Source organism: Oryx dammah, unplaced genomic scaffold (genome assembly GCF_014754425.2).
Source record: "Oryx dammah isolate SB20612 unplaced genomic scaffold, SCBI_Odam_1.1 HiC_scaffold_25, whole genome shotgun sequence".
NCBI classification, from domain to species: domain Eukaryota; kingdom Metazoa; phylum Chordata; class Mammalia; order Artiodactyla; family Bovidae; genus Oryx; species Oryx dammah.
The window spans coordinates 69,992,279-70,062,518 of record NW_024070209.1 but is presented as its reverse complement, the minus strand read 5'-3'; the positions used below and the strand labels follow the sequence as shown (position 1 = coordinate 70,062,518).

The 70,240-nt window shown below is 49.9% G+C and overlaps 1 protein-coding gene and 1 long non-coding RNA gene across 3 annotated transcripts; both read left to right on the top strand.

Annotated features, from left to right (window-relative positions):
• Nucleotides 1-17,301: 17,301 nt before the first annotated feature.
• LOC120851407 lies at nt 17,302-24,292 on the top strand. Its single transcript, XR_005718319.1, has 3 exons — nt 17,302-17,813; nt 23,224-23,346; nt 24,188-24,292. It is a non-coding gene; the product is annotated as an uncharacterized LOC120851407 (long non-coding RNA).
• Nucleotides 24,293-24,746: 454 nt separating this feature from the next.
• TOGARAM2 (TOG array regulator of axonemal microtubules 2) lies at nt 24,747-68,546 on the top strand. Of its 2 annotated transcripts, XM_040224155.1 has the most exons (17): nt 24,747-25,263; nt 25,971-26,182; nt 26,877-27,064; nt 31,758-31,804; nt 34,108-34,274; nt 38,735-38,885; nt 39,110-39,274; nt 41,189-41,342; nt 42,199-42,304; nt 43,071-43,306; nt 45,116-45,274; nt 49,686-49,803; nt 50,194-50,288; nt 51,762-51,954; nt 52,832-53,048; nt 62,798-62,884; nt 68,060-68,546. In XM_040224155.1, exons 1-17 carry the CDS (start codon nt 24,963-24,965, stop codon nt 68,314-68,316), a joined length of 2,853 nt encoding a protein of 950 aa, XP_040080089.1. In that variant the 5' UTR covers nt 24,747-24,962; the 3' UTR covers nt 68,317-68,546. The 2 variants fall into 2 exon arrangements, with proteins under 2 accessions (XP_040080089.1, XP_040080090.1); XM_040224156.1 differs by lacking the exon at nt 68,060-68,546 and having other exon boundaries at nt 52,855-53,048; nt 62,798-62,882.
• The last annotated feature ends 1,694 nt before the right edge of the window (nt 68,547-70,240 follow it).

Below are 70,240 nucleotides of genomic sequence, written 5' to 3'. Positions count from 1 at the left end.
TACTGGAGTGGATGGCCTATCGCTTCTCCAGGGATCCTCCCGACCCAGGAATTGGACCGGGACCTCCCGCATTGCAGGCGGATTCTTTACCAGCTGAGCTACCAGGAAAGCCCTAATGAAGGGTAAAGGGAGTTAATCAGTATCCATCTATGTCCAGTTAGTTCCCCCTGACAGGAGGGTATACTGTGTGGGCGTGTGAGTGCATGTGTGTTGTTAGAAACCAGGGTGGGCTCCCTGGAGCAGGCATCACTCAGGCAGCAGACCTGAGCTCGCCATCAGTCGCCATCTCCCATGTGTATGTATCTTTTTCTGACAGTGGCTCAGGGAGAGTCTGCTCTTAATATTCAACTGGCAATGACAGGCGCCAAAATTTGATTTATATCCATGGTAACTGTCACCCAGGGGAACAGCGAGAAAAAGAGTCTTTTCTTCCCATCCTTGTCAAACAGAGCCAGTGCCCAGAGACCATCGGGTCTGGCTCTCCTTCTGGCTGGCCCCAGCTTGCCTCTCCAGAGATGTGTATGTCTCTTCCTCATCTCTCCCTCCCAGGGAGCCCCAGCTTATGGTTCGAGGCTGCAGATCAGCAGACCTGAAGGCAAGAGAAAAAGGACCCAGCCTTCCTGCCTTTGAAAACTTCCCTGAAGTGCTGCGTGGGAGGCTTGGGGAATCCGTCATATTCCAGATAAGGCTGAATTGCTCAAAAAGCTTGCATTTGTGGTAGCTGGTAATTTTGCCCCCGAAGACTGGTGGTGGTGGAGGGGGCAGGGGAGATGCTTGACAGAACTTTCTGGGGTGGGAAGGCCTCCTCCCTCTCTCTCCTCACTCCTGAGGCTGCTGGCATGTCTTCTCTGAGGTATTTTTTTTTATGGGAAGGGGTTTTCATCCTCATCTGCTTCTGAAAACTTCTCTGTAGAGAAGTAAGGATGTTCTGGTACCAGATGGACGGGGAGAGCCACACCCTGACTGATCTGGACAACTTTGTTGAGATCTGATTTGTCTTGATGGGCTCAAGCAGTAAAATATGATTTGATTTATAAATTTGTTAGTCAGTTGGGCTTAAGTCGTGGGCTGGTTGCTTTGGAAACTTTGAGACAGATCAGAGCATTGTTTTGTAACTTACGTTCCTTAAGACTCTGGTCCTGAGAAGTAGTTCATGAACAAACAGGTCTATGGTTATGTACATTTGGAAACTGGTTCATACTCTACTCTGTTTTGTGTTTTGACCTCGCTGCTCAGCTTGAGGGACCTTAGTTCCCCGACCAGGGATCGAACTTTGACTGCTATAGCAGTGAAAGTGCTGATTCTACCACTGGATCCTCGGGAATTTCCCAAGGTGGTTCAGTTGCTAAGTGGAGTCTGACTCTTGTGAGTCCATGGACCATAGCCCACCAGCCTCCGCTGCCCATGGGATTTTCCAGGCAAGAGTACTGGAGTGGTTTGCCATTTCCTTCTCCAAGGGGTCTTCCTGACCCAGGTATCGAACCCGGGTCTCCTGCAATGCAGGTGGATTCTTTACTGTCTGAGCCACCAGGGAAGCCCATAAAGGGAATCCATACAGGGCTTTCCCATACTCTATCCCTTTATTGGACCATTACAACACATAGAACATGTGGAAATGCCCTGAGATGTGGTATATTTAAAGAAACTATTGCAGCATTATCTAAGTTCATGTTCCCAAACATTCTTTACCAGAATTTTTGTTTTGCACTCACATTTGTTCCATAAAACAAACCTGGGGAATGGCTGGAATGGAGATTCCCACTGGTCCTAATGCAGATCTTGCCAATAGCATGATTTCAGAATACAGCTGGAAGGAAACATAGGATCTAGCTGAGATGAAGAGGACTGTGTGGCCCATTTCCCCCATATTCCAGAATCACGGAGCTGTAAGTCTTCTTAGTGAGGTTGTTGTTGGAGGTTGGAAAGAATGAAAAATGCCCATTGAACTGAGAAGGTAGGTATCCTGAGGAAAAATGAGGCAGGCAGCTCCATATAATCAATGTATCAGTTTATTACAGGGTAATTTACTGACAGGGTAGATTTGGGCAGACAACTATCTGAAAGCTGCACAATTTGAAAGTTAACCTAAGGTAGGGGGTAGGTGCCTGGAAACTGGACATACATTTCTAAGTCAAGATTTATGACAGGTAACTAGTCTCGTGGGTGCTGGGAAAATATCAGCAAAGGTCCTCATCATTGTTTAGGGACTAACAGAGCGTAGAGTCCACCTGGTTCTAATGATTATTAAATAGTATCTATTACTTACAAAACCCCTGCCAACATGAAGTGATTTACTGCTCAGTGCAGTCCTGGGGAGGGTCAGTGGAAGGACAGGAGGAACTGAATGGATCCAAGATGGTGTCAGTTCGGTTACACTCACAGCTAATGGATTGGGGATGGGAGGCTGGCTGGGAGAGCCTGGAAGAGGGCTGTCTGCCTTCTCCTCACACAGGCCTAAGGTTGGAGACTTCACTGCCTCCTGCGGGATCCATTTGCGAGCTTGTTACGAAGCTCACCTTCCTGTACATCTGTAAAGTGGTGTCCCAGCCCCTGGAGTCATGGAGCCGAGCTCAATCCACTGTGGATTGTTATCCCTTCAGTCTGGAGAAGGGAATGTCTACCTGCTCCAGTATTCTTGCCTGGAGAATTCTAGGGACAGAGGAGGCTGGTGGACTACAGTCCATGGGGTTGCAGAGTCAGACACGACTGAGCAACTAACACACACACATCCCATCAGTGGCTCAGTGGAGCCCTCACATTCCTCTCTGGGGGCTTTTTTTCTATGTCTTCTGTGTTGCTTATGTAACGTGGTCTAGAGCTGCTCACGGTCATGTTTTCATTCCTGGGAAGCCCCAGCAGTAGCCTAAAATGCCTCAAATATGCTGTTTCATTTTGTTTCGTTTCAAGAGTTTTAATTTCTTCTATTTACCTATAATCCCACTCTCTCTCTCTCTTTTTTTGACATTGGGTATGGTAATGACGGGGCCTCCCAGGTGGCACTAGTGGTAAAGAACCCAGCTGCCAATGCAGGAGATGGAAGAAGTGCAGACCCCATGCCTGGGAGGGGCGGAGATCTCCTGGAGGAGGGCACGCCAACCCACTCCATGATTGTGGCATGTTTTGAAGCGGGTGTTTTTAGGTTTATTTTGTTTGGAATTGGATCAACTTCTTGAATCTCTAGATTAACGTCTTTCACTAAATTTGAGAAGTTTTCAGCAATTATTTCTTGAGTATCCTTTAGCCCCACACTTTCTCTTCTTCAGCCAACAGTACAAATGTTACATCTTTGGTGTAATCCCCCAGGTCCCTGAAATTCTGTTCATTTCCTTTCAGTTTATTTTTTCTCTGTTGTTCGTATTGGATAATTTCTGTTACCCTATCTTTAATTTTACTGATTATTTCCTCTGCCAGTCATATCTACATTGTGTTATTTATTTCAGTTGTATTTTTCAGCTCTAAATTTCTAGGTGGCTCTTCTTTATATCTTATATTTCTTGGCTGAAACTTTCTATTTTTTTAATGTGTTTTAAGCATGTTCATAATCAAAGTATTTTATGATGCTGCTAAAAATCCTTGTTAGACAATCCCAACATCCATATCATCTTGTTCCATCGTTGATTGCCTTTTCTCATTTAAGTTGAGATTTTCCTTGTTGTAGGTATGATGAGTAATTTTCAGTTTTATCCTGGACATTTGGGTGTTGGGTGTTATGTTGGGAGACTCTAGATCCTATTTACCCTTTCTCTGCAAGCAGTTACCCTGTTTAGGTGAACCCACAGACCCAAGTAGGGATGGATGTTCAGTTTCCCACTGGATCCCACTCACACCATCCCAGTAGAAGCAGGTCACCGCCTCACACTGCCAAGCCTTGTCTCACTGCCAGTGAATGGAGATGGAAGTTCCATTTTCTACTGGGCCCTGCTTGCTGGAGGCTTAGAAAGAAAGAGGCAGTTTAATTCATTTTACAAATTGAGCCTAGGCATTCTCCTCCATGGGGTCCCTAGGGGGGCCTTGTCTCAAGTGGTCCATGTGACCTAACCTTTCTGAGTGGCTAGGACAGTGTTAGTTTTTAATAAGGCAGCGCCAGACAAGGGCTAGAATCCCCTCCCCACATCTGCCACCCAAAATGTGGTGCCCAGAGTGGTCTGTAGCCTGGAAATAACAGTCCCCATGGCTCCTCCTGGGAAAGCAGTTAACACTGCAGGGAAAGGGAACTCTATCCGCCTAGCCATTCCCTCCCCTCCACACTGTCACTCCCACCGTGTATTCTGAGTGTCTGCTGTGCCCTCTGGCTGGTGCTGCTTCTAGGGAGTCTTGAGATCTGAACTGTGCGGTCAAGGAGCTCACAGCCTAGTGTGTGTGTGAATGTGTGTTTGTGTGTGTATGTGTGTGTATGTATCTGAGTGCACATCCAGGTAAAGGGAAAGTGAAAAGTGAAAGTGTTAGTCACTCTGGCGACCAACTCTTGCGACCCCATGGACTGTAGTCCGCCAGGCTCCTCTGTCCATGGGGTTGTCCAGGCAGAGTACTGAGTGGGTTCCCATGCCTTCCTCCAGGAGAGTCTTCTCAACCCAGGGATCGAACCTGGGTCTCCCACGTGGCAGGTCGAGGTGTGCTGTGTGGAGCTACAACACGACTAAAGAAGCAGAGGAGGCCCTGGAGAGTCAGGGAGGGATCCCCAGAGAGGGCTGACCAGGGGTGGTCTGTGTATGTAGAGGTGTGGGAAGGGCCTTCCAGGTGGAGGGAACAGCATGAGCAGAGGCCAGGAGTAAGGAAGAGTGTGGGCACTTGCACCCCTCAGTGAAGTCCCTACTGAGAGCCCAGCTGTGTATGGAGAAGCCTCTTTGTATATTTAAACCAGGGAATCTGATACTTTACAATGGAACATATAGTTCTGGGCACTGCTGGACTGAGGCAGTCTAATTTATTTTACAAATCAATAAGGACCAGGAGGACCTCAGTGACATTTTTATTGAGAGAATAGGGTCAACATGTAATCATCTTCCATTGAGAAAATTCATCAGCATGGGAAATTACAGAGTGTAAGTTTCTGAGATTTTGAGCTGCTTTCTGGGTAGACAAGGGCTGTCCTCTGTGGATGTTGGGGGGACAACTTCTCTGGTATTTTCAAGAGCCCTTCTCCTGGCTTGTGATACTGCATGGTCGGCTAGTCCATTTAATTCATTCATGTTAAGTGTTCATTCAGTGCTTTCTGGGTAGTCTGGGCCTTGTGCCCTGAGCTGTTCAGTTCAGTTCAGTTCAGTCGCTCAGTCGTGTCCGACTCTTTGCGTTCCCATGAATCGCAGCACGCCAGGCCTCCCTGTCCATCACCAACTCCTGGAGTTCACTCAGATTCACGTCCATCAAGTCAGTGATGCCATCTAGTCATCTCATCATCTGTTGTCCCCTTCTCCTCCTGCCTCCAATCCCTCCTAGCATCAGAGTCTTTTCCAGTGAGTCAACTCTTCGCATGAGGTGGCCAAAGTACTGGAGTTTCAGCTTTAGCATCATTCCTTCCAAAGAAATCCCAGGGTTGATCTCCTTCAGAATGGACTGGTTGGATCTCCTTGCAGTCCAAGGGACTCTCAAGAGTCTTCTCCAACACCACAGTTCAAAAGCATCAATTTTTCACACTCAGCCTTCTTCACAGTCCAACTCTCACATCCATACATGACCACAGGAAAAACCATAGCCTTGATTAGATGGACCTTAGTCAGCAAAGTAATGTCTCTGCTTTTGAATATGCTATCTAGGTTGGTCATAACTTTTCTTCCAAGGAGTAAGCGTCTTTTTATTTCATGGCTGCAATCACCATCTGCAGTGATTTTGGAGCCCCCCAAAATAAAGTCTGACACTGTTTCCACTGTTTCGCCATCTATTTCCCATGAAGTGATGGGACCGAGTGCCATGATCTTCATTTTCTGAATGTTGAGCTTTAAGCCAACTTTTTCACTCTCCTCTTTCACTTTCATCAAGAGGCTTTTTAGTTCCTGTTCACTTTCTGCCATAAGGGTGGTGTCATCTGCATATCTGAGGTTATTGATATTTCTCCCAGCAATCTTGATTCCAGCTTGTGCTTCTTCCAGTCCAGCATTTCTCATGATGTACTCTGCATAGAAGTTAAATGAGCAGGGTGACAATATACAGCCTTGAGGTACTCCTTTTCCTATTTGGAACCAGTCTGTTGTTCCATGTCCAGTTCTAACTGTTGCTTCCTGACCTGCATACAGATTTCTCAAGAGGCAGGTCAGGTGGTTTTGGTATTCCCATCTCTTTCAGAATCTTCCACAGTTTATTGTGATCCACACAGTCAAAGGCTTTGGCATAGTCAATAAAGCAGAAATAGATGTTTTTCTGGAACTCTCTTGCTTTTTCGATGATCCAGCGGATGTTGGCAATTTGATCTCTGGTTCCTCTGCCTTTTCTAAAACCAGCTTGAACATCAGGAAGTTCACGGTTCATGTATTGCTGAAGCCTGGCTTGGAGAATTTTGAGCATTACTTTACTAGCATGAGAAGAACTGCACAAAAAAGATCTTCATGACCCGGATAATCATGAGGGTGTGATCACTCATCTAGAGCAAGACATCCTGGAATGTGAAGTCAAGTGGGCCTTAGAAAGCATTGCTACGAACAAAGCTAGTGGAGATGATGGAATTCCAGTTGAGCTATTTCAAATCCTAAAAGATGATGCTGTGAAAGTGCTGCACTCAATATGCCAGCAAATTTGAAAAACTCAGCAGTGGCCACAGGACTGGAAAAGGTCACTTTTCATTCCCATCCCAAAGAAAGGCAATGCCAAAGAATGCCCTGAGCTGAGTGTTTGTAAATAATCACTCATAACCTTTGGGACACTGACATGGAGTCATCAAGCTCAGCAAAGAGTGCAATGATAGGAACATGGGGACTGGTTGGAGACAGAAGCATCCTCGAGTTGGGTGATTGGAACGAAGAGGGTTTATGCAGGTGCAGGCAGGATATGGAAAAACTGCAGGGTGGTACAGCAGCTTGCTGGTCACACTGGGAACCTCCATCACTCATGGACGTGAAAGGAGTAGTTATAAGTCCTCCAAGACAAAGAGGCCACCTGGCAGGAGCCAGGACTTTCATGTGAAGAGCAGGACTGTGTGGAGGAAGTGGGGGAAGCCAAACCTTGGCTCCTCTTCTCTCGCGTCCATTAGCTAAACCTGAGGGAACCAGAAGGCAAGAGGGCCTATTGGTATAACCCAGAGAGGTGAGCCTCCATCTGCTGATGGGCACAGAGCAGAGTTGGGGGGAGGGAACACAGAGCAGGGTGGTGGGGAGGCAGCACAGAGCAGGGTTGGGGGGAGGCAGCACAGAGCACCACACCCTGGGTGTTTTGGAACAGCAGTAATGTCCTGTCCCCAGTGCTGGAGGCCAGAAGTCCGTAATCAGCTGTTGGCGGGCCGTTGCCACTGCAGGTGCTGGGGAAGGAAGTCCCAGGCCACTCCCCTGGTTAGTGGTAGTTGCTTGGTTGCAGCAGCATCACTCTAGTCTTCACATGGCAGTCTCCCTATGTGTGTGTCCAAGTCCCCTTTTTTATGAGGACACCAGTCATGTTGATTTGGGGTCCACCTCGTAATTTAGCTAATTACATCTCAAATACGGTTTCATTCTAAGTTCTTGGAGGCCAGTACTAAAACATATTAAATTTTAGGAGATTAAGATCAACCCGTCACAACCTGTGTCCTGAAAGTTGGGTAGGGATTCACCAGGCAGGCAAGCACGTGTATGTGTGTGTGTGTCCTGAAAGATTGATAAGGATTCACCAGGCAGACAAACACACGTGTGTTTGTGTGTGTGTGTGTTTGTGGTGGGGCTGGGGGTAGAGCTATTACTTAAGAGGCCTACGAGCCACGTGTTTGGGGCCTGTGAGCACTCACACTTGAAGGTGGCTTTGGAGGCCCTGTGATCTGGTCTCTCCTTTCTCCTCACCTTCCCTGAGAGCTCCCACCCACTTGGATTCCTCCACGCACTGTCCTGGCTGGCAGGTCTCTCTAGAGCATCTGCCTGCATCTGTGGGGATTGATGCTTAAATAACTTGGGGGCTTCTTTAAGAAAGAAGATAAAATTAGATATGAAAGTCAGTGAGGAGCAGAGAGAGCCGGGACCAGGTTGGAGGGGCTTGTTGGCCGTGGTGTTGAGTGTGGCCTTTACCCCAAGGACACTGGGAGCCCTGAGAGGTGTCCAGCTGGGGAGCAACCATCGGATCTGTATTTCAGAAGCTCTGACTCTCACTGTGATGTGAGGATGAAAGTGGGAGGAGACACAGCCACCCCCTCCCCTCAACCCCTGGTGGAGTGAAGGGACACAGAGGCTGGCCTCCTCTTGTCTCCTCCCTGTCTGGCACTCTCATTGATGACTTGCTCTCACTAACAAGCTGTGGGACATGGACAAGGGCTTACCATGCTGGGTCTCAGCTTCCCCATCTGTTTCCTCAACTTCATGCCAGTTTCTTAGTGCCTTCCAACCTTTCTTCGTGGATCCAGTGCAAAGCAGAGTTAAGTCTCTCCTCACTTCTTACAACCATTGGTCCTGGTTTTGAGGATGTGCCTCCTTCCTGGGGCCTCTGCTGGAAGGAGTTCAGAAGTTCTGTTCCATTGACCAGCTTGCCTCCTGAGGGGCCATGGTGAAGGTCTCCCCCTGAGGCCCAGCAGGCCTGTGGGTTCAGGGCCAGTGTCTGCCACGGGGGATCTTGTTCCTGCTGCTCACTGCCTGGTCCTCCTTGGCTCTCCTGGAGATTGGTTACTGCCAGCTGCTCTTCCCAGGGCCTCAGGAGAGTCCCCCACTGGCCCAACCTCAGTGATGTCTCTGAGAAGAGGAGAGAAGCCCAGGAAAGGGCCAGGAAGGCCGGGAGTGGGTGCAAGTGGCAAGTCTTGTGTATGTCAATTCAATTGCCAGGCCTCCTGGATGTGTGAACAGCCTCCAGCCAACCCTCTCTGCTCTGTATTACACATGCCTGCTGATTCTTCTGTAAAGAATGCAGGTGGGGGATCTGCCTGGGAAGATTCTTAGCATCTTTGGGTGAGTGGCTCTTTGCACAGCTGCATAAAATCAGTGAGGCCTCTTGGATGGTGAAGGTGAGAAGGGAGTAGCATGAGGGGCAGGAGCAGTTGTCATTCCAGGTGGGAGAGGCTGGGCTCAGTGAGAATGTATACATGGGCTGCTAGGATTCATGTTTCCAAAAGTTGGAGCAGTAAAATCTGATTTGGGAGAAGGCCATAAGGGCTTCCTGCTATGCAATTATTTCAGTGATGGAGGGTCACAATGGGCTAGACAGACAGGGTGTTACATGCACCTGTTTAATTCTTACAGCAACCCTAACAAGTCATACTATTAATATACCCATTTTCTAGATGAGGAAACCGAGAGTGAGAAAGGTTAAGTACTGGCCAGAGGTCATACAGCTGGAAGATGCAGAATCAGGATGCAAACTCAACTCTGCCTTCTGCCAAGGCCTGGATGTTTATACCAGGCTGCCCTGCAGCCTCTAAAAGTGTCTTGACAGTTGAAGCAGAATTGGGCCCAGAGGCCAACTGAGGCCAAACCAGGGGTTATTTGCCTTGGAGTCCCCACCCCAGGCCTGCTGTGCTGGCCCTTGCTTGGGTTACCACGCTCTATCTCTCAGGCAGCCCCGCAGGACAGGCTGGCCACTTGGGAGTGCCCAGCCCTGGGCAAGCCCTGGAGGGAACAAGGCTGTGGAGAAACGTCTCCTGGCTCCCTCTCCCCCACACAGGGAGCAGCGGTTGCTACGCAGCCTTGTTTGTTCAAGGCTAGCCAGGCGACGAGCAGAAGTGTGCCAGCAGCGAGGCCAGTGGCTGCCCCCAGCACTTGTCCAGACGGGAGGCCAGCAGCCCAGGGCTGCAAGGCTGGGCCGGGGCCGGGGCAGGCCAGGTGTGGGGCTGCCCCGTTTTCATCTCCCTGGACCCACGGCAGCAGCATCTGCAGAGAGACCGTGGGACCTGGACTCCTCTGGTGACAGGGGTCTGGCCTCTGGATGGAGAGGTGACAGGTAATGTGTCTGCCAAGCTGTGGGTGCGGGGATGGGAAAGGAAGGTGAATCAGGGTGCCTGAAGTCCTTGGTGGGGTGTCAAGGAGCTGATCTGGAGCAAGGATGAGGATGCGCTAAGAGGAGGGATACCCAGCTGTGATGGAGTCTGAGTCACTGCCGGGAAGTGCCTTCCCCTCTCTGGGCCTTGCTGCATCAGCTTTGCACAGGGAGGTTGGGTCCCTGCTCTCTGAGTGGAGACCCAGGAAGGGGGAGCTGTCCCGGGCTGTCCCCACCCCCGGCCACAGCCTCTGCCAGAGCTGGGGATCAACACTGCATGGTTCAGGCGCCCAACCAGCTGAGGCTCCCCACGAGAGGGACGTGGGTAGGTGTGCATGCTATGAAGAACGTTAAGGGTACGGGGAACTCATGTGAAATGGAAGGGTTCTGGGTTTGAATTCTGGCTTTACTTCTTACCTGCTGTGTGGACTTAAGCTCCTTCCTCTCTGAGCCTCAGTTTCCTCACCTGTGAAGTGGGGGTTAAATAAAACCTCCCTTGGCACTGCTTGTGAAGCGTGGAGATTGTAAGCCCCTGTGCTAGTCAGAGGCCACTTCTCGTCATGCTGTTAGTATTGGAGAGATGACCCCGTTCCTTCCCAGAACAGACTTCAGCTTCCTGAAACTGAGGCTTTGCCAGCCAGCCCTCCTGGACAAGGGCCCATGCTGGCCCAGGGGCCTCAGCGGGCTGATATGTCCTCGGGAGCGCTGGGAGGACTGGGGAGGGCCGTGCTTGGTGGGGGGGTCACTGAGGTTGGTCTCTGAGCATGGGGTGCTGGCTCCAAGCGGGTGGGCAGGGGCGAGTCATCCGGCTGGCCCTGAACCCGTCAGGCCTGCACTGCTCTCCACCACATCCTGGGAGGATGGAGCCTGCAGCTCCCCGACCCCAGGTTGGCTGGATCCCAGGACTGGCTCTGTTTCAGCCCCTGGAGGCTTGCTCTGACAGATTTGAAGGAAGAGCATGTAGTGGGAGCAAGGGACGCAGAGACGTCAAGCTGGGCTCTGGAGAGACTTGCCTCTGAAGGCCTCCCAGTGCCCCCAGGGCCACTGCAGAGGCCCCGGACTCTGCTCAACCAGTGTGGATACTTAGAAGTTGATTACTGCATGCTGAACCTCTTGCAGATAGAGGAATGTTTAGAACTCACAGTTTAAAGAAGAGTGAATGTCTATGTAGCCACCACCACCAGGTCAGGAAATAGACATCCAGGCAGGACCCTAGAACTGGCCCCCATGGAGCAGTCCTTGTCACAGCCGCCTACCTCACAGGGTCAATCATATCCTCATTTTCCCTTGTTTTTTCATAAGGTTTTCCCATCTATGTATGTTTTTCTAAATGCTCAATTTAACTTTGTCTTTCTTTGAACCTCCTATAAACAGAATCACACTCTATGTGTCTTCTGTGTTTGACTTCTTCCACTAAACATTACTCTGTGCAGTCATCCTTGGTGTTGAGTAGAGATCTGGTTTGTTCATTTCCATTGTCATGGAATATTCCACGGCGTGAATACACCACAACTTATGTCTCCGTTTTCCTGTGGGGCGTTGAGATGATTTCCAGATTTTGTGAGTATCAACAGAACTGCTGTGAACGTTCTCTTCCTTTTTCCTTAGTTCACGCATGCGAGGTTTGCTCTAGGGTAGATGCCTAGGATGAAACTGCTGGGCATAGGGTTTGCACTTCTTTCCCTAGCGGTTGACCCATTTACACCTCACCCACCGCACATGCTCTGTGTCTCTTCAACACTCGGTACCATCTACAATTTTAATTTTTGGCAACCTTTGCAGATGGGCGGTAGCATCTCATTCTGACGTTAATTTGCCTTTCTGTGATGATGAGGAAATGAACACCTGCCCTCGCCTTTCTTCCTCCTCACTTTCCTTCCTTTTTGGTGCTTCCATCCACCCTGATCTCTCTCTTAGCTCCCACCTCCCCCACACTCTGCTTAGGTTCCTAACTTCCCTTTTCCTCTCTGTCCTCCTGCTCCCTCCCCTCATCCTCTCATTCTGCTTTTTGGAAAACCAATCTCTCATCCACATTATTTCTCCATTACTGATCTTTGAGCTGCTGCCCTGGGCTCCAGAGGAGCTGTCTAGAGGTCTGAGATTTTCACTTTGTCTCTGCTTCTAAACCTCTGCTTCTTGGTCCAACTCACATCCCTTCTTGGGCCTTGGATTTCCCTTCACTTAAACAAAGACAGAAAAAACAACGGCCTTCCGAAGAAGCCGTTTCGATTTCCCAGGATAACCTGGCCTAGACCCTGGAGAGGTACGTGGAAGACTCTAGCTCTTGGTCAAGAAGAGTTGAGCTTCTCCTGGGGGCAGTGGGAGAAGGACAGAGTGGTGCTCTGATGTCAGCTGAGGTTCTTACAGGGAGATGGTTGTCAAGGGCGCTTTCCTGGAATGTGACAGACACTTAGATGCTGGGCATGGTCAGAACCAACTTTGCTGAGACTATGATGGGAAAAGATGTATTATTTCTTCCCAGTCTCTTCTGAGCCTCTGGTACCTGTAAGTGTTTGCAGACTACAATTTAAAGCTGGGAGCTCCAGCTACTGGGCAGGGATCTCTGAACAGCCAAACCATATACAGAAAGTGTTCTGGGGACAGTAGACCAGGTCATTTTTAATTCAAGACTCCAGAACTATGATCAAGCTCCGGGATGACTCGTTCCTAAAAGTGGGACTCTTAGGGTGGGCGGCAGGCTTCCAGGCCCAGCTGCATAATTTCAGGCAGAATTTGATTCAGTAGTGCTGAGTCCCACCAAGGAATTCAGATCCTAGGGAGGCACTGTCATGGCTCCGACCAGGCTTTGCACTGCTGAGTGACTGTTTTGGGAAGCCTCAGTAGAAGGCTGGAGAAGGCACCTTTCTTCCTAGCTCTGCTCAGGGCCTTGCCAGTTAGGGGCTAGAATGATGCCTTCAGGGCTGTGGGTCCTGGTAGGCAGTGGCTCTTGACATTCCTGGATATGTCATACAGCCTTTCATGAGCCCCTCTTTTAAGAGCCAGGAGAGTAGCTGACCTCTGAGATTTCCTTGCTGCTTGAAATTTAGTGGCAGGAGAAGCAAGTAAAGGCACATCCTATTCCCACAGCGTGAAACTTCGTTAAATTAACTAGGACAGGTTTTGATCTCTAATTTACATTTGCATTAACATTATATACAAGAGTGGGGAAAGGCTCAGAATATTCTGGATTTTATAAATTTATGGATATGTTACATACCTATTGTTCCCAGGACTGCCACTTGTTCATCTGGTACTTTTGTATGAGTTAGAAAAAGATGCCTCTTTAAGACACTTTGAGCTTCCCTGGTGGCTCAGATGGTAAAGAATCCTCCTGCAATGCAGGAGAAGTGGGTTCAATCCCTGGGTCAGGAAGATCCCCTAGAGAAGGGAATGGTGACCCACTCCAGTATTCTTGCCTGGAGAATTCCAAGGACAGAGGAATCTGGGGGGCTGTATTCCTCGAGGTTACAAAGAATCAGATATGCCTGAGTGACTGACATTCACTTTTCACTTCCACTTAAGACGTTCACTTTTCTCCATCAGAGAAAAGCTATAATAAGTGTGCAGATCTGTAGTGTCTGCAGTGTGAATTGTCTATGATGCTCTTGTGCAGTGTCCAACCTGAACAATCAGACAAGGCAGGCCTGCCTCTCTCCTACCTTCATTATTTTTCAAATACAGCTTAAATAAACCTTTCCCTCATATGTAGGCTTTCTCATATCTTTGAGACCAATGATTCTCATATCAGAATTCCTGGGGAGGGTGTAGGGAGGTGTTTCATACGTCACAGACCTAGACATACAGGCAGCTGTCCTCTTCCTCTCTTTCACTCATCCCCCCAAAACACACACTGAGCTTTACAAGTTGAAGACCACAATCCTCAGCTGTGTTGGGGCATAAAAATGGTTGAGAAGTACTGCTTTGGGCTCCTGACCATGAGATTCACCCTGTCCCAGGAGGTCACTGAGATGTAGGCGTGTCTTACCCCAGCCTATCCACTGCCTCCTGCTCACCCCAGGGAACTCATGCAACAGACGGACATTCTATTGCTTTAAGCGGCGCTTCCACTTTGCCACCCAGCCTGAGCCAGGCCTCTTTAATTTTTATTTATCTTTTAATTTATTTTTGTCTGTGTTGGATCTTCATTGCTGGCCATGGGCTTTCTCTAGTTGCAGAGAGCAACTCTTCATTGCAGTGTGCAGGCTTCTTGTTTCTTGGTCTTCTCTATCGCGGAGCATATTGGCATATGGCTCAGCAGTTGTGGAGCACAGGCTTAGCTGCTCAGCAGCTGGTGGGATCTTCCTGGCCCACAGCTTGTGAAATCTTCCTGGACCAGGGACTGAACCCATATCCCCTGCATTGGCAGGCCGTTAGGGAAGCCCAGCCAGGGCTCTTAGCTTCTAGCCTCAAAGACTTTCAAAAAGGGCATTTCCCTCTCCTTGAATGTCTGATTGCCTGCAGTAAAATTGTTATTAAACAAACAATAGTGTTAATAGCCACTGTTTATCGAGTAGTTGCTAGGGCCCAGACACAGTGTTAGGTGCTCGTCCTATTTTATTGAGTACTGTCAATAACTGTGTGATAGTGTTATTCCCATTACAGTCATATGCATGCTCAGCAAAGTTTAGTCACGTGAAGTCACACAGCTAAATGGAATTTAATTCAAGCCTGTCAACTCCTAAGCGTCCTCTCTGGAGTACTGTATACCACTACCTCCAAGAGCAGAGGACTTCAGCCCTGCTGCTTCCACTTAGTTGCCTTGATAGTTACTTAACATTTTTTTAAATGACTTTTTTTTTTCTATTCCAAATTGTGTGTGTGCATGCTTAGTCTCCAAGTCGTGTCTGACTCTTTGTGACCCCATGGACAGAGGAGCCTGGCAGGATACAGTAACTAAGCAAAGGAAACTAAGATTTCTTACTTCCATGTTGATATGTGCCAAGAATTGGGCTACATGGTACTAAATATTATGCCACTTAACTTTTGAAATCCAGTAACAAGGCAGATATTATTGTCCTCATTGTATAGATAAGATTGAGACTTTTAGAAGTTAAGTGATTGTGGAGAAGGAAATGGCAACCCAGTCCAGTATTCTTGCCTGGAAAATCCCATGGTTTGCCGTTTCCTTCTCCATAGTCAGTCAACTAAGTCTCAATCTTCTTATCTATACAATGAGAACAGTGCTTGGCACATATCAACATAGAAGTAAGAAATCTTAGTTTTCTTCGCTTAGTTACTTCTCAGTAAAGATGTGCTTTAATTTTGATTTCTTCAGTCATTCATGATACAAGCAGTTATTAAGAGTTATTACTGGGATGTCCCTGGTGGTCCAATGGCTAAGGCTCCAAACTCCCAATGCAGGGGGTCCAGGTTCGAGCCCTGGTTGGGGAACTAGATCCCACATGCCGCAGCTAAGAGTTCACACACCACACCTAAAGATCCTGTGTGTTGCAACTGAGACTGAGAACAGCCAAATAAATACATTCAAAAAAAGAGTTATTACTATATGCCAGGTACTGGGTTGACATTTGTCTGCATTTCTGTAAATTCCCATGGGCCTACACCTGAGACTGTCTGGAGGACAGAAGGGTCATAGGAGTCTTGATCCCACCTGATCCCATGATGGCAGGAAAGCCAGTGGGTGCAGCTCCGGAGCAGTTAAGGTGGGGGTGCCGTCTCATCTGGGCACTGCCTTCCTACTGGCCCACGTGCCACTCATAGCTGGAGGCAGTGGTGGGGAGCGGGTGCCCTGAGATGCCTCTCACAGAGGGTCTGGTGGGTGTGGGTATTTATCTCCTGGTTCTGGGTGGCAGGAGGCTCTTGGGATACCCGGCTCCAGGAGTGGCTGAGTCCTTATCTGGAAGTTGAGAGTCACAGAGGAAATCAGCTCTGCCTCAGGCTAACAAAGATGGAGGCATCCAGCTGGGGCAGGGGTGGGAAAAGGAACAGAATTTTTTTTTTTCTGGGGTCAAAACACATTATATTCCAGGGCTTCACTGCTCTCGTGCTCTGTGGCCTAACCTCCTATTTCATGGATGATATCAAAGCCTTCCTGCCGGTTCCCTCTGGACTCCCCTCTGCTGCCTCCCTTCACATCCAGGGACCAGACCATGCCTAAGCCAATCCCCGCCCCACCCCACCCCACCTCCCATCCAGGTAGCTCTAGGATCCTGCTGCATCCGTTCCCCTGGCTCCCTTCACATCTACAGCCTTTCCCTTCTGGCTCTTTTTCCTTCTCCTGTGCACATGCTCCAGTAATTCCTATCCTTAAAAGAGACACAGAGAACCAGCACCAGCTTCACCCACCCTCGCTCCTCCCCAGCTGCCACCCACTCTCTCTTCTTTCCCATCCAGCAGCTCTGAAGAGTGATCCCTACCCATCGTCTCCTTGACCTTCCACATGCTTCTCAAGAGCAGCTGCCTGTGATCTCCGGGTCCCCTAGGCACAGAAGCTGCTATCAGTAACCTGGTTGATGTCCTCAGGGCCACATCAATGGGTTTTTCTCAGTCCTTACCCCTCCCGACTTCTTTGCTGTGTGGACACTTCTGCTTATTCCCTGCTCTCTGGGTTTTCCTGGTACCCACTCCCTACTTCCCTGAGTGTCCTCACTCCGGCTCTCCTCCCTCGTTGTCAGGGCTTCCTGGTTCCAGGCCCTTTCCAGAGTCTTAGATGGTAATACTATAGAAATGAATATTGCTTCCACGGACTCTTTTTTTTTTCTAATCTTTCCCTCCGCCCTTTTTTTTTTTTTTTGCCATGCCATGTAACTGGCAGGATCTTAGTTCCCCAACCAGGGATTGAACCCAGGCCACCTGCAGTGAAAGTACCCAGTCCTAACCACTGGAAAGACAGGGAATTTTTGCACAAGACTCTTAGGCAAGCAAAGCTTTTCATTAAAAGAGATAGTTTATGCTCAAGGTAGAAGGTGGGGAAAAGGGGCTAGCTCAAGGGGTGAGTTGCTTTTATAAAAAAAAAAAAGAGAGGGCTGGTCTCATGAGCACTGGCAATTTCCAGAAATAGTCAAACATCTTTGATCAGCGGTGGGTGGCTATCAGGAATAGGGAGTATTTCTGTGGGGGAAAGGTTGGCATGAGAATTTTCTGCAAGAAAGCACAGGAACAGATAAGGTTGAAATTGACAGTTGAGCTTCTGGTCTTGTGGCCACTATGTATGCCAGGCATTTGTGCTCTGGCTTGTAGGGCTTGTTTTGCCCAAGGCTGTTCCCAGGTCCTGATTCCAAGATGGTTGCACTCCTGCCTGTCTTGTTTCTACTGACAACATCTGCTCTCATGGCTTCAATTGCTGCCTGATTCTCAGGGGTTTCTGGCCTGTGTCTCCAGCCCAGATCACCCTCTCTTGAGTCTCAAACCAACTTTCTGGATGCCTGTACCTGGGGGCCCTGGAGGAGCCACAAACCAACCTGTCCAAACCAGGACTAAGGGTCTCTTCCGGGCTGGCACCTGCTTCTGTGTTCACCATCTCAGCAGCAGAGGTACCCTGTGCTCCAGCTCTCTCATCAGATCCCTAGACTCAGCTAGACTCTCCCAGCCCTCCTGTCCTCATCAGTCTCCCTGTCTTGCTGATGTGGTTCCTGCTTCTTTCTCAGATCTGACCCTGTTCTCCCATTTGAACCACCTCTGCCTGAAATCACACTCTTCTCTTCTCTCTCCAGGGTTATTTCCACAACCTCCTGCCCTGTCCACCCACATCTGTCTGCCAGCTGCCGTGAGCTTCATACATTACAGTATGTATGCAGAACGGATGCCACGGGGTGTTGATTGCTTACTAGGGGCCAGACTCAGGACTGAATGATTTTGTATTTTATTGGATGTATTATTGGAGTGGGGTGGGCAATATCTCTGTTTTTGCAGTTAAGGAAACTTTGGCTCAGAGAAGTGTGGCAACAGGTCTGTGGTCACGCATATCACAGGTGTTGGAATTTAATCTCAGTCACCTTTGGATTTCAGTTCCTCACATACAGCTCAATGAGTGAGCAGATCTCAGACTTTCAGTGATGGCTGAACTTAGGAGGTCAGAGTCCAGTGAGTTACCCGAGCACACACAGAGTTTTCCCTGGGAGTCATGGGGTGGGCTACCTCTTATGGGGGAGGGGACGGGGTATGTATGGGAGTGAAGCTGTGGGCAGGTGACTATTTTCAGGGGAGACACCTGGGGTACAGGAAGGGGTCAGATCTAAACTCTGACATTAGAGACAAATCTTGGTTAAGTCATGCATATTTTCTGTACCTAGTCCAGAGGCTGAGCTAGTGTCTCTGCTTGGGTCCTAAAATTTTGTCAAAAACTTCCTTCCCTAGGAAAGTTCGTCCTGGGTCCCCATTGAGGGGTCTGCATGAAAACACAGGTTAGATGATGTCATTTCTCAGCTAGAAATCCTTAGAGCTCCCTTTGCTTGCAGAACATGCCCAGACTTGACGGAGCTGTGCAGGTACGGGCCCTCGACTACCTGCCTAGACTTGGGCCCTCCCGGCAAACACTAAACTCAGGCCTATTCGGTCCTCCGTGACTTTGCTCAGAATTTCCTGAGCCTGGATTGCCTTTCCTACTTCCCTGCCTATCTAGGTCCTACTTCCTTCCCAGCCCAGTGAGGATGCAGCTTTTCCACGGAGGTTCTCTGCCTGGTCAGATAGCACTGAGGCTCTCCCCATGTGCCCATCCCTACCCAGGACCAGGAAGGATTGGATTCTCCAGGTGTTGCCACAAGCATTCCCTGGGCAGTATAGAATCACCATGAAAATAGCTGGAGACTCATCTAGTTTGAGCCTCTTACACTGTAGATGTGTTGTCTCTTCCTTGTGAGGGGTGCCTGTTTCACCTGGGTCTGTCTTGGAGGAATGGAGGGCTGGTCCTGGTAACTTTAAAGATAGCGTGGGTTTGCACGTTTGTGCGTGTGTGTTTACATGTCGGGTGGGGGAGGGAGAGAAAGAGCTAATTCTCGACATTAGTGATTACCTACCAGCAATGGTACTAAATGATGTTTATACATGACTTCACGGAATCCTAACAAAATCTGTTGTTAGAACACTGTTTCAGATGAAGGAATCAAAGCTCAGAGGAATTAAATAAACTGCCCAGGTTCATTTAAGAGGGCCAGGGCAAGGTCCCAGCCTCCCTGTGTCAACCTCAAAGTAGAGTTCCAGGAGTCCCGAGTGGGTGTTCAGGGCAGCCTGGGGTGGGGGATGGGGTGGGAGGGCTGCTTACCCCCAAGGCCCCTCTCCAGTGGGTATTTCAGCAGGGACATACTTTGGGTTCAAACTCTAGGTTTGGTGACTCAGTCATCTTTCCCTTCTCCTTTCTCTTCTCTCCCTGCCATGGCACCATCATTCCCATCAAACACATCTGAGCAGGTGAGCTCTCTGACTTACTGGAACCCACGTCCCAGGACTCGGGGCCAACCCCATCCCAGTACCCCTGTGCTGACCCTTCCTCCCTCCTCAGAGCCTTGCCCTCCTACCTGAGGACTGTTCGTTTGAGGACCAGGTTCTACCCAGCTCCCTCTGGAGCAAGGTGGACCCTGTGGGCTGTGTGAGGTACAGGACGCTGGGGACTTTGTCCTTGGGGCTGAAGACATTCTTTCCTGGGACAATACCTGTTTGTTCCCTTTCTACTTGAAACCTGAGTCCCCTTCAGTCACCTTTCTTCATTCCTGCGATGCTGGTCACCATGGAACCTCTTTAGCCATAGTTTTAGTGGAAGGAGTGGACAACAGTCAGTTACCTCAGGTCACTCCATTTCCTGAGTGGGGACTCTGAGACTGAGGGTGGAGGAGCCAGCCACCTTGGGGGATTCAGAGCATCAGGGGGTGAGGAGGGAACCCTGGTCCCCAGAACCCCTTCACTGTAGCCCTTTAGGTCAGGGACTGGTTTTCCCATCAGGGGACAGTCACTCCTTGATGCCCAGGACAGTGATGGGTCAAACAGGGGTTCAGTGGATTGTGCCTCAGAGGTCAGCACTAAGTACTGTCCATGCCAAACCCCAAAGCTTTGATGTCATCTGGAATGGAATATCTGACTGTGGTTTTATAGTTTGGGCATAGATCTTTACGTTTCCACCAGGCCTTGGGGAGGCGCCACCCACTGTCCTGACAGAAGACGTGGTTGTCCGTACACAGGTGTAGACAGCGCCCACTGGCAGGCACTGGGGAGGCCAGTAAGTAGACCCTGAGGGCCTGAGGGGTCAAAGGTGTGAACGTAGGAGAGGGGAGGTCTGAAAGGGACTCTGCTGGGTTGCCCGGGCAAGCCATGGAGTGTACTCAGCGTTCCCTTCCACACTGATGGTGTCCCTCAGGGCGTGGAGGGACATGGGCCATCCTGGTCTGCCGGGGAGGTAGTGGGGAGGAGAGGGATGGAGGCAGTCTTGCTCAGAAGGTGCCGTGGAACCGTACGTGTCTGGGTCTTTGGGCAGCTCTAAATCTTCTCTTTAGCTTCATAGACATGATCACTATGGGGAGACTGAGACAGCATATCCACTTTGATAGCCTAAGGTCAGAGTCAGGGCTGGGGTCTTCTTATACAGGGAGTCTGAACTACAGCCTGTGTGAACATCAGAGTCACTCAGGAGTTAAGGGAAGAAAAAAACCAGACAAAGCCCAGTGGCCGTTCCCTGGAAGAGTCTGCTTCTGTGGAGGTCTGGGTGCCGCCTTGGAATCTGTCATTCGAATTAGTTCCCAGGAGATTTTGATCTGCCAGAACAAGGGCTATAGCTAAACATCACATTTCCTCATGTGATTCACACAGAAAGTCTGCACCCTGGTTAGATTCAGGTAGCAGGAGTCTGTGGCGTCCAAAGCCTGGACTCCAGCTTGTTTACTTTGATTCAGTCTGTCCTCCCAGGAACGTTCTTTCTGGGTTTTGCTGGAAGCAGCCATCTTGGCAAATTCTTGAGTCTCTCTCGTTCAGAGAGGCGAGAGGTGAGTGTTGGGACCCATGGAATAAAATCTTCCTCCACGTCACTCTGGAGAAGGGACATGTCTCTCAGCTATTCCGGGCTGCTTGTCACTACTGTGACAGGCAGTTGCCTTCTCCTCTGATTGTGAGGAAAATTCTCCTCAGAAAACCGAGTGGCTGGAGGCTGCAATCAGCATGAACTCAGAGGCTGGGCCGGAACCTCTCTTTGACCAGGGGTTGCTAGGAGCTGCTCTGCCTGCTGGGGTCTGGGTGGGGATGTGGTGGGCCGGCTTCCAGACAGAAGGCAGGTGTTTTCGGTTCCTGGGTTAGGATTTGTTGCTCAGCAAAAAGAGTCTGGCATTGCCTCCTGCCCTGTCCCAGATGGTATCTCAAGGGACCTACTCTGGGGCAGAAACTGGGGGATATGGAAGGTGTGGCCTTTGTCTTGATTTTATCATTGATCATCTCTGGTCATTCACCTCCCTACCTGTCAGGGTGGAAACGGGTCACTACGATATCAGCAGAGAATATATAAAACTGAGTGAACTTGCAGAGTCTGCGGCGAGACCTTTATTACATGGGAAAAGAAAGAAGTCAGGTCAAGGGCAGGAATGGACGACTGACCCCGGAGGGTTAAGGGAGGCTGGAAAGAGGCTTGGAGGGGTCAAGTGGTCAGCTCAGGACAATGAAGCTCAGGACAATGAAATGGCTGGGAGTGTCTGAGGTTGGCTTAGTCAACAAAGTGAGAATGAGGGCCAGGAGCTTTGTGCAGAAGACTGGTGTGCCTGAGAGAAAACAAGGGAGTTAGTCTCTGCAGAGTTCCTACTGCAACCTTGAGTGATCAGAGGGGTTGCAAAGCTTGGCTCAGCATGAGCTTCCGGGGCAGCTACCAGAGTAATGAGGAAAGTAGAAACTGGTGGGGAAAGGCATTGTCAGACTCCCCCTTGATAAGCTCCACCTTCCCCAAGACCCTGAGGTGACCGTGTCAACACCAAAGCCATCAGCAAAGCTGGGTTCATGCGTTTCACTGGCACTCTTCATAATGGACTGTCTACAGTCATGCAGACTGTCTACATGGACTGTCTACATAATGGACTGTCTATAGTCATGTAGCCTTGAGAGTCCCTTGGACTGCAAGTAGATCAAACCAGTCAATCCTAAAGGAAATCAGTCCTGAATATTCATTGGAAGGACTGATGCTAAGGCTGAAACTCCAATGTTCTGGCTACCTGATGAGAAGAACTGACCCATTGGAAAAGACCCTGATGCTGGGAAAGATTGAAGGCAGGAGGAGAAGGGGATGACAGAGGATGAGATGGTTGGATGACATCACTGACTTGATAGACCTGAGTTTGAGCAAGCTCCGGGAGTTGGTGAAGGACAGGGAAGCTTGGTGTGCTTCAGTCCATGGGGTTGCAAAGAGTCGGACACGACTGAGCGACTGAACTGAACTGAACAGTTATGCAACCTGGGGACTTGGAAACTTTAAAGTGTCCAAGAGAGTCCGAATGTTAAAAGTGCCCTTCAGTGCTTGCCAAGTGCTAAGTTGCTTCAATCACGCCCAACTCTTTGCAACCCTATAGACCATAGCCCACCAGGCTCCTCTGTCCATGGGATTCTCCAGGCAAGAATACTGGACCATGCCCTCCTCCAGGGGATCTTCCTGACCCAGGGATCAAACCCGTGTCTCTTTACATCTGTTGCACTGGCAGGTGAGTTCTTTACCATTAGCACCACCTGGGAAGCCAGTGGCAGATTTCTTTCCTACAAGAATGCTTTAAGGGCTTCTCTGGTGGCTCAGTGGTAAAGAAACCACCTGTCAATGCAGGAGACACAGTTTCAGTCCCTGATCTGGGAAGATCCCACATGTCTGGGAGCAACTAAGTCCCTGGGCCACAACTATTGAGCCTGTGCTCTAGCGTCTGGTAGCTGCAACTATAAAGTCCACGTGACATAACTACCGAAGCCCGAGTGCCTAGAGCCTGTGCTGAGACAAAAGAAGCCAAGGAATCAGAAGTCCGTGCACCACAACTGGAGAATAGTCTCTGCTTGCCGCAACTAGAGAAAACCCTGCACAACAACAAAGACCCGGCATAGTCAAAAATAAATAAAAATTTTAAAGCCCTTAAAAAAAAAAAAGAAAGAATGCTTTAGCTCCTGGTGGGCTTCCCACAAAGCGGTTTAAAAAGAGTTTGTGATTTGTACGGATCCTCTCTGCCTCTCTCCATCGTATACCCCTGGATGTTATAGGTTGGGGTCCTCTGGATGCTTGAGGATTGTGCTCACGGCCTAGAAACTAGCTGCTGCCTCTGGACAACCCCCCAGGTGCCTCCTCCACCCAGGGCATGGGCACCCGTGACGATGTGCCCCCAGGTAAGGGGCCCCAAGGAAGGTTGTCGGGGTGGGGATCTTCCTTGGATACTCCCGCGGGCTCTGCTTGGGAGATGTGGTCGGGCCGCCAAGCCTTTCCATCCGGGCGAGGCTCTCTGTGGGCTCTCCCTGCTCAGCCTCCTGTGGATGGCTCCCTATCTGGCTCCAGATTTCTCAACCAGGGCTTTGCCTCCACTCTCTGAGATAATGGACTGACTGAGGGTAGTGTTCTGTAGTGGGAACATGAAGACGGGCCATGGATGCAGGAGTGGGTCCATGGGAGGGCTGAGTGGCCCCGTTTTCCTCAGCTGACAGGGCAGGAGACAGTGAGGCCAACTCTGTATCAGGAAACAGCGTTCCAGGCCTGGTGCTGCCGCTGGAGCCGGCTGTGTGAGCCCGTTTCCCCTGGAGGGTGAGGGAGTCAGAGGTCCTGCCTGGAGCGAATGGGTGCTTGTGAGGTGGAGCTGCTGCTCCTGGCAGGGGCCTCTGCAGGGGCCTGGAGACCCCTCGGGAGGAGTGTGGAGAACTGGGAATGCCTGAGCAGTTCAGGGAACAAGCCACTGTGCTCAGGGCCGAGGACCGGGGAGCCATGAAGGAGGCTGAGAAGGTGCAGTGTGGGGAGGGCTTGGAGCAAAGCTGGGAGAAGTCACGCAGAGCGGGCTGGGAAGGTGGGCTTTGGTGGGGAGCACGGTGCCCTGGCCGGCTGGGGTCGGGGTGGCAAGCCCCCACCTGAAGGCAAGGCTCTGATTTGGGGGATGGGCCACAGAGTGCCCAGGGCTGTCTGTCCCCTATCCCGGCCTTAGTGGACTCTAAGATGCTGCTCTCCCTGCCTTTCTGTCCCCAGCCAAAGTTCTGGCTCCCGTGGCCGTGTACTGTGGCAGCGTTCCCCAGAGCAGTGCTGGGCCCCTTGCACCCCCAGGTGGAAGCAGTGACTCCAGCCTGAAGACATTTGGAGGTGAGACGGGGGGGACGGGCCTAGTGACTCCATCACATGAAATGGCCTTCGAGTGTCCCAGCAGCCTCTCTGGGGCCTTGGGGCAGAGATGGGCCATTCCGCCTGGCAGCCACGCAGACAGGGTCAGTGATCACAGAGCAGAGCTTGGACCTCATCCTCGAGGGAGGAGTTGGGTGTGTTTAGATGCCCGACTGTGTCTTCAAGCCATGGGCAGGCGTTAATTTTACCCTGGTCCCTGCTGGACATGTCCTTTGGTTTTAGGTGAGTCCTTGGGCTTCCCTGGTAGCTCAGATGATAAAGTGTCTGCCTGCAATGTGGGAGACCTGGGTTTGATCCCTGGGTCAAGAAGATCCCCTGGAGAAGGAAATGGCAACCCACTCTAGTACTCTTGCCTGGAAAATTCCATGGACAGAGGAGCCTTGTAGGCTATAGTCCATGGGGTCACAAAGAGTCGGGCATGACTGAGTGACTTCACTTCACCTCACTTTCAATTCTCTGCTCAAAGGATGGAGGTGTATGGAGGGCTCCTGCCAGAACAAGGAATAAGTGGGGCTCTCCTAGGAACCACAGGAAGGCCCCGTGAGCCCCAGGGAGGCAGAGCTGAGGTCCCGGGGCCTGGGTGGTGTTAGCACCCAGGGAAGTTGGGGGAGTAGGCTCCTCTAGCATGGCAGTTCTTGTCTCAGCCTCCCTCCAGCTAGCGCCCAGTGCCCTCCTGGAGAAGCCATCACAGCTCTTGAGTGGAAGTGGGGACCCTGGCAGCCTCAAGCTGGATGCTCCCCTGAAGGGCTGGCAGGCCACAAATGGCCACCCCAGGAGCCTCGCGGCCCTGTCTCTGGGTCCCCACCCGCTGGTGCCACTCCCCTCGCTGGAGTCAGAGGTCAACAGTGTGGCCCGGGACACCACCCAGATCAAGGACAAGCTCAAGAAAAGGAGACGCTCGGAGGGCTTGGCAGCATCTTCCCGTGGTGAGCCTTGGGCCCTGCCCAGACCCCAACCCTAAGGTCAGGGACCCCAGGCCACCTGGACTGTGAGAGTCAGCAGGTGTGCAACTGGCAGCTGGGGTCAGAGGTGGTCAGGGGCACCCTCTCTACAGCCCCGCCTCCTCCCTGGAATGCCATCTCCCACTTGGGCCTCTGCAGCGGCTCCCAACCGGACTCCCCATTCCCGCCCTCGCCTCCTTCTAGTCTTCACTGCAGAGGAATTCTTTTCAAACACAGATTTGACCACCTCTTTCCTCCCACTTCTGCCAACTATGCTAAGCCACCCAGTGGCTTTCAAGTGGATACAAGGACTAGAGCCTGCTGCCTTCCCTCCTAATTCAGTACTGATTTTGTTCCCCTTTCTACCCAACCTGCTTCTGAATTTTAATTATTTAATTAATTTATTCTGAATTTTATTTATTTTTTTCTTTTTCTTTAATTTTAATTTTTACTTTGTCTTACTTTACAATTCTGAATTTTAAATAGGTGACTTTGACTGACACTTTCTACCAAATTCTACAGGAGTGGGAAAGGACACTCAGCACAGTCTAGGGGTGGGCTTGGGGCTGGGGGAACATCTGCCCCCTCCTCTCACCATCCCAGGTGACATAAGGCCCTGTTGCCAGCAACTGAACTAACTCCACTCCCCACACTCTGGGGACTCACTTACTCCCCATCCTCACCCCATACAGCCTCTTTGGATGCTGGTGGAGGCCCCAAAGGAGTTCCCCTGAGGACTGCCATCCCCCGGGCTACCTCTCAGAGGCTGCTGAGGGTATCCAGGCCAATGCCCCCCATCCAGAGCATCCCCACCACCCCAGAAGCCAGTGGAGCCAAGGAGAAGGGTCTAGACATGCCCACAAGCCATCAGGGTCCCCAAGAGCTGAGACCCGGTGCCCAGGAGGTAAGGCAGTTGGACTGCTCTGAGTCTCGCCTCCCTGTCCTTCTGTTTTTCTTTCAATCCTTCACCAATCCCTGTTCTTGGGCCCTGAGCATCTCTGAAGGTATCTTCGGTAGTTGCCCCAGAGGTACTGAGCTGGCTCTTCCTAAGCAGATGCTGTGTGACTATCCATCTTACACGTGATGGTTCTCAAGCCTTCTCTGATCTAAGTGTTCCAGAATTTCCTATGGTTCTGACCCTCCTCATTTTGGCAAGGGACTGTGGCAGAGGGGAAAGAATACTGGGTTAAGACTCAGGAGATTTAGGTTCTGGTTTCTACTCTGCCCTCACTGACTGTGTGACCTTGGGCAAGTCACTTCCCTCTCTGGGCCTCAGTTTGCACTAAGATAAGGGAATTGGACCTGATGTTTTTGAGGATCCCTTTCAGCTCTGATGTTCTAGGATTTTCTGAAATGAGAACAGAAAAACAACTAATAATACTGACTAAAGGGGTTGGAGTAGAAATGAGAGGACCCCCTTTTTGTTTAAATGGTAAGGAAACAATGAGCTCAGAGGTCCCAGGGTTGTGTTATTAGAGAAACAGGATACTTACCAGTGCTGTGGATAGAAGGGACCACTCTGCGTGCAGCACTTGGGAAGTGAGCATCCAGAGTGAACTGTTTCATGGACCAGACCCCTCCCTGACCGCTGCTCCCAGGTACAGATTTCCCAACAGTACCTGCACTGCAATGATGAGAAGATGCACAAGTCCCTGGGAGGCATTGTGATCCCACCCATCCCAAAGGCCAAGGTACCTGCTGGGACCTCCTGCACACCTGGCTCCCTTCCCAGCCTCTTGCCTCCTGGCCAGGACATCCTCACGGGCCTCAGGCCCCCCACCACACGGTAAGCAGCCCTAAATCAAAACTACCTTGTGGTCCTCTCTCCTCTACCCTCCAAGGTCTGCTTGGACTCCATATGACTGAGTCTCCACACCAGGGGAGAGCTCTGGGGGCCAGATGTGTGGAGGGCAGGGTCCTCCACCATGAGCCTCTGACCTGGGGCAGTCACAGAGCTGGCCCTTGACTCCAGCAGGAGGGGTGTATAGGCTTAATTAGCAATGTCTTGACTTCTGTCTTTTACCAGTGTGCTGATACGTGTGGTTGCTGCCCTGATGAATAGAGTATGAATATTTTTAAAGCACTATTTGGATTCATGATAGCTCTTTGTGATGGTGCATTTTCTTAATGAATGGATGTTAAAAATGCAAGCATTATTGTGTCTATGTATGAGGGGTAGTCTACAAAAATTTTGGACTAAAAAGGGAATCAAAAAACTGGGAATTGGTGAATAGGGAGGGTGAATAGAGAATCAGTGAATAGAGAGAGAGGGAGAGATAGACACAGGGAGAAGGAGAGAGAGCGCTCTTTTGGGGTCTCCTGTACCCATTTCTCTCAAGGGTCCTCTGTCTCCCACATCGCCTCCCCTTCTGTCCCAAGACATGTCCACATCTTATTGTACCCTGGTGGAGTGTGGGAGCCCATCTGTGGACCTGCTCCTGGATTTAAGCTCTCTGCTCGATTTTTCCACCAACCTCTTCCTCCACCGGTCTCCACCTCCTCACCATCAACACTGCCTCCTCATTTTCTGCTCAGACACCCACCTCTTCCTCCCTCTGAGAGTTCTTGGTGGCTTTCATGACTCTCTGGCCCCCGATAAGTGACCCTTCCACCCATCCCACTGCTCTTGAGATGTTGATGTCCTTGAATTCTTTGCCTTCCTCACCTTCCTGACTTCCAGGCAGTCTCCTGTGTGCCCCCTCTTTCCTTGTTTCTTAAATGTATTCCAGAACTCTTCGCCTCCATCTCCTTGTTCTCCCCTGGGAGTCTTATCTGTGCAGGTGGCTTCCAAGGTCAAGTGGGATGGGAGACTTCTGCATCCCCTGGCTTCCCTCCTCCTTTTGAACATTCCCAGGGCTCTCAAGACTGATGCAGATCCAGCGTTGGAGGCAACCGCCACAATACACCACCACCACAGCATCACGGATGGAGCTCTTCGTGTTTCCCCTAACTGTCTCTCCCCCATGACCTCCCAATTTCCACTGGGGTGCAGGCATGCTCTTTGATCTTCCAATTTCAGCATCATTTTCAACTCTTGCCTCCTGTTCCTAACAGATTGCCACATCCCATAAGGGCTTTCTTAAACAACGAAAGACAATACGGAGGCTACCACCCCTGCTTGCCGCTGCCTTTGCTCTTAGTTTGTACTTACTGGCTCCCTTTTGACCTCCCCCTGGAGCTCCTGCCCCATCTCCTTGTGGCCCTGAGCTCTTCATCCTGATCTTTTGTTTTCATCTACCCCTCTTCCCCAAATACACCCCTTCCATGCACCTCACTTCTATTGACTTCCTGGTGCCAGCAGCTTAAACAGGAGTCTCCTTGGCCAGATATTCAGGGTGTCCCAGTCCACCACTTCACACTTCCTCCTGTGCTGCTCTGTGGGAGCCTGAGTGGCAACCCGCCCCCCCTGCTCCATAGCCCTGTGTCCAGCCCTGGACGGCGCCTCCCTGCAGCCCCAAATGAGCTCTTATCCTCGGCCTGCTGGTCAGTTCCTACACTTTTCAAGCCCCAGTCCCACGTCCACCCCCTCTGTCAGGTCTTCCCTGGCCTCCTCGGGACGTGGGGAAGGGCTCTGTTCACACGGCATCCAGCCTGTGTGCTCTCCAGCCACCTCCCACCTACTTATTTGCTCACCTTTTCTTTCTATTCTTGAACTTGCAGCACTATAAGGCAGGGGCGTCAAGCTCCCATGTTCACTGCCATGGATTAGTCACGCGTGGATTAGGCAGATAACTATCTGAAGTATCTGCCTATTTGCTGCCAGGCTGTGACATGGATTTCTCTCCATTGACTCCGTGAAGCTAGCTAATGGCTGGGTGGGAGACTCCATTACCATTTCATCCATCCTTCCATCCATCTGTCTGTCCATGTGTCCGTGCATCCACTGAGTCACTGTTAAGAACACTCTGTGCCAGACATTGTGTCAGGCACTGTGAAAGCAAAGCCAAACAAGACATCCTCTGTGTTCTGGGAGCTCATAAGAGAAATTCCCCAGCAAACCATTGACTAAAAGCCCCAGTGAGGTAAACACTAAGGTAGAAGGCTGCCTCTCATTCTGAGGAGTGCTGTGGAAAATTATTTCAATCAGGCCAGGAAGACTTCTCAGAGGAGATGAGGCCAGTTGGGTTTTGAAGGCTGAGGCAGCGTCTGTGAGATGGAGAACAGGGAGAGTTGGGAAGGACGATTGACTGAGGCATTTAGGGCAGGGCTAGTTTTTCAGCAGCACCGTATCTGTGTGTGATAGGGGGTGAGGTACGCAGGGCTGAAAGGCCCGTGTGCTAAACTGAGGAGTATGAGCTTTACCCTGAAGCAGTGAGGTGCCACTGAAGGCTTTTTGATGTGGAAGTGATGTCAGATCTGATTTAGGAAGGCCACTTTGGCCATGGCAGTGTGGCGTGGGCTGTGCACACTGTCAGGACTGCCTCAGGGACCCAGGGGAGAAGCTGTGGGCACCTGAATGGGCAGAGGCTGTGGGTCCCTGGTCTGCAGTGTTCAGTGTGCAGAGGGGCTCGGAAAGTGAAGAAGTGGGGGAGGGGCTTGGTGACTGGATGGCTGTGGGATGAACCAGGTAGGGAGCTGAGGCCCATGCCAGAGTTACTGGATAAACAGCCAGACAGATGGTGGTGGCTTCAGCAGGACAGGGAATTAGGAGGAGAGTCAGGCTTTGGGGCAGTGAGGTGGCAGCTTGTGAGTGGGTTCAACTTGTGCTGCTGGGGACACTGGTTGATGCTCAGATGTCTGGCCAGGTGCGTGGAGAAGACTGTCGATGCAGGTAGAGCTTTGCTGTTCCATCATTTTCGTGCGGCCTGGTGGGACCACCTCAGGTCATGGTGGGGGTTCAGAAGAAGGAGGAGGGGCTGGAACACTGGGCAGAGAAAAGTGAAGGCTCTCTGGGTGTGGGTGACCTTGGCCTCTGTCTTTTCTGTTAATGGGTCTCTAGAGAAGGGAAGGAGAGGTTTGCCAAGGTCCACGGCTTGAAGGAGGCTGAGCCACGTGCTCTGAGGCCACATCCTCTGCTCAGAGGGGAAGGGAAAACAGCCTCCAGCTTGAGGTCAAAGGGGCAAGGCTGTGGGCCAGGAGCCAGGGGTGGTCGGGTCTGAGGGAGGAAGCAGTGCTAGGATTACCGGTGCCCCGTGCCCACTCTGTGCCTAGCCAGAACCACCAAAGGGACTTCCCTGCTCACCTCTGCCCCCAGCCCTGTTGGCACAGCTGGGCAGTGGTGGGTTCCAATGGCAAAGACCTAGCGCCCTAGCTGGGTGCCCTAGGGTGTTTACCTATGGTCTCCAAGCCACACAAGCCCTCCCTGGGGGTCCTGACCTAGGAGGCTGTGACTGTCCCAGGGAGAAACTCTGAGTCTTGGTCGTCCCAGGCTCTGGCCCTTCCTGTAGACCTCCGGTCCCCTGACCTCCATGGTCCCCTCAGTAGGAGCTCCTATATCTGGGCAGGCACTCAGGTGGGCTCTCCTACAGCCTGTCCTCTGGCCATCCCAGCCTGGGTCACCCTGCTGAGTGAAAACTCTGAGGCCAGAATACAGGATGCCGTGTCCCAGTTCTCATGGCTTGTCACCCTGTCAGCCCCCCAGAGCCTTCTGCAGTCTATGCGTTTCCCAGTGAGAAGAGACTAAGTCCATGTTAGATAATGCATATCTGGCCTTCCTGGGAATGTAAGGCCCATGAATGCATCACCACCTGTCTTAGTGATGCTGTATTCCCAGTGTCTACACAGTGCTTTGCGCACAGTACATCTTCAATAGGGTATGGTAACCCCCTCCGGTATTATTGCCTGGAGAATCCCATAGACAGAGGAGTCTGGCAGGCTACAGTCCATGGGGCTGCAAAGAGCTGGACCTGGCTGAAGCAACAACATGCATGCATGAATGAGTAAACAGTACTGTTTATTTAAAAAACTGCAATTAAAACCAGTGCCAGGAATGCCTCATCTTTCCTTCCTGTGCTCAGTTTGAACTGAACGTCTCCTACAAAGCAGTGGTGATTTCATCAGCAGCAAAGGGAGTCATTCCCTCTAAACCCTGGAGGGGAAAAGGAGTGGGTCCTTGAGCTCTCATGGGTTGGGAGAGGACTTGAAGTCAATCTGTCCTGAGCTGGGAGGAGATTCACCCCCATCTCCTGTGCACACAGCAGGGACAGGGCTTCCTGTTGGACTAAGTGGTTTACTCATGCAGGCTGGCTTCCTGGGGAATCAATGGTCTATGCAGCCAGAAAACAGGGCTCTGAGTTTTGTCTGGACCAAGCCTGCCAGTCACCCTCAAGTCCAGAAGGAGCTGCATCTCCTGCTGCCTTGAATACCTGGCCAAGAGCCTCTTTACAGGGGCACCCACAGCCTCCTCTGTCTCATCCCCCTCTCAGCTGTCACCCCATCCTGCAGCTAGCCTGGGAGCTAGCTCTTGCTTGCTAGATAGCGCAGCAGGAGCTCTTGCTTGCTGTCTCTCATGGTGCTTTTTTCTCCCCCATTCTTTTAAGATTTGTCCGGGAGCGTGGGCCTCGGGAGAAGACCCCCAGATCTCTGGGTATGTACTCGCCTTGCACCCTTCCATTTGTTATTTGACTCTCTGGTTCCTGGGTTGGATCATGGGATCAGAATTAAGGCTAGAGGAGATCTGGGTACTCTTAGACTCATTGTCCTCATTTTATGGAGGGGGAAGCAGAAGTCGCCCTGGTGGCAGGGAGAGTGGCCCCTGCTCTGTGCTACCCTCCACTAGCGTAGGTTGCTTCATGATCGCCCAGCTGAGAGCGATGGTGCTGTCCCATCTGACAGAGGAAGGGGTGCACTGAGCCTCACCAAGCTGGGCCTTTTTAGGCTCAATGCACAGAAAGCACACAGGTCCTTGCGGCTCCAAAGGTGGGGTTTTGTCCCATCCTGTGGCTGTCCCTGGGCTTCCCAGGTGGTGCTAGTGGTAAAGAACCCGCCTGCCAGTGCAGGAGATGCATGGGTCTAAGCAAATAGAGGATTCCTTTCCAGACAGAGTGAGAAACTAAACTGCATCCCCTGAATCCCTTGGTCAGCCGATTCTGGGAGGTTTCAGCGTCAGGGGAAGAGAGCCAGCTGCGCTGGCAGTGAGGCAGGTGGTTGGGGCTCAGAGAGGCTCTCCAGCCTATGACCTAATTCGTGGGGAGGATGGAAGGTCGAGTGAGGGGACATGGGCAGAGTACCCTGGGCCACAGGCCTAGGGGGGTTGGCGGCAGCTGCTGTGCTGACTGGCAGGAGCGGGTGGACTGTTGCCCAGCTTCCGGGCAGGTCACCCTGTAATCAGCTCAGCAGCGGGTCAGTTGGTCAGGGGGAGGCTGCTGCCCACGAGGCCCCAGGGTTAGGATGTCCAGCTGGGCCTGAGAGGCAGGCCTGGCATGGAAACTTCTGCTGTGGCCAGTCTCCCCTCTCTGGCCAGGCTGCTGCAGGGTGCATTGGGGCGGTCCAGTGTGACACACATGGGCACCCAGTGTCCCTTGAGAGCTTCCTGAGAGCACTGGAAGGGGGTTTGGGGCCCGGGGACGCCAGCTTAGAGCTTCTCCCCTGTCTTCCCCACCAGGTGTTCCTTGAGAACTGGGTCCTTGGGGGGCAGGGGCCAGGCTGCTTGGACAAGGCTTTCCACGGTGTCTCTTGGAGGCATAGGCGAAAGGGGGCTACAAACTGGCAGAGTCCTCAAGAAGCTCTCTGACCTTCCAGCTGTCGGCAGGGGACAACACTGCCCAATGTGGGCACCACATCTGGCACATAGTTAGGGTACACGTGGTAGTGTCTGAAGCTAAGGGTTTTCTCTCAGTCCCTGCTCTGGTGAGCTGGCACCGGGACACCCACGCCCTTGGCCCTGCCTTACTTCCCGGCAGACAGAGGCTTCGCCCCTCCTCCCCCTTGGTTCTGGAGTCTTCTCCCAGGAGGGATCTTTGGTAGAAGGCAGGGGCCGGACAGAGATCTGGGGGTCCCCAGGAGCCCTGCCAGATCCCCAGACTCAATACACCCTTTCCAGCCTCAGGCAGCCCCAGGTGGTGGCCCCCCTTCCCAGAGGAGCCCTGATTTGCAAGTTCTCTCAAGGCCAGTGAACTCCAAACTTTGTGAGCAGGAGAACCTGGTTAACATTGCCTTCATTAAAGGAAAACTAATGGACCTACCCCCACACTGTCCCTAAAACAAGAAACATGCTCTTAAAGTCTGTTAATTGGGAAAACACGGAATGACAAAGATATACTATGGATTTGATGCCATTTGGAAATGAACTTGAATATTATTAATCGTAAGAGCATCTGAAGGTCACTGGGTCTCAACTTTCCCATCTGTAAAATGAGAGCATTGGGCTGGCATTAGTTCTCTGGCTCTTTCCTGCGGTGTTATAGTCTGAGATAGGAGCATGGTAGTGTATAATGATCAATGGGCTCATTTTGTTTTTCCTCTTTCTGAAGTACATGCCTCCCGGTTAAGACAGACTTACATTCTCAGGAAATATCTTAAACCTCTTAGATAACAGGTCTGCCCCTATTTCCTGCCCACGCTCCTCTCCACCCCACCCCACACCACACCACCCTAGTCTTAGAATAAAGTGTGCCATATTTGTTGATACATGGATGCATGGATGGATGCATGAAAGGGGGAGGGTGTTGGTCCTCAGGCAGCCAGTTCTATTCCTGCCAGTGCTGTTCTGTAGAGTGAATTTAACCTGTGCCTTCCCTTTTAAGGCAGCATAGGGGAGAAACACTGAGGGTGGAGGGCTTAGACAGTTGCATGTTCCACCAACCACAGGGCTCCAGAGCCTTAATCCCGGCGGCTGCTGCCCTCAGGTGCTGGGCGTCCTCAGTTTGACTCTTGTTCTCCACTCCTCAGAGCCAAAACCTCTGATCCCGCCTGTCGGAGACAGGTCTGCTGCCCCTGAGAAGGCTGCCCTGCCTTTATCTCAGTCTGCTCCTATGCTGACATCCTTCTCCTTCAGCCATGCCAAAGAAGCTCACCCCTTGTTAAAAGAAGAGGACCAGAAGGAGAGTGGAACCAAGGTACCTGGAAAGGGAGGGGAGAGGAAGCTGGGGTCAGAGTACACCACTGGCTGAAGGCTCACATGCTTCTGAAATACACAAGTGTGGGAGCGGCTTGAGGAAAGCAAGGAGGAACCCTGAGGCAGCTGCTCTAGTCCTTAAGGGTGGAACCTGTAGATGGGTTCGGGGTGAAGGCTATGGCAAAAAAGAGAGGAAAGAAAGGAGGAGAAGGACAGAGGTGAGGGGGCCTAGGTGAAGGGGAGAGTACAGCAGGGAGCCGAGGGGTGGGGCTGAGGGAGGAGGCGAGGACAGAGGAGGTCACACACAGTTCAGAAGGAAGCAGGATGTGGGGAGATGGCAGAAGGGCTTAGGTGAACCAAACCAAGTAATCTGAACCAGCACCCAAGATAGCAACCTAGAGGCAGCTGACTCAGAGGCAGATAAGCCAAAGGCTGTGTTTCACAGGCTGACAAACACCTTGTACTTCTAAGGCGACCTTGATCCAGATGATTCATACAGATCCTAGTCTGGATGAATTTGGTGAAACGTGGGGAGTCATTGGGCTTCCCACACGGCTCAGTGGTAAAAGAATCCATCTCCCAGGCAAGAGCTGCAGGAGACCCTGGTTTGATCCCTGGGTCGGGAAGATCCCTGGAAGAAGGCGATGGCAACCCACTCCAGTATTCTTGCCTGGAGAGTCTCATGGACAGAGGAGCCTGGTGGGCTACAGTCCATAGGGTCACAAAGAGTCAGACAGGACAGAGAGCATGCATGCGTTCAGCTCAGTTCAGTCGCTCAGTCGTGTCCGACTCTTTGCGCTCTCGTGAACCGCAGCATGCCAGGCCTCCCTGTCCATCACCAACTCCCGGAGTTCACCCAGACTCACGCCCATTGACTTCCCTAGTGGCTCAGACGGTAAAGCGTCTGCCTACAATATGGGAGACTTGGGTTCGATTGCTGGTTGGGGAAGATCCTCTGGAGAAGGAAATGGCAACACACTCCAGTATTCATTCTTGCCTGGAAAATTCCGTGGGAGGAGCCTGGTAGGCTATAGTCCATGGAGTCACAAAGAGTCAGAGACAACTGAGCGACTTCACTTCACTTCACATGTCCATCGAGTTGGTGATGCCATCCAACCATCTCATCCTCTGTCGTCCCCTTCTCCTACTGCCCTCAATCTTTCCCAGCATCAGCGTCTGTCCAATGAGTCAGTTCTTCGCATCAGGTGGCCAAAGTGTTGGAGTTTCAGTTTCAACATCAGTCCTTTCAATGAACACCCAGGACTGATCTCCTTTAGGATGGACTGGTTGGATCTCCTTGCAGTCCAAGGGACTCTAAGAGTCTTCTCCAACACCACAGTTCAAAAGCATCAATTCTTCGGCACTCAGCTTTCTTTATAGTCCAACTCTCACATCCATACATGACCACTGGAAAAACCATAGCCTTGACTAGATAGACCTTTATTGACAAAGTAATGTCTCTGCTTTTTAATATGCTGTCTAGGTTGGTCATAACTTTCCTTCCAAGGAGTAAGTGTCTTTTAATTTCATGGCTGCAATCACCATCTACAGTGATTTTGGAGCCCCCCAAAATAAAGTCAGCCACTGTTTCCCCATCTACTTGCCATGAAGTGATGAGACCAGATGCCATGATCTTAGTTTTCTGAATGTTGAGCTTTAAGCCAACTTTTTCACTCTCCACTTTCACTTTCATTAAGAGGCTCTTTAGTTCTTCTTCACTTCCTGCCATAAAGGTGGTGTCATCTGCATATCTGAGGTTATTGATATTTCTCCCGGCAATCTTGATTCCAGCTTGTGCTTCCTCCAGCCCAGCATTTCTCATGATGTACTCTACATATAAGTTAAATAAGCAGGGTGACAATATACAGCCTTGATGTACTCCTTTTCCTGTTTGGAACCAGTCTGTTGTTCCATGTCCAGTTCTAACTGTTGCTTCCTGACCTGCATACAGATTTCTCAAGAGGCAGGTAAGGTGGTCTGATATTCCCATCTCTTTCAGAATTTTCCACAGTTTATTGTGACCCACACAGTCAAAGGCTTCGGCATAGTCAATAAAGCAGAAATAGATGTTTCTCTGGAACTCTCTTGCTTTTCCAGTGATCCAGTGGATGTTGGCAATTTGATCTCTGGTTCCTCTGCCTTTTCTAAAACCAGCTTGAACATCTGGAAGTTCACAGTTCACGTACTGCTGAAGCCTGGCTCGGAGAATTTTGAGTATTACTTTACTAGCGTGTGAGATGAGTGCAATTGAGCGGTAGTTTGAGCATTCTTTGGCATTGCCTTTCTTTGGGACTGGAATGAAAACTGACCTTTTCCAGTCCTGTGGCCACTGCTGAGTTTTCCACATTTGCTGGCATATTGAGTGCAGCACTTTCTCAGCATCGTCTTTCAGGATTTGAAATAGCTCAACTGGAATTCCATCACCTCCACTAGCTTTGTTTGTAGTGATGCTTCCTAAGGCCCACTTGACTTCACATTCCAGGATGTCTGGCTCTAGGTGAGTGATCACACCATCGTGACTATCTGCACGCATGCGTACATACATGCAGAGTCACTGTTATGGTCTTCCTTTGAAACAGAGATGTAAGAGTGCAATAAACGTATCTTGAAAGCCTGCTATGTGCATGTGCTGTGGGATCCAGTGATGCTGATAAGGTCCAGGTACCACATCCTCCCTCTCCAGCATTGGTGACAGACCATGGGGCAAAGGAGGAATAATTCAGGGCCATGAAATGATCTCATCCTCTACCCACCTTAGCCGCTCACTCCCGTGGTCACACTGTAGACCTCGGCACTGCAAATAACATCTTCCCCACCATCATCTCAACCTCAAGCAGCCCATTTGCTCACTTCCTTCTCCTAATGTTCTAGCTCAATCCATCTGACATCCCAACTCTAGCACTTGTCTTTCTCCGGTATCAACAATAATTTCCTTGAAACTGGATCATCCCCACCAGCATCTTAGCTCTCTCTCATCTTAAGGAAACCAAACGGAAGCAAGAATTCTGCCTTGTCTCTTTACCAGTCCTCTCCTGAGCGTGGGCCAGTAGGCTTAGTCCCTGCAGCCCCACTGAAATCACCCCATTGAGGCACTGGTGGGTCCACCTTCCCACGTGCAGCAGTCGCAGTGCTCTTTCAGCCTGACCCATTGCCTGCTTTTGTGGCTCATCCTTCTTGAATTCCCCACCAAGGAATGGAAATGAGGGCTGCTTCTTTCTTGCTTCTCTGACTACATGAGTTACATCCTTCCTGGTCCTTCTTTGCTGGCTCCTCCTTGTCTTCCTGATCTCTACGTGATGGCACTCAGAACTCACACCTCTAGCATCTTGTCTATTTATACTGACCACTGTAACCTGAATCCTGACCTACAGCATTAGGTACCACCTCTATGCAGAGGGCTCCTAAATCTCCCTCTCCGGCCCAGACCTTCCCCTGAACTCCAGGAGCTGTTAAATTATATGCCTGCATTTATACAGCACTGATACTCAACATCTGCATTTAGGCCTCTAGTTATATTTCCAACTTATCCAAGATTTTAACTGTTGAATTCTCACCCACCCCACCCCCGAACTTCCTTTTCCCAGTGTCCTCTCTCTGTGAATCGCAAAGGCAGCTCCAGACTTCCAGCTGCTCTGACCCCAAATCGCAGGCCCATCCCGCCTCCTGTCTCTCTCTTATCCCACACCTCATAGATTAGCCAAAGCCGTGGGCTCTACTTTTGAACTTGTCCAGAATCCGGTCATTCTATCATTTTTCCGGCTATCCTAGTCCAAGTCCTGCCACGTGGAAATTCTTGGTTCTATTTTTGCAACTTCTTGTGAATCTTTAATTTTGTCAAAATAAAAAGTTATAAAGAACAATACTTAGAGAATCCCCCTACCCAGCAAAAAAAAAAGAAAAGGGGTGGGGGAAGAGGGAATCAGATCATGTCATTCTTCTGGTCAGAACCTCCAGGGACTTGCTGTGTCCTCCAGAGGAAAAGCCCGAGTCCCCACCATGGACCGCCGGGCCCAGTGTGTAGAGGCTCCTGCCCACCCGCACCACTCCTGACCTGTGTCCTGCCTCGCCTCTGACTCTGGGCACACCAACCGGCATCCTCCTCGAGGCTCACATCCACACCCAGCAGCCCCCAGACTCGGGGTCTGCTCCTTACTTTGTTTCTGTCTCTGCTTCAATGCCACCGCCTTGAGATTGCCCTACCTGAAACAAACCCCATCACCCTGTGTTCCTTACTTTCCTTCCCGTGCATGGTTGCCTGACATCAGAGGCTGGTCTGTTTGCTGCCATCTCACCACTCCACATAGCTCTTTGGGAGTAAGGCCTCTGAGTTTTTGATCATTTTCAGAACAGCTATCGGCACCTAGGAGCCACTCATGTTCCTGATGACTGAATGAATGAAGAAGGTATAGAACGCGCAATTGGGTCCGCAAGGTGACGGAGTTTGCTCTGACCTTGTGCCAGATTCAGGTCACCATTGCCAGGTCTGCCCAGGAGAGGATGAGGCTGAAGCAGATGAAGGAGATGGAGTTATTCCGCAGGGCAAAGGAGCCGGAGAGGGACAGAGAGCTCACTGCCCCGAGCCTGGGCTCCCGGAGGACCTTGATGAAGGAAGGTACTGGGTGTTTGGGGAAGGTGCCTTCAGGCTGGGGACATTTTTCACCAACATCTGGGCCAGAAAGAACATTTCCACACTTCCCATCCACACAGTCTCCATCCTGAGACTGGACAGGGAGGCACATTTGCTCTCTTGTAGTTCACCGATGGGCCCATTTCCAAAGTGGGGCTCTGGGGCCAGGCAGGACCGGCTCTGTCCAAGGACTTTCTCTGCCTCCGCAGGCCTTCTTCCCCTCCGGGGCAGCGGGACCCTGTCTGTGCCCACCGGGCTGAGCAGCCCCCGCAGGAACAACCTCGGTGTCATCCTGAGGAAGCGGGCCAGCCGGGCCTCATTGCCCAGCATCCCCATCAGCAAGCAGGAACCCAGCTTTGCCCGCCATGCTTCAGGTGGGGCCCAGACCAACTGGTGGGGGGCATGTATCTGTCTCTCGGTGTGCTGTCTTGGATGCTTAGGGGCGTGGCAAGCGTGACCTCTGCTGCTCTGCTTCTGCTTGTTGCCCTTGTTAGAGCAGGGGGCAGCCTGCGGTTGCCAGAGAGAGGAACAGTGGGCCAGCCCTGTTGTAAAGGGAATTGTGGATGGCTGGACAGGTATGCCCAATCTGTGTGACATGTCTTAGAGGACCCACCAGAGCACCAGGATCACAGATGCTGATAACAGCCTCTGTGGAAATATCTGGAAATACCTGGAAGAGGAGAAGAGGGCTCTGGGAAAATCTTGGGTTCCTGACTGTTGCGTCATAAAATGTCAGGGCTGGACAGGGCTGGTTACAGACTGGGATGCAAGGAGCTGAATGTTCTGTGGGACACTCAGGAAGGTCCCAAGGGACAAGGGGAGGCCCTGTCCCCATTCTACCAAGGGAGGGTCTATTTTGCCTCCCCTTTTGGCATATTAGGGCTCTATGTGGGATTTCATTTGAAAAGATTTTGCTACAAAAGAACATTTGAAAACAACCAACCTGGTTCAGAGTTTCTTTAAGTATAGGATATCGTAAGACATTGGTGGGAGAATAGAGCACCATTTGGGGGCTAGAAATAACACTGGCTCACCTCTCTATTTCATTCTCTTTCTATTCTTTTGATACCATCAAGTAGAAAGTCTTAATCTGGTGCTAATTTTTAACACCTTACTAAGACTTTCGAGTTTCCTTTCTAAACAAAGAGATCTTCTTCCTGGCTAGAAACATCAGAAGCTGACTGCCACTTTATAGCGAGAGTTTATAATATTCTTTTACTCTGACTGTAAATATTTATCACATACTATGACAAATAATCATTTACCAATTATGGTATTGATATAAATTTCCCTTAAATAAACTTATTTAGGGGTTGCCATTTCCTTCTCCAGCAGCAGCAGCAGGGTTTGAAAAGTGAGTTGAAGGAAAATACCCAATAAATAAGGGTACAAGTACTTTAGAGATATGGCAAAAAAAACCCCAAAACCCATGGAAGTGGTAACTGAATGGTTGGTACTTGGGAAACATTGATCTTTCTAATCTAAGCTACTTCCTTTATAGACAACAGACTGAGACCCAGAGACTCAAAGTCACCCAAGGTCACCCAAGGTCACTCAAGGTGATGGTGGCCCATAGGGACTTAGACTGTGGCTGATGACTCTTGATCCATTGGCAAAGCTGAGGCGAGAATCCAGGAATGAATGAGGTCTTTGTGTCTTGGCTTTAAGGAGAGTACTACCCCTCAGCTCCCTCTTGCCTTGGACCTCCTGGGTATGGCATTGTGAAAGCTGCGTAAAGATGAACCTCTGCAGAGAACTAGGCGGGAAGTGAGAGACCTGGATTCCAGTCCTGGCTCTGTTAGTGAAGGAGCTGAGGGAGTCGGAGGGACCCTGGCTTCACCAGAGGATGGAGAACTGGGGAGAAGGAGGAGGAGGAGAAGTCGTAACACAGGCTCCTGGGTGGAGACAAGGTTAGAGCCAGGGAGTCATTCCTTGATAGAATTGCTGGCCTCACCTCCAGCCACAGACAGGGCAGGATTGGGGATGAATTACCAGCTGGGTGGGTTTGGTCACATGACATCAAGCAGCCTGTCACAGGCCAGCGTGTTTATCATAATCAGGTTAGCAATAGTAGGGATAAAAACGGTCAACAAGAGGTTGGAGTTAGGTGGTCTCCATGGTTCCCCAGGGAGTGCAACCGAGGCCCTGGCTTCTATCCCTCACAAGTCCATTCAGCCTGCAGACCCCCCACCCCGTCTTCCCTTTCTCAGTAAGGTGGCTTCAGTGCCATGCTGTGGAGGCCTCAGGTCTTCTGGGTGAACCCCCCTGCTCCTCTCCTTTTCTTACAGCTCAATCCTTACCTGCGGTTCTCACTTTGGGGTCTCCTGAGTGGGAAGAAGAGGAGGAGGAGACGGATCTTCGAGCTTTCAGGGAGTTGAGGCCTTTCTCAAACCCTGAGCTGGGGCTGGTGGATGCCCTGCAGTGCCTGGAGAGTAGTGACTGGTAGGGAACAGCCCATGTGCCCTGTGATGGGGTGGGGTGGGGCTGCATAGGAGCTCCTGCCCTGTGCCTCACCCCCACTGCAGACCCTGGTCCTGTGGAGTAGGGGGGCAGGGGTGGGGGTGTGCATGTGAGTCCCACGGCCAGTGTCTGTCCCAGGCTGCCAACAGTCCTGTGTGCAGCTCTGTGGTGCCCCAGAGCCGGGCCTAGGAAGTACAATCTGACTCCGCAACGCTTCCATGGAGGCCTGAGGAAGGTCAGCGTCCTTCCTTTCTCTAAGTCAAGTTCACCCCACTCCGGTGTTCCTCCCCTCACACAGTCTTGTGTGCTGTGCGCTAAGTCACTTCAGTCGTGTCTGACTCTGTGTGACGCTATGGACTGTATCCCGCCAAGCTCCTCTGTGCATGGGATTCTCCAGGCAAGAATACTGGAGTGGGTTGCCATGCCCTCCTCCAGGGGACCTTCCCAACCCAGGAATCAAACCCGGATCTCTTACATCTCCTGCATTGGCAGGCGGGTTCTTTACCACTAGTGCCACCAGTCTTGGTCGTGAGCAAAGTGATGACTTGAGGTCCCGTTTGTGGGAAGGCCTCCTTCAGTCCTCATGTTCAAGAGCCTTCTCTTGCAGGTGCAGGCTCTGGGGGTGGCCTAGGCCTGGGTTGTGGGGGTGGGCCTCCATCCTGGGTTGGGGTGGGTCATGCACCCCGTAAAATGGCCTGTATTGGACTGAGACACCAGGACACTGCCGCTGACGCCATCCAATCCCTCCCCGCTGCGGCGGGGGTGGTGGCAGTGTGGGCGCCCTGTGTAGAGTGCCCTCCCCCAGCCACCTATGGCAGGGCCTGGACTTGCTTCTCAGGCAGATGAAGGAGAGGGGCCTGGTGAGCATCCAGCGCCTGGCAGCCTGTCACTCGGAGGTCCTCACCGGGAGGCTACATGATGTGTCCTTGGCCGTGACGGGGGAGGTAAGGGCTCCCGTGTCCTGTGTACTCTGCCTGACCCCCAGCCAGTCCCCCTTCCCTGGTGCTACTGCTAGTGCTGGTCACACAGCAGCTGCAGAGGGGCCCGTGGCTCCCAGGGCATCCCTGTTTATTTCTCTGCTCTCAGCCACGGAGGTGGCAGCTAGACACTCATTTCTTAGATTGGAAAATTGAGGCCTGGAGTTTCCTTATTTCTAATCTCTGGGTATTGAGATCTGTCACAGCCCTGCGTTGTCCTCTGTACTTAGAATACCTGAGGAGGGATGGAGTGTTCTGGGCTAGATCGCCAACTTGGGGGCAGTTGTAACATTTCCCAAATCCTTTCTCCTGTGAGGCTAGGGCTTGGCCTAGGCCGGGCCCAGATGGGCAATAAGATGTATCTTATCACAAGCAGAGGCAGTGCCCCCTGTCCTTGGGAGTAGACTGTCCCCTTTGGGGGGCCTTGTGAAGATCAAATTAAACATTAATTGTAGAAATGCTGTCAAGACTAAGTGTTGTACAAATTCCAGATGGTAATGACAACAATAGGATTGATAATTATGATGATAATAAAAGTAATGGTGTTTTTTTAAAAAATGAGACTGTTTTGCCCAGAGCTACTGCAGAGCTTCCACTTCCAGTTTGGCGAGGCCTAGGCCTGGGTGAGGGTGGGGGCCACAGGAGGGCTGGTGCAAGGTTCCTCTTCCCTATGTGTTGGAGCCCTCGGCAGGGCCCAGCAGTCCTGCAGGCCCCCCGCCTATCTCTCTCCAAGGTCACCAACCTCCGCTCCAAAGTGTCCCGCCTGGCCATCGGCACCCTGGGAGACCTCTTCCAGGCCTTGAAGAAGAACATGGACCAGGAGGCTGAGGAGATCACCCGCTGCCTGCTCCAGAAGATGGCAAACACCAGCGGGTTCATCCAAAGGGCGGCCAACCGGTCCCTGGGGGCCATGGTGGAGCACGTGACCCCCGCCCGCTCCCTGGTGGCCCTCACCTCCGTGGGCATCTAGTACGTGGGGACCTGACTGGGGGCAGCCTGGGGAGGTGAGGCGAAGGGGAGAGGCACTGGGTAGGGGCAGAGCAGGGAGATGGTGCAGGTACCTCAAGCATTTCCCTTGGGGAGAAAGACCCTTGCTCCCCGGTGGGCCTCTCTCCCGCCTCTCCTGGGCCAGGCTGGGGATAATGAGGGAAGCTTGTAACTGTCCCAGGTCCCAGCTGGGAAGGGACGGGTGCTACTGTCTGCTCAACACTGGGGAGCTTGAAGTGGCCGTGGTACTGTCCCCAGAGATGGGGCGGCAAAGGCAGGGGAGGGATGCTTCTTTCTGATGAAATCTGGGCCGTGAGCAGAGCAAGGCACAAAATCTGCTCTAGCTGGTCCCACTTGGCCTTTTGGCGAGGAGGAGGGGACAGACTGCTCTCGGAGCCCTTCTGCAGCCAGATCTGCTTTCTCTTTACAAAAACCAACACCAACAGCAAAACCAGAAGCATTCCCCCAAGCCCTTTCTCCCACAGGGTGACACAGCTCTCAGCCCCAACAAGACAGTCACTGACCATTATGCCAGGTGGCCTACTGGGTAGAACCCAGGGTGAGCTGTCACAGCCAGGCCTTTGCCCACAGACTCCTGAACCACATTACCTAAGTTCACAGCCTGGATTGTTACTAAACTTCCCCCAAGCTTTTGTTTCCTCATCTGCAAAAGGAGACCAGGGATAATAATAAAATTGTTGGGAAGAGTACAGGAATTGATTCATGAAAGAGGGGTAGGGGAAGTGCCTGTCTCTACCTGACATTGACTGAGTGCTGATTGTGGCTGTTTTTAACCAGGGAGAAATCAATTGTATTTTTTTTCTGGATTCCTCACCTGCACGATGATGACAAAAGTAGCTTGTGGAATTGAGGAGACCTTGGTTCAAACGTGTCTAGTGCAGAGCCTGGCAGGCAGGGTGTGCTCATGTAAACTGGGCCAATTGATTCTTGTCAGGAAGAACCATAGGAGCCTGGAACAGGGCTGTGCATTGGAACTCGCTGGGATATTGCTAAAGTGCAGATTCTGACTTGTGTGCTAATGCGCTGGTCCCTGGACCACATTGAGTAGGGAAGCCTTCCTTTGTGTTCTAGTGGAATGGTGCCCAGTGGGGAGGAAGGGACCAGTGTCACCTAATGCAATGGCCTGTGGACACATTGAATTCACATTGAATGAAGTGAAAAAGAAAGAGGTGACATCCGATGGATTCCTCCTGTAAGATTTCAGGTTCCCCTAGAAACCACCCATCAATCTCCCATCCCACCTCCTGTCTCAATTCAGCTCAATGAACACGCAGTAAATGCCCACGAAGTGCTGAAGGGCCTCCATGCCAGAGGGGAACAGGGGATTCAACTGAGAGGGAGACTTGCTGTCTGCCCCCTGGGAACCATGGGGTACCCCTGTATTTACCAGGGGTCAAAGGACAGTGCCCTTCCCCCCTCCCCAGAAAGTGCTAGTTTTGTCTGGGGGCTCGGAAGGCAGAGGTAGGGTATCCTAGGTAGAGAAAAGTGAATTTAGGCAAAGGCAGCACATGAGCTCAGGAAGGCACAGGGATGGCAGGCACATGGTGGGCCTGGGGACGTCACATGGCTTCAGGTCCATTGTCAGGAAGGGGCTGATCTTCCTTGAAGATTCCCCTGAGCCCTGGAGGGACAAAATTGGGAGCCCACTGCGGCATGAAACATGGAGGCACAAATGTGGGTCCCTGTGTGCCAGTCTGGGTATGCCCCCCCCCCCCCCCCCAAAACCCCATCCTCGGCTGAGCCCTTTCCCGTGACTGTGTTTCCTTTCAGCCACCGAAACCCCTTAGTCCGGAAGTGCACTGCCGAGCACCTGTCGGTCGTCCTGGAGCAGATAGGCGCCGAGAAGCTCCTCTCAGGCACCAGAGACAGCACAGACATGCTGGTGCACAACCTGGTGAGACTGGCGCAGGACTCCAACCAGGACACCAGGTAATGCGGGGCCTGGGGGACGGCTGACCTGGCCAGCCCAGGCAGACAAGGCCGCCAGCCAGCCCTGAGGGTCTTGCCCATGCAGCTCAGCTTCCCCAGGGCCACGGGGAGGGACAGCGATGGACAAAGTTGTGTCCTTTCCTTACAGCTGTCATCCCACCTCTCCACACCACCACAGCCAGAGCCAGGCCCGCTCAGGGAGTGGTCACTACCCTCACCTCCAATCTGTCTAGCCACTGCAACCCTACCATCTGCCTTCCATCCCTCACCTTTCACTCCCCCTCTAGCCACTGCAGTCTTGCTCTAGTTTCTGTCCCGGTCCAGCTCCATTCCCTATAAAGCTATCCATTCATTCATTTTTTTTCAAGAGATATGTGATGTGTATTCTGTTCATTACTATGAGCACAGGTGTGAACAGGAAAAATTAGACCCCCATTGTCTTGCATCTTACCTCCTAGTTGCATAATAAACAAGTAAATAATTATGACAATTTTAGACACAAATAAGGGGCAAAACAAAAATGTAATGGAGAACAAGGTAGGGACTACTTTAGGTTGAGAGTCAAGGGAGATCTTGCTAAGGATTGACATTTGAGTTAAGAACTGATTGGCTAGTAGGGCCCAGCTCTTTGAGGATTTGGGGTGCAAGAGTCCCAGCAAAGGCAGGTGGTACATCCCCTGGGATGGGCTAAGTTGGGTGTTGAATGGTGAGAAGGCGAGGCTTCATGGAGCACAGTGAACGAGGGGAGTGGTGGGCAGTGATGGGGAGGAGGCAAGGCCAGGCCGGGGGGGAGCCTCATGGGTCAGGGGTTGGGGTTTTGGTAGGAGTCTTTAAAAGATGGGGTTGGGGTCATTCATCGTACTTCTCACTTTGTGACATGTTATGTCTGGAGCCCCCACCGCTCCTGGTTCAGCTCCAGAGGACACGTCCACTGTGTTCTGTGTTGTGTCCCAGGTGGTGCATTCACATGGGCTGTCCCAGGGTGCACCTGGGAAGGCGGCATCGCACGCATGCACCCTCCCCATGCACTCCCACACGACTGCACCTCAGGATGCAACCCCATGGACTGCAGCCCTCCAGGCTCCTCTGTCCATGGAATTCTCCAGGCAAGAATACTGGAGTGGGTTGCCCTTCCCTTCTCCAAGGAATCTTCCTAACCCAGGGATTGAACCCGGGTCTCCTACAGTGCAGACAGATTCTTTACTGTCTGAGCTACCAGGGAGGCCCCCCCTACCCTGCCCCTGAGGTGCCTACATCCTCACAACCTTGCAATTTCTGGATTTCACATTTTTACCCATCTAGTGGATAGAAGTGCTAGCTCACTGCTGCTTCTTTCCTCCCTCCCTGATTGCTAATGCATTTGGGTGCTTTTTGATATCTTTGCTAGTCCTTTAATTTTTTTTTGAAAAAAGTCTCTCTGACCACTGGAGGGTTGATAGTTGGGGAGAGGAGCCAGGATGCAGGTGGGTTGCTAGGTGGATGGCTACCCCAGAATCTGGGCAAGTCATGTTGGAGGCTGCAGAAGTGGGAGGGGGTGGATTGGGGTGTATTTTGAAGGCAGAGCTGATCGCAGGTTGGCGGTGAGGATTTCAAAGAGAAATCAGAGATGACACTTAGGTTTTCAGATGAACTGTGGGATGAGTGAAAGGGCCATCTACTTAAGGGAGGAATATTGTCAGGGAAGTACTGAATAGAAGGTTTGATTGGTTTGCTCTTCATCATGGGTGGGGGAAGGGAGGTTAAGATCTAATACCTCTCCAGATCTAAACCCCTCGCCGACCTCTCTCTCACACTGAATGGCATTGACTGCACTTCATTTTCTTTCTTGGAACCTTATGCTTCTGGTTTCCATGGCGCCACACTCCCTGGTTCTCCTCCTTCCTCTGTGTCTTTCTCCCCCATCTTCCCCCTCACCCGGATGCCCATGGCTTCAGGAGTGTCTTCAGTCCTCATCCCCGCCTTGCCGCTTTCTTTCAGTGGCACCGTTACTTCCTGAGGCTCCAGTCACAGTGAAACTCTGCTGCTCCCCTGTGTCTCCCTCCAGGTGGCTCCTTCTCTGAGCATCCGTCCATCTCTCTGATGCCTCCCCAGGACCCATCATTGGGATGTCCCACTGTCATCCTAAATGAATTCACTGCCTTCTCCTGAAGGCTGCTTCTCTGGCTGTGTTCCCCCTCTTATTAAAAGTCACTATTATTTACTGAGTCATCTAAGATTAAAAATGGGAAAGTTATACTTCATTTTTCCCTCCACATTTTAATATCTTAGACTCCTAGGCATCTCACAGTTGTTGGCCAGGCAGCAATTAAGACTTTGGTTTTACTATCTACACAATTGCAAACTTGATCCTCGTTGCTCATCATATAAACCTTTGAATTACTGTTTGTGTTATAGGAACTACATTATGGGACTTTGTTTGATGGTTAGCCTTTTATATTTATTTTAAGAAGTCACTGTGGAGACTTGTTGAGTTTAATCGTTGTTTAAAATGGCTTTAGAAATATTACACTGTTTTTGGCATTGAAGTGAAGAGTTATTGTATATGAGAAAAGGCATGGAAATAGAGTGTTGGGGCATAAATTTGATATTAATGCAAACATTCATCATTGAAGGAAAGACCCAGATTCCACAGTTCCCTACAAAGCAACCATTAGGTACTTTACCTGACCTAAGGAAGGCAGGCAGTCCCCACAAGAAGTGTTACTTCTGTTTCTGAGAGAGCATGAAGAAGGATGGATGGCTTTCACATGTGGGGCCGTGTCACTGAAGGCAGTGGAAATTGGCCGTGTCTTCTTTTTCCGTTTTTATTTCAGAAATAAATTAATGGTGCAGCTTTATAATTAATGAAGTTTTAGATGGAATGAATATGATACTTCTGGATGCTTCAGGCTCCACCTCCAATCAGCTGTCAAACCCTTCAATTTCATCTTCTTTAGCAGCTCTTGAATCTGATTATCCTTACTTAACCCAACCCTCCTGCCCATGTCAGGCCTTAGCATCTCTTGCCTGGATTATTATAGTGGACTCCTAACAGATCTCCTGGACCCAGTCTGGTCCCCAGAGATCCATCCTCCACACTGCTGCCCGAGACATTAAAAACAATTGTTTATGTATTTATTTTTGGCATGCTGGGTCTTCGTTACTTTGTGTGGGCTTTCTCTAGTTGCAGCGAGTGAGACTTCCTCTTCATTGTGCTGTGCAGGTTTCTCACTGCAGCAGCTTCTCTTGTTGCGGAGCACAGGCTCTAGGCACCGGGCTTCAGTAGTGGCAGCAGGCACAGAAGCTTAGCAGTTGCAGCTCTCAGGCTGTAGCGCCAGCTCGGCAGTTGTGGCGCACTGGTTCAGTTGCCCTCGGCCTGTGGGATCTTCCTGGACCAGAGATCAAACCCATGTCCCCTGCATTGGCAGGTGGTTTCTTTTCCACCGCACCACCAGGGAAGTCCTGAGACATTTCGATTTTAGTGCAAATCTTGTCATTCCTCAGCTTCAAGCCCAGTTCTTTCACATCTCCCTACACTGGGTCTTACCTTCCTTCTTCTCTATCCTGTTCTCTTCCTGGGTCCAGTCTCTGCCTGCTATTCTCCAACCGCACACTTGCAGATCCAGCAGACTGTCTTATGGGGCGTCCTCTCTCCTCCACTTCCTTCTTAATCTCATCCCATTTGTGAACTCCTACTCATTTTTTGTGCCTTCCCAGGTGGCACAGGGGTAAAGAATCTGCCCACCAATGCAGGAGACGTTGAAGATGTGGGTTCAACACCTAGGTTGGGAAAATCCCCTAGTGTAGGAAATGGCAACCTACTCCACTATTCTTGCTTGGAAAATTCCATGGACAGAGGAGCCCGGCAGGCTACAGTCCATGGGGTTGCAAAGAGTTGGACACGATTGAGTGACTGAGCAACTGAGCATACACATTCATCTTTTGAGTCCCAACCCAAGATGCCCCCCTACCACCACGATTTATCAGGTAGCGTTGACCCCTCCCTCCTAGATTGCCCCACCACACCCTTTCTCAGACTTCTAAATGTCTCTTGCTAGAAAAAAAGTTAATACACTTTTGGTATAGCCATCCAACAGAATATTATTTAGCCATTAAAAAGGATGACATGGGGAGATGATCAATGATAAAGTGAAAAAAACTGGGTAAAAGTTATATATACATTCTGATATCAACTAAAAATATATATGTGTAGAAAAATGACTATAATAAAATAATATAAAAATTTAATAGTGGTTTTCTCCTGGTAGTGGGATTATGGTCAGTGTTTATTCTGAGTTGGGATTACTGACACAATTAGAAAAAGTACTAAAAATTCTTTTACTATAATTAGAAAAATTATGCAAAGCTGTAAAGCAAATTTAGATTGCATTCCTGTGGCTGTTGTTTCATCCTGCTCTTTCTCCAATGGCAGGTTTTACGGCCGGAAGATGGTGAATATCTTGATGTCAAACACAAAATTTGATGCATTTCTGAAGCAGTCCCTCCCATCCCATGACTTGCAGAAGGTCATGACAGCTATTAAACAGCGGGTGAGTTGGCAGGTGGCGAGGTGTGAGCTGGTCTAGGGTGGGGCTCAGGCCTGAGCCTGGCAGCCTGCAACCTTCAGTTGGGTCAAGGGAAGGGGTCATGCACTCTAGAGGCTTTTGTTTCATCCATGATGCCTGATGGGTAGAATTTCCTTCTTGGGGCTCAGACCTGGTTCTGCCTCTCACTGCCTGTGTTCCTTGTGCCTGCCTAGGTTTTCTTGCCTTCATCTTCTAAGTGGGGATCTTGACCCCTGGAAGGCTCCCCAAGGCCCTTCCAAGCTCTCCTGGGTGGAAGGGGTTATTCCTCTTGTTTCTGTCTAGACTAGAGCATCTGGCAGTTCCCCAGAGAGCTGCCCCTTTCAGCTCATGTTGTGTGTGTGTGTATTTCTCAAGGGAATAGAAGATGGTGATGAACTTCCATCCGCCAAAGACCGCAAGGTGTCAAGAAGTCTGCTGGTGTATGAGAATGGGCTGCCTGGCCAGGACGGGTACAGTAGCTCTTGTCTCCCTAGGGCTCTCCAGAATGAATGGAGGCTTGGCCTGGGGCCTGCAGTGGCCCTGGGTGGGGGAGGGGTATGCATTTGGGCTGTAACTGAGCCCTACGGTCGGCAGGACTCATGGGTGAGTTTATGGGGAGGGTTCCCTCACCCACATCTTGGGGAGCGCAAATCATGGGCTAGGAAGCATCTGCTGGTAGAGATGGGTTCCCGAAGTCTCAGCCGTGTAGCTGCTGTTTAAGGGGGATGGGGTCAGGCTACATGTGAACTCAGGGTTCATCCACTTAGAGCACCTTTTGCCATCAGAGTGGCCATCCTGGGACTAATTTAGAGGCAGAGGTAGAGTCAAGGCAGGTGAGAAGGAATAGGCCCAGGGGTGAGAGAGTGGGCATCAGGAGGAGTTAGACATCCAACAGGAATCTGACAGTCACTCCTGCGCCTGAAACTAAACTCCTGTGGGAGACTATCTGGACTCCTTAGCTGGTCCCCCAGGAGAAGCCCCCTCCACCTCTTCTAGATTAACTTCCTGCTCTCAGCCAGACCTCAGCCTGCTCTCCCCAGCCCTCCGAGTTCTCTCTTTCCTGTGCCTCTGCCTATGTGTGTTGCCTACACCTGGAACATGCCTGTTTATTCTATAAGATGTGACCCCCTCCCCACCATGACCTTCCCCCAGAAGCTCTCTCTGCCCCTCTGCCCCCACGTCCCCTAGGTGGACAGGTTGCCCTGGCCTTCAGTCCTTTACCTCCCAATGGTCCATGAGCTCCTTGGGCAAAGAGCACGCCTCTCATCTCACTTGGCACACAGTTAGGCAAGGAGCCTGGGGTATAGGGATGACTGTCAGAATGGATGATGCTGGGCTCTGCTGGGTGGGACCCAGGTGTAGGGCAGAACTCAGAGACCCAGGTGAGCACTGGGGTTGGGGATGGGAGCTCTGTGTGAAGCAGCTCTCCTGTTGGCTGGAACAGACCAGGGGAATATGATGGGTCTATGATGTTAAGACAAACGTTAAGACAACAGGGCTTCTCAACATTTCCCTCTTTCCAGAGGATATGAGCAGAGCCTAGATGACCAGGGGTCAGGATGCAGGCTCCTGGCGAGACCTTCCCCAACTCTTAGATTAAAGTGTGTCTGTTGTCCTTCCATGGATTTCCACCCTCACTCCAAGCTCCCTCACCCCATTCCTAACTTACCTTCTGAAAAGAGGAAGGAAAAAGAAAAGCAAGAAGAAAGAGCCCTGCCCACTGACAGAACCCTAGGCACCCAATTGGCACCCGCTTGAGGAAAAGGCACTTCGAGAGTTTCCGAGGCCTGTGACCCCAAGCAGTGGGTGGAGGGGAGGCTCGAGTGGACTAAGCTGCAGGTCAAACTCTGGTTTCAGCCCCATCTGTCTTTGGGGGCTGTGCATGGGACAAGATGTATGTTCATTCCCTGGGGCTGCCCAGGTCAGACGCTTGTTCCACACAGGCTCAGCTCCAATGGCCCACGGCTGGTGGGGCTGCGCTCCTCTATGCGGGGTGGCTTGGAGATGGTGGAACAGCTACGGGAGCTGACGCGGCTGCTGGAGGCCAAAGAGTACCAATCTCGGATGGAAGGTGTGGGGCGGCTCGTTGAGCACTGCAGGGCCAAGCCAGCGCTCATCACTGCCAACCTGGTCCAGGTGAGTGCCACCCCACACCTGTCCTGTCTCTCCCCCCAGTGGGTCCAACTTCAATCTGGAAAACTCAGGAGAGGGTTGGACATTGTGCCAGACCCTCCAGGGTAAAGAGAGCCTGACAAACACTTGCTTTCCAGTTTCCATGGTAATGACATGAGATTATCTGGAAGTGGCCAAGATGACAAGGGCATTGCTTCCTGTTGGGCACCTTGGGACCACTCAGAGTCTTCCTGGGCATTTTTCATCCTCCTAGCAGATATATAGGGAGGAGGGTGGAGATGGAGGTTGCAATGGCTAAGGGCTGCCCCCAGCCCTGCTATGCACATGAGGTTTGGGGGTAGAACATGTGGTTGACCAGGCAACTGGGCCAGGATGGCTGGATGGGTGGGTTCAAAGAAAGCACAGGTTTCACAGTCTGGAAATGAGGGCAGGTGCCTGCTTCTTCCAGGAGTGAGGCTGCTGACACTCAAGCCACATAGCAGAGTAATTAAGACACAAGCTTGAAGTTTCTTACTAGCTGTGTGATCTGGGCAAATCATTTAACCTCTCTCAGCCTCAGTTTCTGTTTTGTATTTTAATGGTAAACTGAAGATGAGAACCTGTGCTTCATGGGTCATTAAGATTACTCTATGAGCGAGTTGAGAGTACCTAACAAGATGCTCTATGCCCTTTGCTCCCAACGAGTATTCGGTATACAGTCCTTCCCCTCTTGTCACCTCCCCCTTTGAGAGATGAGCTCTTCATCCCTGGGAATGCTCTGACATAGGCTGGATGGTCCCCATCAGGGAGGAGGAATCCCTGCCGAGGGCAGCTGGCTGGGCTGTAGGACTCCTGCCCAGCCCGGGTTCCCATGGGCTCTTGGTTTCTGTTCCCTCAATAGGTCTTTGATGCTTTCACCCCAAGGCTTCAGGATTCCAACAAGAAGGTGAATCAGTGGGCGCTGGAGTCCCTCACCAAGATGATCCCCCTCCTGAGAGAAAGCTTACAGCCCATGCTGCTTTCCATCATTATCGCTGTAGCAGACAACCTCAACTCCAAGAACACAGGAATTTACACGGCTGCGGCGGCAGTGCTGGATGCAATGGTTGAGAGTCTAGGTGAGCCTGCTCTGAGCCCCTGCTGGGCTCTGGTAGGTGGCTGGCTCCCTCCCTGGCCCCTCTGTTAAGCTTAGGATGGACATTTCCACCTTCCCTCCTCTGGAATCAGCAGAGCAGTGAAAGGCATTGATTGGCTCTCAGGCCAAACACTGAACTGGCTGAAAAGTTCATTTGGGATTTTCTGTAACGTCTTATGGAAAACCACAAATTACCTTTATGGCCAACCCAATATTTCCTGAGGCTGCATAGTGCATGGGTGGGGAGCCCAGGGCCTCCCAGGTTCTTTATTGGTAGGCGTTTCCATGTCATGTCAATCTGGTAGAAGTGGAGACAACCTAGTCTTGCCTTCTCGTGGTACACATGATGGAAATAACTCACCCTGGGTCACATAGTGCCAAGCAAGTGAGCCACTGGGGCACTGATAGAAAAACAGATCAGGATCACTGAGAAGGAGTTAGAAGAGTGGTCAACTTTTTTTAGCTGTAGAGATAGTAGTAGGGGATGTGGTCTGTATGGGAACCAGGCAGGATGCTGGTGAGACAGGAAGGCAAGCCTGTTGGAAAGGACAAAGGTGACCACCTTGACTGTCTGATATAGAAGTCATGTTGGGATCCCTTTGACTTTTTGAGCATGGAATGAATGAGAATTGCCTTTGCAGTGATTTGGGGTGAGGAGTGGAGAGTGACAGTGGAGTGAGGGATTGGGGAAGAATGAAAAGAACAAAAAGACGGAAACCAAGAGAGAGACATGAGGAAAGACGGCAGCTCCTTTGTCCCTTATGAGCTTTGCAGGATCACGTCTTTGTTCTGGAACATTAGGTGGAAATTTTGGTGCATCTATTTCTTTTTTTCCCTAAACATTATACTGTTAATTTTTTTTTTTTTTTTTTTGGAGTAAAGCAAATTAACCAGGCTTCCCAGGTGGTGCTAGTGGTAAAGAACCTGCCTGCTAGTGCAGGAGACATGAGACATGGGTTCAATTCCTGGGTTGGGAAGATCCCCTGAAGGAGCGCATAGCAACCCACTCCAGTATTCTTGCCTGGAGAATCCATGGACAGAGGAGCCTGGGGGCTACAGAGTCTGACATGACTGAAATGACAGCATGCACAGCTGATTAGCAAGGTTGTGGTAGTTTCAGGTGAGCAGTGAAAGTATTCAGCCATACATACACATGTATCCACTCTCCCTCAAACCTCCTTCCCATCCACACTGGCACATAACATTGAGTAGAGTTCCCTGTGGTTATCCATTTTGTCGTTGGATATCCATTTTGAATACAGCAGTGTGTATATGACCTTCTGTTATCCATTCCTTTGCTAGATGATTAGATGGTCATATCTGGTGTATCTAGTACACAGACTGAAGTGCAAGTTTAAAACCTCAGGTATGTGAGAACGTAGTAAATGACAGACTCATGTCCAGACCAGTAGTCTTTCACAAACTAGTCTTGCCTTGATGTGAGGAAATGTTTAATCTGAGAACCACTGTTGGCTCTGTTGCCATATGTTCCGATGAGCACAGAGCCGTGTCCTTCCTCTGGAATGCACAAGAGCATCCACCCCCACGGTGCGGCTGGAAACACTGCCTGGCACACCCACCCCTCCTCCCCATCCCGCACCCTGGCCTGAGATCAGCTCCCTGGGGCTGGGATGCCAGCTGTCCTTGGCTGGAGCCTCCAGGAGAAGTTTCAGTTACAAATTAAAGGCCTGGTCAGGCCCTTCTCCGCCTCTCGAGATCATAAATATTGTCAATTTCCTCTCTTCATCTCAGAGGGAATTTATGATTTGCTGAGTTTGTTGCTGTAGAACAAACAAAATAAATCCAGCTCTAAATTACAGCTTGTTCTCTGCACTGCTCTGGGTAAGTGAGATTGCTGTTGCCAATAACCAAGGCTCTTGGTAAATCACCGTGGGCCCTAGATTTATTAGGAAAACCAGCACCAAGCAAAATAGGCTTTAGCTATTTGAAGAGGCCAAGCACCCTTGTCTGGGGAGAGGAGCTTTTAACTCTTCCCCGTCCAGGGAATTTACTTTCCCCCTTTTGCCATTGAGCTGGCCTCCATGAGCACACCGGAGCACCTGAACTTTGAGCTACAGAATCTGATGTCTCACACAGTCACAAGGCTCATGTCTCCTCTTCTTTGGGCCCTGCTATACCTACCTGGGCTGGACACCCAGAAAAGGGAGCCTAGGGATGGCCTGCTTTCATGATCTGACCCACCCTGAGGCAGGTTGCAGCATCCGGGAAGATGTCAGTTCTCTTTTCCTCCTGGAACAGGGTCCCCTTGGGGGTGGCTGACAGTGCTTCCTCTGTCCATCAGCCGGAGGATTTGGTGCAAGGAGAATGGAGGGAGGGGAGGCGGCCCCTTCCTCCTCTCTAATCTTTAAGTCGGTGCTAGGCTGGAATGGAATGGAGTTGGCTTCAAAGGGATGGATGGAGCCCACTGACCCCCTGGCACAAGGCTCCTGTGGCTCCCAAAGTGTCAGGTCTAGGGTCTTGGCTCCTGGTCCTTTGAGCCACGCCCTTCCAGCCTAACCAGCAATGCTTGGTTTGGGAAGTGTTCTTAACTGTGAAGTAATGAGCCAACTTCACAATCCATGAAGGTCAGAATTGGTAGGATTCAGTTGCCAAGCTTTCCCAAAGAAAAGAAACTTTCTCTTCTGCCTGGAATGGTCTAGGCCTGCCCTGCAGAGGAAATAATGAATGCAAGAAACAAAACTTCCCAGTGTCCTGGGGGACTGGGTGGTGGATGTAGAGACTGCGGCAGGTGTGACAGGAGAGGAGGGGCAAACAGCCTCTTTCCCGAATCACCCAGGCTGAGCCCGACAGTGCTAGTTGACCCTTAGCCCCCAGGGACCCCTCCTGGTAGTGGCGTGGGGTCCTTTGAGCAGAAGGAGCTTTCTCCCAAGCTGGCTTCTTCATGCCCCATGAGGGACTCTGGGCTCCAGGCTGGAGAGAAGCTGTGAAATGCTATGAGACAATTGTGTAGAAAGTCATAGCATGTTACTGTTTGTTTCCCACTCAATGGGGGTCAAGGGGGCCAAAAACACAGCCAGGGCAGGCTCTCTTCTGGCATAAAGTCCAGTTGACACAGCCAAACTGGGAGATTGGTCTTTTTAGGTGACCTCTTTTTTCTAGAATTGGGTGATATAGTCTGGGCATCAGATGCCACATCTCTTCCAGTCCCTCACTTTTCCCCGGGGTGAGTGGGCCAGTGGTGTGCTGGCTGACCGAGCAGGTGGGATTTCTGCCCATGTTCGCTTTGGGAGACAGTGAAAAAGGAGACATGTTGGGAGCCTTGTCCCCTATCCTCTGCCCTTGGTCACTGCCTGCCTGAGGGCGTCTCTGGGGCTGAGCCTGGGGTGTCATCTCCTCTACTCAGCACCAAGACCTTCTTATTTCAGGAGAGTTATTTCAGGGATCAAGGTGGTTCCTGAGCAAAGACTGGCTGGCTCTGTCTTTAGGCTGTTACTGGGATAGTTACAGAAGAAACTTCATTAATTAAAACATTAGGCTGCTGACAGCTCACCTGGCTCCTGGTCAGACTGAGTGCCGAAGAAACTATTTAGTGCAGCCTCTGGCCATTGCTGCAGGGAGCAGATAAGCTCAGAAATGGGCAGCATCAGATCTACTTTTGCTCTTTTGCTCTGACTTTAAATTCATTACTTTATACAAATTATCTGACCAACACTGTATTGTTAATGAAACATAAAATTCATCCGGGGTGTCCCTCTGATATACCCACTGCTTAAAAATGTCTCTCTTATCTTCAGTTTTTTTGTCTGCATGTATACAAATTTCATAATATTAATAATAATGTAAATTCAATTTTGACATTGCTCCTTTCACTTAACACCACTCAATTTCCCACTCTGTTAAGTAGTCTTTCTAGTCAGCTTTATTAAAAATATAAAGTTTACTTTCCACCTCTGTAAAAGTCATACTTATTAATTACTGAGCAAAAGAAAAATGGAAGCATTTGGAAGGAAAAAAACTTACAGTCTGGACTCCTTAAAGAAACCATTGCTGACAGCATTTTTCATGTTAGGTATTTTTTTTCTGTGTATATTTGTGTACAGTGTCATGATAATATTACACATTGAAATTTGCATCCTATTTTTAAAAAGCAGAGCATAAGTATTTACACATAATTATGCACTTGAGTCACTTTCAACAGTTCCATCATGTGCTATGTCATAACTTGTATTTTTCTGTTTTGGTGGCTCATTCCCAGTTTTCCTGCAATGAACAGACCTAGATTTGGTGGCCACAGAGAATTCAGTTGTGTGACATAACTTACAGGTGGTGGTGGTGATTTAGTCACTAAATTGTGTTGACTCTGCAAGTCCATTGACTGTAGCCCTCCAAGCTCCTCTATCCATGGAATTCTCCAGGCAGGAATGCTGGAGAGGGTTGTTGCTTCCTTCTCCAGGGGATCTTCTCAACCCAGGGACAGAACCTGCATCTCCTGTTTGGCAGGCAGATTCTTTACCACTGAGCCACCTGGGCAGTCGTAACTTACTGAGTCTTGTGCTTATTGTTGGGAGCGCTGTTTGACTCCAGTGTCTTTGCTGCCACTGTTTATGATACCATGTTTTTTTTTTTTTTTAATGCTTTCTTTTTCTTTTTTTTTTAATTGGAGGTTAATTACTTTACAATATTGTGTTGGTTTTGCCATACATCAACATGAATCCACCACAGGTATACACATGTTCCCCATCCTGAACCCCCCTCCCACCTCCCTCCCCATACTACCCCTCTGGTTTGTCCCAGTGTACCAGCCCCAAGCATCCAGTATCATGCATCGAGCCTGGACTGGTGATTTGTTTCATATATGATATTATACAAGTTTCAATGCCATTCTCCCAAATCATCCCACCCTCTCCCTCTCCCACAGAGTCCAAAAGACTGTTCTGTACATCTGTGTTTTTTGCTGTCTCACATACAGGGTTATCGTTACCATCTTTCTAAATTCCATATATATGTGTTAGTATACTGTATTGGTGTTTTTCTTTCTGGCTTACTTCACTCTGTATAATCGGCTCCAGTTTCATCCACCTCATTAGAACTGATTCAAATGTATTCTTTTTAATGGCTGAGTAATACGCCATTGTGTATATGTACCACTGCTTTCTTATCCATTCATCTGCTGATGGACATCTAGGTTGCTCCCATGTCCTGGCTATTATAAACTGTGCTGTGATGAACATTGGGGTACACGTGTCTCTTTCAATTCTGGTTTCCTCCGAGTGCATGCCCAGCAGTGGGATTGCTGGGTCATAAGGCAGTTCTATTTCCAGTTTCTTAAGGAATCTCCACACTGTTCTCCATAGTGGCTATACTAGCTTGTATTCCCACCAACAGTGTAAGAGGGTTCCCTTTTCTCCACACCCTCTCCAGCATTTATTGCTTGTAGACTTTTGGATCGCAGCCATTCTGACTGGCATGGAATGGTACCTCATTGTGGTTTTGATTTGCATTTCCCTGATAATGAGTGATGTTGAGCATCTTTTCATGTGTTTGTTAGCCATCCGTATGTCTTCTTTGGAGAAATGTCTATTTAGTTCTTTGGCCCATTTTTTGATTGGGTCATTTATTTTTCTGGAATTGAGCTGCATAAATTGCTTGTATATTTTTGAGATTAGTTGTTTGTCCATTGCTTCATTTGCTATTATTTTCTCCCATTCAGAAGGCTGTCTTTTCACCTTGCTTATAGATTCCTTTGTTGTGCAGAAGCTTTTAAGTTTAATTAGGTCCCATGTGTTTATTTTTGCTTTTATTTCCAATATTCTGGGAGGTGGGTCACAGAGGATCCTGCTGTGATTTATGTTGGAGAGTGTTTTGCCTATGTTCTCCTCTAGGAGTTTTATAGTTTCTGGTCTTACGTTTAGATCTTTAATCCATTTTGAGTTTATTTTTGTGTATGGTGTTAGAAAGTATTCTAGTTTCTTTCTTTTACAAGTGGTTGACCAGTTTTCCCAGCACCAATTGTTAAAGAGATTGTCTTTATTCCATTGTATATTCTTGCCTCCTTTGTCAAAGATAAGGTGCATGGATTTATCTCTGGGCTTTCTATTTTGTCCCATTGATCTATATTTCTGTCTTTGTGCCAATACCATACTGTCTTGATGACTGTGGCTTTGTAGTAGAGCCTGAAGTCAGGCAGGTTGATTCCTCCAGTTCCATTCTTCTTTCTCAGGATTGCTTTGGCTATTCGAGGTTTTTTTGTATTTCCATACAAATTGTGAAATGATTTGTTCTAGCTCTGTGAAAAATACCGTTGGTAGTTTGATAGGGGTTGCATTGAATCTATAGATTGCTTTGGGTAGTATACTCATTTTCACTATATTGATTCTTCCGATCCATGAACATGGTATATTTCTCCATCTATTAGTGTCCTCTTTGATCTCTTTCACCAGTGTTTTATAGTTTTCTATATATAGGTCTTTAGTTTCTTTGGGTAGATATATTCCTAAGTATTTATTCTTATCATTGCAATGGTGAATGGAATTGTTTCCTTAATTTCTCTTTCTGTTTTCTCATTATTAGTGTATAGGAATGCAAGGGATTTCTGTGTGTTGATTTTTTTTATGCTTTCTTAAAAGCTCTTCTCTGGCTTCCCAATAGCCTGTGGATGACATGGCCTGGTAGCCTTGGAATCACATTGAATGGGACAGGTGTGAGGCCTGCTAGACCTCAGCCCATTGTAGAGAGGGGAGGCTCATTGTAGGCTCAGGGAGGCCAAGATGACTGGCTTGCCAGCCCATGACTAATTTCTCTATACTGAAGGCTTTTCTTGCCCTTTTGTATGGGCAGCCCCAAAGCCAGTATGGCTTCTTGTGGTATGTAAAAGGAGCCTATGAAAACTCTGGGTTAGGCTAATTGAGCATGGATTTTTAAGTTTTTGAAAGTTAGATTCTAGCCTCTTAATTGAAGAGGATTCATTTAAGGTTGCTGAGTTTCATGAAGGTTGCTGGGCTTTCAGAGTATTTTAGGGTAACCATAGTAATAGCAGCAACAATAACTTATATTTGCATAGTAACTGTCTTCTCAAGGCAGTATCATAAGCAGCTCTATGTGGAAAGTACTAATATTATCCCCATTTTATAGATGAGTAAACTGAGGTTTAGAGAGGGTGACTTGTCCAACATCTCACAGTGAAACATGGAAGGGCCAGGGTTCAGATCCAGGTGATCTGGACCCAGTCTGCCCCCTTAGCCACTGTTCTTTCCTGACTCCCAGTAAACCTAGGAGTGACACAAATGGTGAGCTGTCACTTTGGAAGTAGTCAGGGGCAGAAAGACAACTACTTGGGGTGGTATCTGGGGTGCATAGACCAGTTTAGGCCAACTTAGTGTGTCTGCTTTAGCATTGCCTTGCTGTCCATAAGCATTTATTGGGCATCTGTTTGTGTGTCTGACACCATGGGAGCATGGACTGGCACAGATGTCCACTGGCTGTGCATTTTCAAGTATTCCCCAAGATTTCCACTTCTTTCAGGCTCTGGGAGGTCATTTCAGTGGCCAGGGGTGGGGAAGTCCAGTGGCACCCAGAGAATGTTCTGGACTGAGTGTTGATGGGGGAGAGCAAGGGGAAGAAGTCCTTGTTCACAGAGGTGAGCTCATGCCTATCTTTAGCCATGGGTGGCGTGACAACCAGAACAACCTGGAAACAATAATGCAGGTGATGTTGATAAAAATCTATTCTTACACATTGATAGCTTTACCAGGACGCCCTGAGACCACTTCTTGCTAACTGAAATATTCTAGAACCTGGTATCTCTTATCTCCCCGAACAAATTATTTTAGACTCTGGAAATTTTGCAAGTTGCAGAGATGCACAGGATGTACATGTATATATTTCCCCCTCTGTGTTTCTTATAGGTCTCAGCAGGGAAGCAAGGGAAGCATAAGTTAGCTCTTAGGTAGAATGGCTGCCTGAAGGGAAAAACAAAGCTTTGATTGCCCATCTCTGGGGATGCTGAGGCTCGGTGCCGAGGCATGAACTCAGAGAAGGTGGAATACGCCTGGAAAAACTTACTTAGGCAGGTTGCTAATCTCTGTCTCCTGCAGAGAAATGTGGCCTTGAGATGGTCAGCTCCTGAAACAGGACACCCTTGCTGGGTGCACCTCACCTCCCAGAGTCACATCCCTGAAGAATGCATTTTGGCCCTTGCTTGCCTCCCATGGAATTCTGCTGTGTCTGCAGTGATTGCAGATATTGGGAGCTATGTGTGCTGGGCACCTCCTCAGATCTTGAAGGGGCAATCCAGGAGTAAAAGGAGCTCCTTTTACTGCCTTGTGTATTGTCTGGGTTAGCACCCCTTTCTCAGGTAAAGGGCCACTTGCTTCATCTTTGGTGAAAGATACAGGACTTCAAATGTAGTAGTTTGGGAAACCAGGAGGTGTCAGCTAGAATGGGGAAGAGGGAGCAGTTTCTGAAATCAGTAGCTGTGGGATCTGGCTGGAGTTGACTTTAGAAGTACAATCAAAGGTCAGCGAGCCTCTTTATCCCCAGAACAGCCCCCAGCCCATTTGCTGGGGCTTTATCATTAGTGGTCCATCTCTAATAAACACTTCTTTAAAAGTGAGAAGAGCTCCAGCCCCAGGCTTCATCCATGGGTAAGACTGGAGTGCTGAGTATAGGGGCACAGGAAGGTTATAAATAAACTACCAAGTGATCATTTGTGCCCCCTCCCCCAACCCACCACCATCCCCAACCTGCACATTCCCTCCTCTCATCCTACCAGAACCAGCCAGGGCTTCTGCTCCAGATAGGGTGACCAACCATCATGGTTTTCCGGGATGCAGAGCTTTCAGTACTAAAATGGGGAAGATCCTGGGCAGATGGAGACATGTTGGTCACTGTAGCTCCAGAACCCCCAGGCTCTTGCTTACATGAGCATGGAGCCTCCCACTCTCTGTAAGAGTTCATGATCGAGTGTCCGTCTCTTTGTCAAAGGAGTCTCTTGAAGGAAAAGAGGAGCAGAAGGAGGACCAGGTTTCATTTAGTTCTTAGCTCCATGCCTGTTATGTTGTGGATATCAGTGAATGTTCAGTGTGGAAATAACTGACCAGCCAGCTGTGGGTATGTTCTATTGGTTAGAGCCCAAGTTTGGGCTTTGAGGAGATACATGATTTCTGAATTCTGATCCTAGTTATGATTATGGCTCAGTGCCTCAGTTTCCCCTAAAACTATATCTCTATATCCACATCTGTATCCATTCATCCATCTTTCTCTCTATATCATTCATCTATCTGTTATCTATTAATATCATCTATATCTATCATATGTTTTGTCTATCATCAACCTATTATCTGTATCTGTCATCTATAATACTGATCTGTCTACCTCCCTCTCAATTATTTAGCTATGTTGTTCTCTCTTTTATTTACCAATCATGCATCTATCATTAGTCATCTATATCTATCTATCCATCTATCTACCTACCTATTTTGCTCTAAAGCTCACAGCAGTTTTGAAGAAATATAGACAATATGAACCAGATCTTCTGGGAGTAAATGGGGCCTATGTGGGCACCAGTCTAGCTGTCATAGGCCGTTCACTGTTCCTCAAACACTCCACATACATTCACTATTTTTCCAGGCACCATTGTAACCTGGAAAAATTAATCCAGCTTCCCAAAGGGGCTCTTCCCTATGAAGGTGCGGCGGGTACCTTGCCCTGAACAACTGGTGCCTCTGCTCAGGCCACAGCATCATGACTGTTGACACTCTCCTTCTCTTCCAGACAACCTTGGCCTTCTACAAGTGTTTGCTGGGCGGGTGCGCTTCCTGAGTGGCCGTGCCATGCTTGATGTCACAGAACGTCTGTCTGGTGAGCCCCAGCCTTCCAGCCCATCTCTCTTCTTCTCTCCTGGCATGTAGTTGAGCCACCCAATTATCTTAGACAAAAAAAAAAAAAAAAAAATCAAATAATCCTACGGACCATTTAAAAACTGTGATAAGCTGCTTATTTAAAAAAATGTATTATTTATTTGGCTATGCTAGGTCAGCTGCAGCACGAAGGATCTTCGATCCTCCTGTGACAGGCAGGATTTTTTCTTTTTTTAGTTGTGGCATGTGGGATCTATAGTTGTGGCATGTAGGATCTAGTTCCCTGCCCAGAGATTGAACCTGGGCCCCCTGCCTTGGGAGCATGGAGTCTTAGTCCCTGAACCACCAGGGGATTTCCAATAATCTGCTCTTAAAAAATAATTCCAGGGTGCTCCGTGTGTGTTGCCTGCCTGAGGGCATCATTCCCACTCCTCTGCCCACCCTCATCTCTTGCTCCAGGTCTTACCTCTGCAACCTGGTTCAATCCTCCCAGGGCCCCTGGAGTTGCCCCTTACTTCCGGTCCAGGTGCCAGGCCTGCTCCGAACAGATGGCCTGAGTGAGATCAGGCTGGGGCTACAGTGCAGCTCCAGGGCCAGGTTGGGGTGCCCTGAAGTGAGAACGGGGTCATGTAGCACCTTGGGTATCAGACAATGAACCCTTTCCTGTTACTCAAAATCAGTATTCTCTGATTGTATAGGTACTTTGTGGGCCCCAGAGATGAGTGGGTATCCATTTACTGTGAATATTATCCATCTATTTCCCCTCAAAAACAAGAGTTCTACATAGTTCTATTAACTCTGTGTCAGCCAGGAAAAGGGAAAAAAATTTCAATTGTCACAAGGCATGGACTAATAATAGCACAGCTTAACATGGGAGTAAATCTTCTGCTAATTACTTCAGCTGCCTTTTAAACTCAACTTTAATGGCATTTTCCTCATGATGCTGGGACTGTCAGCTGGGGGGGACACCCAGCTCCCCTCAGGCAGGTGAATGTGAACTGAGAGTGGAAGTGAGCTTTCTGGGGCCAGGGTGTAGACGTTTCACTGCCAGAGGAGAGAGTCCAGGGGAGAGGTGTCATGGGGGGAGGAGTGGGTGAGGTGTGAAAGATTAGGGGGAGGTAAGCCCTTTACTCTTTGGTGGGGTCAGAGAGCCTGGGCTCAGCTGCCTGGGATAGTTTTCACCTCTATGTTCACAGGAGAGATTCAGTGGAGATTTAGGAAACCTTTGAGTTATTTGTTGATGTTCAGTGGCTCAGTCGGGTCTGACTCTTTGCGACCCCGTGGACTGCAGCATGCCAGGCTTCCCTGTCCTTCACCATTTCCTGGAGTTTGCTCATGTTCATTGAGTCAGTGATGCCATCCGACCATCTTGTCCTCTGTCACTCCCTTCTTCTGCCTTCAATCTTGCCCAGCATAAGGGTCTTCTCCAGTGAGTCAGTTCTTCACATCAGGGGGCCAAAGTATTGGAGCTTCAGCTTTAGCAGTAGTCCTTCCAATGAATATTCAGGGTTGATTGCCTTTAGGCTTGACTGGTTTGACTTTCTTGCTGTCCAAGTGACTCTCAAGAGCCTTCTCCAGCACGACACTTCAAAAGCATCACTTCAGCACTCAGCCTTCTTTATGGTCCAACTCTCACATCCATACATGACTACTGGAAAAACCATAGCTTTCACTATATGGATCTCTGTCGGTAAAGTAATGTCTCTGCTGTTTAATATGCTGTCTAGTATGAGGGGTTAATCAGATGATTCGTTTTCTTTCCCTTCCCTCTGGCTGCCCCTGACTCCTCCCCCTTGCTCCCCCACCACCCTGTCCCTTACCCCTTTCCCTCCTTTTGCCCCTCCCCTCCCTTGTTCCTCCCCCACCTCTTGTATTCCTCCCACCTCCCCTTGCTCTGCCCATCTCCCTTTGCTCCTCCTACCCTCCCACCACCCTTGGGCCTGACCAGGTAGCTTCATGGTTAACTGTGCCCTCCCTTCTCTGCCTGTTTCCAGCACAGGTAACATAACTCTCACTTCTTGGTTCCCATGTTATTACGTCAATGTGGCTGAGTTGGCTCCTTGGGTGTAGTCCTGCCTTCCTAGGAATGAGGACCTCCTAGACTTATTCCAAAGTCAGTTTTCATTCCAATCTCTAAGAAAGGCAATGCCAAAGAATGCTCAAACTACCACACAATTGCACTCATCTCACATGCTAACAAAGTAATGCTTAAAATTTTCCAAGCCAGGCTTCAACAATATGTGAACCGTGAACTTCCAGATGTTCAAGCTGGTTTTAGAAAAGGCAGAGGAACCAGAGATCAAATTGCCAACATCCACTGGATCATGGAAAAAGGAAGAGAGTTCCAGAAAAACATCTATTTCTGCTTTATTGACTATGCCAAAGCCTTTGACTGTGTGGATCACAATAAACTGTGGAAGATTCTTCAAGAGATGGAAATACCAGACCACCTGACCTGCCTCTTGAGAAACTTATATGCAGGTCAGGAAGCAATAGTTAGAACTAGACATGGAACAACAGACTGGTTCCAAATAGCAAAGGAGTACGTCAAGGCTGTATATTGTCACCCTGCTTATTTAACTTATATGCAGAGTACATCATGAGAAATGCTGGGCTGGAGGAAGCACAAGCTGGAATCAAGATTGCCAGGAGAAATATCAATAACCTCAGATATGCAGATGACACCACCCTTATGGCAGAAAGTGAAGAGGAACTCTCTTGATGAAAGTGAAAGAGGAGAGTGGAGAAGTTGGCTTAAAGCTCAATATTCAGAAAACGATCATGGCATCTGGTCCCATCACTTCATGGCAAATAGATGGAGAAACAGTGGAAACAGTGGCAGGCTTGATTTTGGGGGGCTCCAAAATCATTGCAGATGGTGACTGCAGCCATGAAATAAAAAGATGCTTCCTCCTTGGAAGAAAAGTTATGACCAACCTAGACAGCATATTCAAAAGCAGAGACATTACTTTGCCAACAAAGGTCCATCTAGTCGAGGCTATGGTTTTTCCAGTAGTCATGTATGGATGTGAGAGTTGGACTATAAAGAAAGCTGAGTGCCGAAGAATTGATGCTTTTGAACTGTGGTGTTGGAGAAGACTCTTGAGAGTCCCTTGGACTGCAAGGAGATCCAACCAGTCAATCCTAAAGGAAATTAGTCCTGAAAGTTCATTGGAAGGACTGATGTTGAAGCTGAAACTCCAATACTTTGGCCACCTGATGTAAAGAGCTGACTCATTGGAAAAGACCCTGATGCTGGGAGGGATTGGGGGCAGGAGGAGAAGGGGATGACAGAGGATGAGATGGTTGGATGGCATCACTGACTCAATGGACATGAGTTTGAGTAAACTCTGGGAGTTGGTGATGGACAGGGAGGCCTGACGTGCTGCAGTCCATGGGGTCGCAAAGAGTCGGACACGACTGAGTGACTGAACTGAACTGAGTAACTGGGCATGCCCCAAGAGGCCCCAGTGTGGGATGCAGGAACCCTGAGGGTATGGCCAGAACGTGAAGGTACACATTCCATGGGAGACGGCACAGGGAAAGCCTCAGGCTGAGCTGAGGGAGGGCTAGGCCATTCTCGCTGGTTCACCACTGTCCCAGGCTGGCTCTGAAATCATAGGGGCACATGCTGCAAAGTATCCTGGGGGACTGGATGAAGTTGAGTTGAGAAAGGACAAATTGGGGGTCTCTCTAAAAAATAAAACAAAACTCCAGACCAGCCCCTGAAACATGGCATTCCTAGAGATCTGGGGCAGTGAGGAGTGGGAAGAGGGTGGGCTTGGGAGTCAAGGCAGGCTTGGCTTCTGCTCTCTGCCCTTGTTAGCTGTGGGGTCTAGGGCCATCTCCTTGACCCCTGAGTGTTGGTTTCCTCCTCTGTGAAACAGATAGCTGTTCTGCCTCTCAGGTGAGAGTGAAACGGAGTCACGATAGAAACCTCTGAGCCCTGGGCTCAGGCTCAGGCAGTGCTAGTTTGCCAGTGTGTCTCAGCTCAGGAAAGCTTCCAGTTTCTTTGCCCATAAATAAACCAAGTGCTTCTCTCAGCAATGTTTGCCTTCACCAGCACTTATCCTTTGGCAGAATGACACGCAGAGTGTGCTGATTGTCAAGCAAGCATTGTTAGCACGAACGCACTTTGGTTGATGCGACCAAAGCTGAGGGCTCTAGCAACCTGTCTGAAGCGGCGTGGGGTACCCCTTGACATGGCCTTGACATTGGGGGCAGACCTGGCATTTTCTGTGTGATGGAGGGCTTGCTGGCAGGTTTTAGCCTGTCTCTGAATTTCCCAGGGTTTAGAGAAGGCGGGGGGCCTGGGGTTACCAGATTTGGAGGGTTCATCATTGGAATGAATGACTCTGAATGAGGATCCGTGCAGAGCTTGATGGTTTAGAAAGCATGTTTGTGCCTCCTGTGTTACTACTGGGCTTGTCATGAGGTTTGGCATTGAGACACCAGGGAGGCCGTGATGGTCTTATCTCCTGCTGGCAGTTTTATTTTCCAGAATGCTTCATTTGAGAGAATCCTGATCTTTCTCCCTAGAAGAAGTTTTCTCTGTGTGAGTTCTCCTAGGTGGTAATGCAGATTAAAGCACTTCTAGGGCTAGCTTCTCTGTCATGTGTGGACCCACACAGGCACTTCATCTGCATCTATTATCTAACAATCTCAAGACTTTGGTTCAGAATTCCTTTCCTCACTTTACAGGTTAGGGGATAGGCTCAGACAGGTTGGGTGGCTTTCTCAAGCTCACCCAGCTAGTAAATAGCAGAGAGGATTGCAGTCTGGATGTGCCTGCCTCTTCCCTTTGCCCTGGGCTTCAGGGGCCAATTACTCTGTCACAGGCCCTGAGCACTTTTGCCTTTGCATACCCCTTCCTCCATAAAGCAACAAACCCAAAGTTTAAAATTGTATTTTATGATTGGTTGATATGAACTCAAATATAAAGCAGGTTAGACATCTTCATACTTTTTTTCCTTCTGATTTTAAAAGAATTTAAAATATTTCCATGGGTCCTGAAGCAAGTTGTGAGCCCTAGGTCATCTGTCTAATGACCCAGGCAGTCGGCCCCCTGGGTTGCCTGCCTTTGGAGGACAGAGTTGGTGTCCCTTTCCAAGAGAAGGTGGTGAGAGAGGGAGAGAGTGCCTGACTCAAGGACCTGTCCCTTTTTTCTGTCTGACAGTGCTGGTGGCCTCGGTTTACCCCCGAAAGCCTCAGGCCGTGGAGCGCCACGTCCTTCCAGTCCTCTGGTACTTCCTGAACAGCAGGATGGGGAACGGCGTCCTGCCCGGGCACAGCGGGAACGTCCGCACGGCAGTCTGCCGGCTGTGCAGGAGCCTCCAGGAGCAGATGGGCTCCCGGCTGCAGGACTTGGCTGCCGGCCAGCCAAAGCAAGTCCTCAAAACGCTCCAGGAGCTCTTAGGCACAGAATCCCTGTGAGGCAGCCCCGAGGTCGCCAACGGGGGGAAGGCATCTGACAGCAGGACAACTGGCAGCTCAGGGCCCTTTCCTCTGGGTTAAAGGTGGATCTGGAATGGGCAACTGTTATTTTTATCTTATTTTATTTTTTATGATGGACTAATCTCCTGGTCTATTTTCCCTTAGAGTTCCAGATGTATATAATATATTTTGAAGTAGAAATAAAAGAATTGCTTATTTTTCTAAGGTTTTATTATCTTGTATTTTTTTCTGATGTTGGAGAATTTTTCAATAGCTAGGTTTGCGCCAAAGAGAACAGAATGCGATATGGAAACACCCTAAGTGCCCAATTTTGGGTGAATGGATAAAGGTGATGCAGCACACATGCTGCCCACACGTGTAACATATGTGTGCATCTGCACACACACACACAGACACACACACACACTGTAATCCTAAGCCATAAAAAGATGAAATCCTACAACAACATGGGTGAAACCTGAAGGTATTATGATAAGTGAAATAAGTCAAGCGGAGAAAGACAAATACCTTAAGATTTCACTCATCTGTGGAATATGAAAGAACAAAAGCAAAAACAAAAACCAAAAAAAACAAACAAACTAAACAGAAGCAAATAGATACAGAAAATGGAATAGTGGTTACCACAGAAGAAGGGTCGTAGCGGGGATGGGCAAAAAGGGGAAAGAGGATTAATTGTAAGGTGATGAAAGCCTTTGGTGGTAAATTCATTGTAATGTATAGAGAAGTCAAAATATAGTATGGTACACAAGAAGGATGTGTACCTGATGCTGGGAAAGATTGAGGGCAGGAGGAGAAGGGGACAACAGAAGATGAGATGGTTGGATGGCATCACCAACTCGATGGACATGATTTTGAGCAAGCTCTGGAGTTGGTGATGGACGGGAAAACCTGGTGTGCTTGCAGTCCATGGGGTCGCAAAGAGTTGAACATGACTGAACAACTGAACTGACTGACTGACACAGAGAATTCTAGAAAGAAAACAAAAGATGGCAACAGTAAAACCAGTTGCTGATGCTACTGAGACAAAGAACTAGGGAGAAAAAGTGTAGCACAGACCCCCCATGTTGCAGACCATGTTGCAGCATAGCTCCTGTCTGTGAATAGCTGGAGAAGCCCTGCTGCACCCAGAGACCCTGAGCTGCTCACTCAAATCCAGCCCATCTGTCATAAGCCTGATGTGGGGTGAACACAAGCATCTCTGGGAGCATCCTGCTTCTGCTTTACAGTATCTTCAGTGCGGTATCTGCTGGTCCTGTGGGAACCTTCTAAAGGATCTAAAGGCAAGGAGAGTTTGATACTGACATCGGCATTACTAAAAGCCTTCTCTGCAAGGTGACTTTCTGGCTAGAGGACTAGATTATGTTTCACACTTGAAACTTTTTTCAAACTCTGTTCACTTATTTATTTTTTGGCTGTGCTTGGGCTTTGTTGCCGCACAGGGTCTTCTCTAGTTTCGGCGAGCAGGGGCTACTCTCCAGCGGTGGTGCTTGGGCTTCTCATTGCCGCGGCTTCTCCTGTTGTGGAGTACGGGCCCTAGGGCAAGCGGACTTCAGTAGCTGTGGCACGTGGGTGCAGTAGTTGTGGCTCTTGGGCTCTAGAGCACAGGCTCAGTAGGTGATACACAAGCTTTGTTGTCATTCGATATTCAGGGATCAAATCCATGTCTCCTGCACTGGCAGGTAGATTCTTTACCACTGAGCCACCAGAGGAGCCCTCAGCCTTGAAACTTAAAGGACCAGATGAAGAATAAAGCTCTGGACGTGCAGATGTCTTGTGGGAGCTCTGAAACCACACAGGTTGCTCCGGCTGGGGCAGATCACGGAGTTGGAGAGGTGTGTTGGATGTGGGCTGGGCCAGAACACAAGGCTGGAGCCACTGACGGAGCAGTGAGAGAATGGGAGAT

Excerpts from the sequence above, each read along its gene's own strand:
- TOGARAM2 (XM_040224155.1), top strand. The coding sequence starts at position 24,963 with ATGGCAGTTCTTGTCTCAGCCTCCCTCCAGCTAGCGCCCAGTGCCCTC. Across the intron at positions 45,275-49,685 it reads GACTCCAACCAGGACACCAG|GTTTTACGGCCGGAAGATGG; the intron begins GTAATGCGGGGC and ends CTCCAATGGCAG. Across the intron at positions 53,049-62,797 it reads TGCAATGGTTGAGAGTCTAG|ACAACCTTGGCCTTCTACAA; the intron begins GTGAGCCTGCTC and ends CTTCTCTTCCAG.